Here is a 72089-nt window from a genome sequence, read left to right as displayed (position 1 = left end):
AATGGATCACGTAAAGAAAGGGTTCTTGCCTGTATTGCAAGGTGTGAAGTTGAGTCAGACTCAATGCCCAACCATAGTAGAAGATAGAGATAAAATGAAAGATGTTCCCTATGCTTCAGCCATAGGCTCTATCATGTATGCAATGTTGTGTACTGGACCTGATGTATGCTTAGCAATCAGTTTAGAGGGGAGGTACCAAAGTAATCCAGGAGTGGATCACTGGACAGCGGTCAAGAATATCCTAAAATACCTGAAAAGGACTAAGGATATGTTTCTCGTTTATGGAGGTGACAAGGAGCTAGTTGTAAATGGTTACGTCGATGCAAGTTTTGACGTTGATCCGGACGATTCTAAATCGCAAACCGGATACGTGTTTATATTGAACGGTGGAGCTGTCAGTTGGTGCAGTTCTAAACAAAGCGTCGTGGCGGGATCTACATGCAAAGTGGAGTACATAGTTGCTTCGGAAGCAGCAAATGAAGGAGTCTGGATGAACGAGTTCATTTCCGATCTAGGTGTTATACCTAGTGCATCGGGACTAATGAAGATCTTTTGTGACAATACTGGTGCAATTGCCTTGGCAAAGGAATCCAGATTTCACAAGAGGACCAAGCACATCAAGAGACGCTTCAATTCCATCCGGGACTAAGTCCAGGTGGGAGACATAGAGATTTGCAAGATACATACGGATCTGAATGTTCCAGACTCATTGACTAAGCCTCTTCCACGAGCAAAACATGATCAGCACCAAGACTCCATGGGTGTTAGAATCATTACTGTGTAATCTAGATTATTGACTCTAGTGCAAGTGGGAGACTGAAGGAAATATGCCCTAGAAGCAATAATAAAGTTATTATTTATTTCCTCATATCATGATAAATGTTTATTATTCATGGTAGAATTGTATTAACCGGAAACATGATACATGTGAATACATAGACAAACTTAATGTCACTAGTATGCCTCTACTTGACTAGCTCATTAATCAAAGATGGTTATGTTTCCTAACCATAGACATGAGTTGTCATTTGATTAACGGGATCACATCATTAGGAGAATGATGTGATTGACATGACCCATTCTGTTAGCTTAGCACTTGATCGTTTAGTATGTTGCTATTGCTTTCTTCATGACTTATACATGTTCCTACAACTATGAGATTATGCAACTCCCGTTTACCGGAGGAACACTTTCTGTTCTACCAAACGTCACAACGTAACTGGGTGATTATAAAGGATCTCTACAGGTGTCTCCAAAGGTACATGTTGAGTTGGCGTATTTCGAGATTAGGTTTTGTCACTCCGATTGTCAAACAGGTGTCTCTGGGCCCTCTCGGTAATGCACATCACTATAAGCCTTGCAAGTAATGTAGCTAATGAGTTAGTTACGGAATGATGCATTACATAACGAGTAAAGAGACTTGCCGGTAACGAGATTGAACTAGGTATTGAGATAGTGACGATCGAATCTCAGGCAAGTAACATACCGATGACAAAGGGAACAACGTATGTTGTTATGCGGTTTGACCGATAAACATCTTCGTAGAATATGTAGGAGCCAATATGAGCATCCAGGTTCCGCTATTGGTTATTGACTGGTAACGTGTTTCGGTCATGTCTACATAGTTCTCGAACCCGGAGGGTCCGCATGCTTAAAGTTACGATGACAGTTATATTATGAGTTTATGAGTTTTGATGTACCGAAGGTTGTTCGGAGTCCCGGATGTAATCACGGACATGACGAGGAGTCTCGAAATGGTTGAGACATGAAGATCGATATACTGGAGGACTATATTTGGACACCGGAAAGGTTCCGGGTGAGATTGGGACAATACCGGAGCTTCGGGAGGTTATCGGAACCCCCTGGGAGGTATACGGGCCTTATTGGGCCTTAGTGGAAAGGAGGGGAAAGGAGCAAGGGAGCCCCCCCCCCCCCAAGCCGAATCCGAATTGGGAGGGGGCCGCCCCCCTTTCCTTCCTCCCTCCTTCCTCTTCCTTCCCTCTCCCTCTCCTAATAGGAAAGGGGGGAGTCCTACTCCCGGTGGGAGTGGGATTCCCCCCCTAGGGTGCACCACCCCCCTTGTCCGGCCCCCTCCTCCACCCCTTTATATACGGGGGAGGGGGCACCTCATAGACACAACAATTGATCTCTTGATCTCTTAGCTGTGTGCGGTGCCCCCCTCCACCATAGTCCTCCTCGATAATATTGTAGCGGTGCCTAGGCAACCGCGTTGTTCTGACGGAACTCTCCCTCGACACTCGGCTGGATCAGAGTACGAGGGACATCATCGAGCTGAACATGTGCTAGAACTCGGAGGTGTCTTAGTTTCGGTGCTTGATCGATTGGGACATGAAGACGTACGACTACATCAACCGCGTTGTTCTAACGCTTCTGCTTTCGGTCTACGAGGGTACATGGACATACTCTCCCTTCTCATTGCTATGCATCACCATGATCTTGCGTGTGCATAGGAATTTTTTTGAAATTACTACGTTCCCCAACATACCCAGCCGGCTTGGATGCGGAATAACTACTCTTCGTAAGCCATTGTAAGAGTGGACAAAATGGTGGAGGAGATAGGGGAGCGGCGGAGGTGTGCGATTCTTGGCCGACGTTTGGCCTCGTTTAAATAGGAGATTAAATAGACGGCGGACGGGAGGAGCTTGGCCGGGGTTGCGTTTAATGCCGGCCCGGTCATGAACGGACGTGTGTCCAGAGTGGGTTTCTCGGCTTCCACACGGGTGGGTTTCATGGAGGCGTTTGAATGTGGCACGGAGGCGTGTTCAGCCGGGTGTGCCGCGAGTGGCACCCTTGACTCTGACCTAGGACACCGCACCGTTCTTCCACTGACGTGTGGGCTCTTTGGGTGCATGGCCTGCATGTCAGTGACCCAACGCAGGCAGCGCACAGCAGAGGAACCTTTGGTGGGCCAGGGCGGTCAGAAGCGGGCATTTCATAAACCGATGATTGTTCATTGAGTGTGACATCATCTTTTTCATGTAGATAAGCCTACTATGTTGATAGCCCGTTTGATACGTTGTGATTCATAAAGACCGCTGCAAACAAGAATGTTCTGCTTATCACAGATAAGATTGATTAATACCCGTAACAATCCATGTCCTTAACAAAGGGTGCATGCACGTATAGGTTGAGCGTGTGTCTTGCATCCTGTGCTGTGTGCATGCAGGCGTGCGAGTGTTGTGTGCGTGCAGTGTTGCATGCATGGGTGCGTACGTGCGTGTGTTCGTGAGTGCATGTGTACGTGTCAGTGTTGCACGCCAGCATGCGTGCGTGTGTACGTTATGTCTCTGTGTTAGTGTTGCACGCCTACATGCGTGCGTGTCTTGCGTGCATGCATGTGTACGTGCGGGGTGAGGCTACACGTCAGTCGACTAACTTTTTCATCTCTGGTCATTAGATTTTCCAGTCGTTGGATACGAAATCAAGGGCCTCCAGTTTATCATCAAACTCCACCCCCCTAAGCCGCTAGCCACCACCGGCCAAACCGCCAGCCCCCGCCGCCCGCGGCCGGCCTGCCCTCCCCGAAACCACTCCCCACCGCCGGTCTGCCGCCGCACCGGCCATCCCTCTAGCCCCCCCCCCGTGCCGAGCTTTTTCTCCGGGGATCCCCACCCCACCACCCAATGAACGCCCCCACCCCCCCAACCGCCGGTGACTGCCAACCAGATGTCTCACGACTTCGAATACCCACCGACCACTAATTTATTACCACTAGCAAAAGAGCCCATGCGTTGCAACGGGAGAAAAAAATAACACACACTCTTAACCCAATAACCATAATATGTTCATGCACTTTATTTTAGCGAGGCATCATTTTTATGTTGCCACTTATCCTCCTTCTCACTCTCAGTGGCCTCAGTGTTCACACAAACCAAAGTGTGTTTGAATGTTGCTTTTCCCCTGCCAGTTTTTTCAGAGGTGCTCATGTGTGGTTATCAATGTTTTCTTTTGTCTCTTTATGATTTTAGTGGTTGTTTATTTGCAATCCAGATCGTCGTGGTACGAAAGAAAAATGGACATGCCCTATAGGTTACAAGTTTGCTTTTAAAATAATATTTTAGAATATTTAATAGGTAAAAATAACATCATATTCAAATTCTACATATTTTTCTATTCAAATTTCATATATAACATGTTAAAATTGGAGTTACGGTTTAATAGATATGGATAATTAAGAAAAATATTTGTTTGACTTAAATATCTTCCAAAATAATATTTAAAAAACATTTAACAAACAAAATAACATCATATTCAGATTCTACACATTTTTCTAATCAATTTTCATATATAACATGTTAAAATTGGAGTTACGGTTTGAAAGATATGAATAATTTAGAAAAACATTTGTTTGACTTATATATGATCGGCGGGTGAATTATCTAATACGTCAGGGGGCTTTCCGTAAAAATGTAAAATAACGGTTTGATTATGACTTAAGTGTGTACTGCGGGTTAATTCATGAAAAGTTTAGGGGGTTTTCTGCAAAAGTGCGTGACGGACCGCGGAAACCCAATTTGCTTTATTATTAGGTAGAGATTTCTGTCCTTCATATACACGCTGAAGGGTGGGCCCTATGGTAATGTGCGCTGCTGAATGTGGACCGTTTGACTGGTTAATTGATCGTGTTATCAACAAATTACGGAGCTGTATGGTGAGCCAGTGACCGTATGATCACCCTAAAATGTACTCCTATTTTATTAACACAGTACAGACTCAAACTACCATTTCTTTCGTTCATATACGGGCTGACAGGTGGGCCCCACAGTTACGAACCCCGATGGTGCAACACTAGTTGCGCCGCGTGGAACGGTTGACTGGTCAATTGATTGTGTCATCAACAAAATACGGAGTTGTACGGGTGAGCTAGTGACCGTATAATCATGACATGTATTTGTTTAACACGGTACAGATGCAAGGGCTCATATATACACGCAAGCACTCACCGCTATAAGCGCACACACGCGAACCCTACCCCTATGAGCACCTTCTAGAGAGTGGGCCAGCATATATGATCTTGAGATTTTACGAAGTCACCATAGGTGCCTCGTAGTCGAGTGGAACATCTCCTCCCACTGAACATACATCGCCGGAAAATACTGAAATTAACACAAGATAAATGCGAGCACCGGGACTTTAACCTTGGTGGGCTCGAGAAACTACTGTCCTCTAACCATCCAACCACATGTTGGTTAGCATGACAAAATGTATGTGGTGGCCATGATGAGCTTATTCTGAAGTCCAGTGACCATATCGTGCTTTCGCTTCAAATAAAATGACCGTAAGTGTCATCAAGAAAATACGGAGCACGCATCAAATGCAAAGTCCGTCAGTGTCATCAACAAAATATGGAGACGTATCATGAGCTAGATACCGTTGTACTATTGTATATGCTTATTTTCTTAGTGGCCGATTGTGTGTGTGGTGTGGTGGGCACATCATTTCTAGTTGTGGTGGGTGAACATGAAGACTCATGGGTCGGTTCCATCCTGCGCCACATATAGGTTGGACCGAGACGTGTTATACGAAGACCCATGTGGAGGACTCGTCGTACAACACGAAGCTACAAGAGTCGCAGAGGACTCTATCCCCACTGGTGATAAGCCGACTATATATGGTTTGTAACCCTAGGCCCTTAGTATGTTATACAAGCTTGGGGGATAGTTCATCGATAGTATACACACATGCACAATGCCTGGTATTCACGTGTACTTTGTACACACCCCTATCACTAATATACAGTACCAGGAGTAGGCTCTTTCTTCAACTGCAAGGTTCCGATCCGAACTAGGGTAAAACTTTGCCTCGTATTACCATCCAGCCTAACTGCCAGGGATATCCTACTGAATGATATGATGATGCCAACTATTAAGAGAGAGGTGTGTCGGGGGGGGCAATGTGTGCGAGAGAGGCCTAAAGATAATGTGCGTGCGGGAGACACATAGGCACATATATGTGCGTATAGAGGGCTAGTAGAGACCGTGCATGTGTATATATGCATGTGAGAGAAATAGTGTTTTCCAACTGAGATTAGTGAAAAGAGTGGTACATAGTAGTCAAAAAGAGAGATAGAGAAACAGAGAGAGCATGTGCGTGAGACACCCCGACACCCTGAGAGAGATTGTGAGCATGTGTGAAAGAGAAATGCCGATGCATATAAAGTGTGTGCACTTATGCGTTAGATAGAGAGGTATATAACGCGTTTGTGAGAATGGGGTGAGGCATAGTGCATCTACGTGTAAAAGGCGGTTCTACGCATTAAATTAAAATATAAATGGCGTTATTATTTTTGGATGAGATCATGAATTTTGCAAATTGCGTATGGACGAAAATCGGTCTATCAGACACCCATACTCTATTGAATTCTAGCATGTGCATGTGTTTATTTCATATTATCGATCCATAGAGTGAGAGTGGTTTGAAATACAAGCAATGGATGTTTTTGTAATTCATATATAAACATTAATTGGTGCAATCCATTATGTTAGTGTGAAGCACTTTATACATTTGTCACTTGCATGGATACATTCCAAATTGCTAGCTACGAAATAGAACACATGCCGAATTCAACATAAAGGGGGTTTCGAAGATTCGAATTCATAGGAAGTGCATTCATCTATTTGAACCCGAGATAATGGCATTTGTAAATCAGATGTAAAAGGGGGCATCAATCTTTGTTGTGAGTTTGAACATGCTATATATATTCATACGCATATCTAACTTTTTTTTGCAACCAAGGAGATTATATCTGGAACCATGCATGAACTGAGGTAAGTTGCATATTTTTTAATATATACCCGTGTACAATGTATATTCAAATGTACCCCCTCCATTCCAAAATAATCGTAGCTTTAGGATTTTCAAGAGTAAAGATTTGTGAAGTTTGACAAATCCTGAAAGTTCAATTCAAGAGAACCGAAAACGTTAATGCTTCTGCTCCCAAATATTGAACGAAGCGCCAAATAGGCCTCTGGTCACCCGAAACCACGCAAGACTAATGTTTTGGTGGTAGGAAATTATTGTCCTGACTCTGGCCCGTGTAGCCTATCGGCCCGATGTCCAAAGGTCTAAACTGGGGTAGGTTTGTAACTTCACCAAGACGCCAGTCTCAACCGCCTCCGAGAAGCATTCATACACCATGGGCGCCTAAACACCCATGCGCTCGGCCAAAATCTATCCCGGCCACATTTGGGAAACCTGACATGACTGTCCTACCCCCAACCTGCAACATGTCCAAAATTTTAGATGGGGGCAAAGTTTGTAACTTTCCCCAAATTTCAAACAAGCGCGTCTCAAACCAAAACATTGTTCCCCCTTAGTTCCCCGCCTCCCTCCGTTTCCCCATTCATACTCCATGGGCGCGAAAACGCCCTCTCCACCAGCCGCGAAACCCCAGCCTCATCCGTCCTCCACCCCATAGCGGCTAATCCACCGCCGCCCTCCTCCATCACGCCGGAGCCGGTACCCCGACGTCGTCGTCCAACGCAACCGCAACCGCAACGCCCTCAAGGACTTAGCAGTTGAAGCCTAGGCAGAGCTGCCTCCACGATGCCGACACCGACGTGCGCCATACCAGAACCACTCCGACCACGCCGTCCTGCGCCTCACTGCTACGACTCCACTGTCGCAACCGTCCACCGCACCGGAACTGTTCCCGCTACGCTGTCGTTCGCCGCCTTGGATCTGCTTCCCCGCCGCCGACAGACGGCCACCGCACCACACTCAACAACTTGGCCATGGGTTCGTCCAAGGCTGCACCGTCCTCCACAACTTCTGGTTTCCGGCGAACAACAAGAAGATCGTCGGAAAAACAGAAGGAGGACACAACACTGCCAGCAGAAAGAGGTACTCCTCTTCCCTTATTCGTGCAAATATTACGTCTTCGCTCACACCGTATTCATCCCACGAAAGAAACTAGTTGAGCGCTTCTTACTACATCTTATTCGTGATACTAAATGCACAAGGTTTCCTCCCTTTTACTATTTCACCTTTGCTAGAGGTCAGTAGCCCGCCTCGATTTCAATTCAGGGTCAATCAAACCGCAATTAAAAGAAGCAGCACCCGCTTAGGCGCGTGGAGCACCTAGTCCGCCTGTTCCCCGGGGAAGTGGCACATCGGTGTCTATCATAGGGGTGTGGGGCGTAGGAGCTGCTTGCGCCCAACCTAGAGGTCGGCGGGGCTTGAATGGATGGCCGGGGGGCGGTGCCAAGCACGAAGGTGCGGTGAGGTCGAGGGGAGGGTGTAGGCAGGGGAGGAATACAGGGCCGGTGGTCGCTGGCGTTTCGAGGAAGATCGTCAACACTGACTGGCTGGAGGTAGATGAAGGCGATTTGCCCGTTCTTTGTACATCAGACGGTGCAGAAAAAATGGACTGGCCTATTTGCTTTCAGTCGACTGTTATTTTCATAGAATCCTGTAGTAATTTAGTGTGCCATGCATGTTGTAGAGCTATTATATGTCTCCCGTCATTTATTTCTCACCGACCTGCTATCTGCTACCTTTACACTGTACTAATTGTGCACACACTTCACCCATACTCACACTATTGTTTTTTATGCATGGGTATTTCAGACTCTGACGCAGTGTTGATGAATGCAGAAAAGAAAAGACAGAAGTCGCTCCAATGTAATTCGAAGATAAGCACTAAGCATTTCAGCGCTTTAATGGGTGTAGTGTCAGCAGTTGGAGACAGTAAACATAGCTCTACAATTGATGATCTCAATTGCCACACACAACCATCACAGATGCTTGCTTTAACTTCGCGCTGTCAAATGTGGTTGCATGTTGCATATGGTGTCTAGCTTGTATTGCTTCCAATTTGGTTAAATTGCATTTGCTTACTTTACACATTATACCTTTGATAATGACATGCCTTCCTGTTTTTGATACATACTACATATGTCTATTAACCATGTTCGTACATCAAACTAATGCTCTTTTGCATCCCTCGTCAATCACTTATGATGAGACAGTCACCTGAGTGGGTTACTGTGAGACGCCCTACTCGTTTAAAGAGTGCAGTGTCATCCTCCCCACATGATTCTCAAGAAACAGCAAGGCTAAATGAATATAGTCAATGTAGCTCTCTAGTTGATCACCGCAATTCCCCCACACCACCATCGCAGGTGCTTTCTCTTACTTGGAAGTGTGATATGTGGTTGCATGTTGCATATGGTGTCTACCTTGTAATGCTTCTAATTAGGGTAAATTGCATCTGCTTAGTTAACACATTATACCTGTGAATATGACATGTCTTCCTCTTTTTGGTACATACTACGTCTTTCTATTAACCATGTTCTTACATCAAACTACTTTTCTTGTGTATCCCTCATCAATGCTCCTAATTTGTTAAATTGCATCTCCTTAGCTTACACATTATACATGTGAATATGACACGCCTTCCTGTTTTTGGTACATACTACATCTTCCTATCACACCTTGTTCTTACATCAAACTACCGTTCTTGTGTATCCTGCGTCTATCGCTTATGATGAGACAGTCACGCGCGTGGGTTAATATGAGACGCAATACTATTATAAAGAATGCAATTTCATTCTCTCCACATGATTCTCAAGAAACAGCAAGCCTAAATGAAGATATTGAACGTAGCTCTGTACCTGAAGACCGCACTACCCCTACACCACCATCACAGGTGCTTGCTCTAACTTCGCAGTGTGATATGTGGTTGCATGTTGCATACGGTGTCTAGCTTGTAATGCTTCTAATTAGGGTGAATTGCATCTTCTTAGTTTACACACTATACCTGTGAATATGACATGCCTTCCTATTTTTGGTACACACTACATCTATGTGTTAACCTTGTTCTTACAGGAAACTACCTCTCTTCTGTATCCTGCATCAATCACTTATGATGAGTAACCTTTATTCGTTGCATATTGCATATTATTTCTAGCCTGTTGCCATGTATTGCTTCTAATTTGGTCAAATACATTTGTTAGGGCACCCTTTTAATTTGGCAGAGTGATATTGGTTTCATCTTTCATATGGTTTCTAGCTTGCATCGATTCTAACAAGTTCAAGCACCTTGTGCTTAGTTTACACTTTATACATTACAAATATCAATATGTCACGCCGTCCTGTTTTTCATACATATTCCATCCTCCTATCATGCGGCTGCCTTACATGAAAGTAGTGCTCGTCAGTATCATGCATCAATGAGTTCTGAAGAGCAAACTTTATTCCTTTTTCTTGTGGGTTTGACTTGACAAGGCAAAATCAAGAAAGAGGAAGGAAAAGAGTAAGGAAGGCGATGATGGTGGTCCTCTGCAGCAATGTAAACGGAGCATCTGTACCGATTCTCCTTGTACTGATAGTGCATTACAAGGTCCAAGTCTCCGCTCCCCTACTCCACCATCCAAGGTGCTTGCTCTAACTTCGCAGTGTGATATCTGGTTGCATGTTGCATATGGTGTCTAGCTCGTATTGCTCCTAATTAGTGCAAACTGCATCTGCTTAGCTTACACATTATACATGTGAATATGACATGCTTTCCTGTTTTTGGTACATACTATATCTGTCTATCACACCATGTTCTTACATGAAACTACTCTTCTTGTGTATCCTGCATCAATCACTTATGATGGGATACCTTTAAGTTGGCAGTGTGATATTGGTTTGCATCTTGAATATGATTTCTAGCATGTATTGCTTCTAGTTTGATGAACGCCACCTATGACAAGACAGTTTTAACTTGGCAGAGTGATATTGATTGCACGTTCCATATGGTGTCTTGTAGTGTTTCTAATTTGTTGAAGTTCCTTCTGCTTAGTTACCACATCATAGGTGCGAATATGTCAAGCCGTCCATTTTTTTGTACATATTCCATCCTCGTATCATGACTTTGCCTTTCATCAGAGTAGTGTTCGTCAGCATCATGCATGAATGAGTTCTGAAGAGCGAATGATATTCCTTTTTCTTGTCGGTATGACCTCACAATGCAAAATCAATAAAGCTGAAGGAAATTGGCAAGGCATTGGATGATGGTGGTCCTTCCGAGCAACTGAAATGGAGGTTCTCTACAGATTCTACTCCGCCATCTTCCCAACAAGATTCGGAAGACAACGCAAGGCTAGACAGTCAACGTAGCTGTGTAGATGATGAGCACATCTCCCCTACTCCACCATCACAGGTGCTTGCTCTAACTTGGCACTATTATATGTGGTTGCATGTTGCGTATGATGTCTAGCTTGTATTGCTTCTAACTTTGTTGAATTGCATCTGCTTACTTTACACATAATGCCTGTGAATATGACATGTGTTCCTGTTTCTACATCAGACTGCTATTCTTGCATATCCCGCATCAGTCACTTATGATAAGGCACCTTTAAGTCGCCACTGTGATATTGGTTGTGTCTTGCATATGATTTCTAGCATGTACCGCTTCTAATTTGTTGAAACGCCATACAGTTTGAACTTGGCAGAGTGATATTGGTTGCATCTTTCATATGGTGTCTAGCTTCCAGTGCTTCTAATTTGTTGAAATGCCTTCTGCTTAGTTACCACATCATAGGTGTGAATATGTCACACCATCCTGTTTTTCATACATATTCCATCCTCGCATCATGTGTTTGCCTTTCATCCGAGTAGTGTTCGTCAGTATCATGCATGAATGAGTTCTGAAGAGCGAATTTTATTCCTTTTTATTATCGGTTTGACTTCACAATGCAAAATCATTATAGTTGAAGGAAATTATTCCGGCAGTGGATGATGGTGGTCCTTCAGAGCAACTCAAACAGGGGGTCTCTACAGATTCTACTCCGCCATCCTCCCAACAAGATTCGCAAGACAACACAAGGTTGGACAGTCAACGTAGCTGTGTAGATGATGAGCACATCTCCCCTACTCCACCATCACAGGTGCTTGCTCTAACTTGACACTATTATATGTGGTTGCATGTTGCATATGATGTCTAGCTTGTATTACTTCTAACTTGAATTGCATCTGCTTACTTTACACATAATCCCTATGAATACGACATGTGTTCCTGTTTCTAGAACATACGTGTACATGATGAGCACATCTCCCCTACTCCACCATCACAGGTGCTTGCTCTTACTTGGAACTGATATACGTGGTTGCGTTTTTCGTATGATGTCTAGTTTGTATTGCTTCTGATTATGTTGAATTGCATCTGCGTAGCTTACAACTTATACCTGCAACGATCACTTACCAATAAGACACATTTAACTTGGGACTGTGATGTAGGTTGCATCTTGCATTGTCTTCTAGCTTGTACTACTTCTAATTTCTTGAAATGACACTTATGACGAGACACTTTTTACCTGATAGAGTGATATTGGTTGCATGTTCATATGGTGCCTAGCTTTCATTTGTTCTATTTTTTTTAAATGTCTTCCGCTTACTGTTTTTCATACATATTCCATCCTCCTATCGTACGTGTGAATATCAAACGATGTCTTTTTTTGTATATATTCCATCCTCCTATCCTCCGCTTGCCTTACATCAAAGTAGTGTTCGTCTGTATCATGCATCAACCAGTTATGTAGAGCTAATTTTATTCATCTTCTTGTGGTTTTGACTTCATAAGGCAATATCAAAAAATAGGAAGGAAAAGAGTAAGTTAGGGGATGTTGGTGGTCCTCCGCACCGACGCAAACAAAGACTCTCTAGATTTGCCACTGCTACTGCTAATGAAGTTGAAGTCCCAAGTCTACATGATGAGTTCATCTCCTGTACTCCACCATCGCAGGTGCTTGCTCTAAGTTGACAGTGTGATAATTGGTTTCATGTTGCATATCTTGTCTAGCCTGTATTTCTTCTATTTTGATTAAATTGCACCTGCTGAGTTTATACGTTATACATGTGCATATGACATGGCTTTCTGTGTCTAGAATACACTGTATCTATCTATCATACCATGTTCTTACATCAAAGTACTGCTGTTGTGTATCCCGCATCAGTCACTCATGATTGGACGCTTTTAACATGGCAGTTTGATAGTGGTTGCATCTTGCATTGATTTCTACATTATACTGCTTCTAATTTTTCGAATTGCCACTTATGATAAGACACTTTTAACTTGGCAGAGTAATATTGGTTGCATCTTTCATATGGTGTCTAGCTTGCATTACTTCTATTTTCTTGAAAATCCTTCTGCTTAGTTTGCACATCGTAGCTGTGAATATGTCATGTCGTCCAGTTTTTCTTACATATTCCATCCTCAGACGGTTGTCTTACATCAAAGTATTGCTTGTCTGTATCATGCATCAATGAGTTCTGAAGAGTGATTTTATTCTTTTGTGTTGTGGGTACAGCTTGACGTGGCAAAGTCAAAAAAGAGCGAGGAAAATAATATAATAGGGAGTGTTGTTACTCGTCGGGTGAAATGGAAAAGGTTCTGCCGTCGAGATTCTGCTGGTACTTATAGTGCAGTAGAAGGTCCAAGTCCAACGACTAAATCTACAAGCACAGTATCACCTGCTCCACGAGCTGCAGCATCCGCTTCAACTGTACCAGGATCTCAACCAGTTACTCGTTCATTTGCTCCGGAACTGGCCAGTTCCCAAGATGCCTTCACACCTAACACTACTTCCGAAGCACTGCTGACACAACAGGACTTGGCAAGATCAGATGAACCTCATGAGCATCAACACCAAGACGGTACCTGACCGAGTCAAGTTGCAGTTGCATGCTCCTTTATATGTACTCTCATAGTTTGATGTACACTAACACTTCCCATATTCGTTGTTGAACTAGCACCATAGCACAAGCGGAAACAGACATCAGGGATAATGCTTGATAGATTAACAAAATCTAAAGGAGGAAGAATGGAGATCCATTTTGAGGCAGGTTTAAAAGGCCACATGATGCTACAAAGTCAGCCAAGTTAGTATCAGAGGCAGCCGTTGCCATTAGGTGTCATGCACGTATCCTCCCAACGTGGATCCAGTACAGGAATGAGAAAGACTATACCCAGTTTAACACCTTCCTTGACCATTTATCCGTAAGTAATGTTATTCATTGCAATTAGTAATATTGTCTTGCTCTGTCCCATACTTTCTAGCTTCCTCCTAATAAGACTCACATTCTTTTTTCAACAAATGAGGTTCAAGCTGGATCCGAAAGATGATGCAACTAAACAAGCATGCACTCATGTTTTTCAGTCTGCTCTGCGGCAGTATCGGTACCACCTTAGAAAATCTCACTTTGAAGGCAAGGCTAACAATGAAATCGCCCAAACATCTCCAGTGGAATATATTACAGATGAAGACTAGACAACCCTCATTAAACACTAGTCTGATCCAAAGTATTAGGTAGGCTATATGTATTTGATCAGACCACATATTGAACTTGTATTTATGTATGTGCCTTACAAGTGTATGTTCTTCTAGGCTAACTGTTTAAAGAACAAAACCAACCGTTCTAAAGTGAAATTCCAATAGACAACAGGATCTCGTAGCTATATTGCACATTGTGAGGCTCTTGTAAATAGCTGCTACTTCCTTCTTTTTTTGTGCCATATTATCGTATCTATATTGACTTGTTCCAAATACAGAGGAAAGCCCGTGCGGACCAAAAAGAACCTGAAGCGAATGCAGTGCAAATCTTCAAGTATTGCCACACGAGCAAGATGAAGGGCATGAGCACACCAGTTGTAAGTCCTTATTCATCCTGCCTTGAACTGATTGGTACTGTGATGTGTTCATTTAACTACTTGGTTTGCAGCCAATGTCAGTTACTCTATTCACTTTTATACACACTTGTCTTAGCGTATCATTTCACCTTACATGGTTTAAAAGAGATGAAGGATATTCTTTTGGTCTTGATCTGTAATCTAGTTGTTATGTTCACGTGCGCACACAATGATAAAATATCATGTTTGTTCTATATCTGTTTGCCCATGATATGAATGATGTCATACTATGTTCATCCTACTTTAAACCATGTCTCTTTATCCTTAGATGTCAATGAATGTGAGGAAATAGACAATACAATAGGCATGCTACGTGGACATATGTTCCGAAAGTGATTTTATTATGTAGTTGGCACTACAATACATGCTAATGTATTATAGTAGTTCACCAAAATAAGTTATTTATAAACGTTTAACCTACTTTGTTTGTTTTTGCCTCATTAGTAACTTATCTGGTACACTAATCTACAAGTTCAAACTTTCAGGAAGCTATGGAACAAATGATTGAACAGCCACAACCACCTGATGGTGACGAGGCTACTACAGGCACAATGTCACCTCTTGCTGTAGTGCGTCAGTATCTCTCCACTAACAGTGCAAAAAGCACCTCCCTGCATAATTCTGGGTTGGTTGTCAAGGTAACCTCGTCCAAATCGCCTACTGAACAAAATCTTCCTACTAGACAGAGTGATATATCTGTGCTCCAGACACAAGTCCAATCCCTAATGGACGTTGTTTCGGAAACAAGAATAGTGGTTGAGAAATGTCGTCAAGATATGAATGGTTTTGAAACTAGACTATCAGATATTCGCTTCGTTGTTCAAGAGCAATGGCGGAAAAAGGTGGAGATCGTGCTGCTCCATCAGATTCTACAGCCTGAAACATAAGCACTCAGGTCAAATGATCTGTGCTTATATACATCTGATGGTGCTTTTATCTGGAAGGACTGTAAACTTTATGCCAACAGGCCTTTCGTTGTATGGTTGGAATTTATTTTCTTGTGATACAACATTTGTGATGCTGCCAGAGGCTGCAGTAATTACGACGCTATTTTTGTATAGTGTAGGTTTATCTTAGTAATGTATTCGGCCGGAAGCTTCGTAGGAGCCCAACATGCCAACATTCATCGGGCCCATTCCAATTGGGCTAAAAACGATTACGGCCGAAATTGGCATGTAGCCCACTAAAAATATCTGGGCCTAAATCAACATAAGCTTTCATATTTTTCTGGTAGGCATGTGCCCATAGTGGGCCTTTAACAGGCCTAAACATAATTTGGGCCCCCAGTAAAAATAGCCTGTTTACAAGTGTAAATATCTCGAGCCCATAAAAAACATGGGCCTTTAATAGACCGAAAGTGAGATTGGGCCCTTATTGTGCCAAATAACCCACTAGACTTAGCAGGCTGAAATGGTGGCCCATTTACAATGCGGATCTTTGACAGGCCAAAATTTGGACGGGCCGTAAATGCGCCGACCTAATACATGGGCCTTTAACAGGCCCGAACTTCGGTTAGGCTAGATTGTCGTCATTTTTATATGGGCCGTTAATGGGCCCGACATAACATTGGGCCACATATGGCCCATTGTTTACGTCCGGCGTTAACAGGCCGAAAATGACAATAGGCCAAAAGTGGCCCAAATCTATAGTGGGCCTCTAACAGGCCGAATGTCAGACATGGCCGAGTATGACCCAAATCCTTCATGGTTTTTTATGGGCCAAAAGTTTTGATGGCCTGTAAATGGGCCCAAATGAAGTCAGACCTTTAACAGGCCGGAAATACACCAGGCCGTAATTCGGCCCAATTACTTAGCGGACTGTTAACGGGCCAGAAGTGACCATGGGCCACATTGATGACAAGTTTAGGACAGGCCGTTGATGGGCCGATTTGACAGAGAATGTTGGGCCTTTAGCTGGGCTGGCCCATTATGGTGTGCAGAATCTTGTGGGCCTTTAGCTGGGCCAGCCCATTGTGGTCTGCAAAATCTTGTGGGCCTTTAGCTAGGCCGACCCATTATGGTCTGCAAAATCGTGTGGGCCTTTAGCTGGGCCAGCCCATTATGGTACGCTAAATTTTGTGGGCCTTTAGATGGGCCGGCCTGTTATGGTCCGCTAAATCTTATGGGCCTTCAGTTGGGCCGGCCCATTTAAACTTTGTGGGCCACTTTTGAGCCGGTCCACGTGTCAACATATCATAGGCCCATCTTGACCGTTGGATGAGTGACACATGTGCCAACGCGGAGCTGACACGTGGATCTGTCAGCCAATGAGAATTTTACACATGGAAAATCGGCATTGGTCGTGGCTGTTAACAGGTTATCGGATCCAAAATCGGATCCGATAGCTTAACGGCGTTCTGTTACGGTGGATGCCACGTGTCGGTCACCCTTGACGAAAGCACTTCTGTGACGCGTGATTTATCGTCATGGAAGTGGACACTTCCGTGATGATAATTTTGGTAATTTCATGGAACACTTCAACGACAGCACAGGTACGACTATCTTGATTCTGTCATAAAATCATCATGGATGTACATGCATGACAGAAAACGCGACCTACTGTGACAAACACGTATCATCACGGAAGTGTATTTTTTTGTACTGGTGGTGTGGACCGTGCTTTGGTTGACCTACGAAGTTTAGTAGTAACTTGATCTGAAGTTTCATGATCATCATTAGCTTCCTCTCTAGTTGGTGTAGACATCATAGGAACGGTTTTCTCTGATGTGCTACCTTCCAATTCGAGAGAAGGTACAACTACCTTATCAAGTCCTACTTTCCTCCCACTCACTTCTTTCGAGAGAAACTCCTTCTCTAGAAAGGACACATTATTAGCAACAAAGATCTTTCCTTCGGATCTGTGGTAGAAAGTGTAACCAATAGTTTGTTTAGGGTATCCTATGAAGACGCACTTCTCCGATTTAGGTTTGAGCTTATCAGGCTGAAGCCTTTTGACATAAGCATCGCATCCCCGTATTTTTAGAAACAACAACTTAGGTTTCTTGCCAAACCATAGTTCATATGGTATCGTCTCAACGGATTTAGACGGTGCCATATTTAACATGAATGCAGCTATCTCTAATGCATAACCCCAAAACTATTGTGGTAAATCGGTAAGAGACATCATAGAATGCACCATATCTAATAAAGTACGGTTACGACGTTCGGACACACCATTACACTATGGTGTTCCAGGTGACGTGAGTTGTGAAACAATTCCACATTGTTTTAAATGAAGGCCAAACTCGTAACTCAAATATTCGCCTCCACAATCAGATCGTAGAAACTTTATTTTCTTGTTACGATGATTCTCCACTTCACTCTAAAATTCTTTGAACTTTTCAAATGTTTCAGACTTGTGTTTCATTAAGTAGATATACCCATATCTGCTTAAATCATCTATGGAGGTTAGAAAATAATGATACCCGTCGCGTGCTTCAACACTCATCGGATCGCATACATCGGTATGTATTATTTCCAATAAGTCATTAGCTCGCTCCATTGTTCCGAAGAATGGAGTTTTAGTCATCTTGACCATGAGGCATGGTTCGCAAGTATCAAATGATTCATAATCAAGTGACTCCAAAAGTCCATCTGCATGGAGTTTCTTCATGCGCTTTACACCAATATGACCTAAATGGCAGTGCCACAAGTATGTTGCACTATCATCATCAACTTTGCACCTTTTGGTTCAATATTATGAATATGTGTATCACTACAATTGAGATTCAATAAGAATTGACCACACTTCAAGGATGCATGACCATAAAAGGTATTATTCATATAAATAGAACAACTATTATTCTCTGACTTAAATGAATAACCGTCTGGCAATAAACAAGATCCAGATATAATGTTCATGCTCAACGCGGGCACCAAATAAGAATTATTGAGGTCTAAAACTAATCTCGAAGGTAAATGTAGAGATAGGGTGCCGCCGGCGATCACATCGACCTGGGAACCATTTTCGACGTGCATCGTCACCTCGTCCTTAACCAATCTTCATTTATTCCGCAGCTCCTGTTTCGAGTTACAAACATGGGCAACCGAACTAGTATCAAATACCCAAGCGCTACTACGAGCATTAGTAAGGAACACATCAATTACATGTATATCAAATATACCTTTATTCACTTTGCCATCCTTCTTACCCGCCAAATACTTGGGGTAGTTCCGCTTCCAGGGACCACTTCCTTTGCAGTAGAAGCACTCAGTTTCAGGCTAGGTCCAGCTTTGTGTTTCTTCCCGGGAGTGGAAACTTGCTTGCCATTCTTCTTGAAGTTCCCTTTCTTTCCTTTGCCTTTTTTCTTGAAACTAGTGGTCTTGTTAACCATCAACACTTGATGCTCCTTCTTGATTTCTACCTTCGCGGCCTTAAGCATTGCGAAGAGCTCAGGAATCGTTTTATTCATCCCTTGCATATTATAGTTCACCACGAAGCCTTTGTAGCTTGGTGGCAGTGATTGAAGAACTCTGTCAATAACACTATCAACTGGAAGTTCAACTCCCAGCTGAGTCAAGTGGTTATGGTACCTAGACATTTTGAGTATGTGTTCACTGACAGAATTGTTCTCCTCCATCTTGCAGCTATAGAACTTGTTGGATACTTCATATCTCTCAACCTAGGCATTTGCTTGAAATATTAACTTCAACTCTTGGAACATCTCATATGCTCCATGACATTCAAAACGTCCTTGAAAATCCCAGTTCTAAGCTGTAAAGTATGGCACACTAAACTATTGAGTAGTCATCAGATCGAGCTTGCCAGACGTTCAGAACATCTGCATCAGCTCCTGCAGCAGGTCTGTCACCTAGCAGTGCATCAAGGACATAATTCTTATATGCTGCAATGAAGATAATCCTCAAGTTACGGACCCCGTCCGTGTAGTTGCTACCATCATCTTTCCACTTAGCTTTCTCTAGGAATGCATTAAAATTCAGGGGAACGGTAGCTCGAGCCATTGATCTACAACATAGATATGCAAAACTATAAGACTAAGTTCATGATAAATTAAGTTCAATTAATAAAATTACTAATGAACTCCCACTCAAATAAACATCCCTCAATTTATATAAGTGATGCATGATCGAAATCAACTAACCCATGACCGATCATCACATGAGATGGGGTAGTCTTCAATGGTGAACATCAATATGTTGATCATATCTACTATATGACTCATGTTCGACCTTTTGGTCTCTAGTGTTTTGAGACCATGTATGTACATGCTAGGCTCGTCAAGTTTAACCCAAGTATTTTGCTTGTGTAAAACTGGCTTATACCCATTGTATGCGAATGTAGAGTCTATCACACCCGATCATCACGAGGTGCTTCGAAACGACGAACTTTAGCAACGGTGCATGCTCGAGGAGAACACTTTTATCTTGAAATTGTGTGAAGGGATCATCTTATAATGATACCGTCGTTCTAAGCAAAATAAGATGCATAAAAGATAAATATCACATGCAATCAAAATATGTGACATGATATGGCCATCATCATCTTGTGCTTTTTATCTCCATCTCCAAAGCATTGTCATCATCTCCATCGTCACCGGCTTCACACCTTGATCTCCATCGTTTCATTGTTGTCGTCTCGCCAACTATTGCTTCTACAACTATTGCTAACACATAGCGATAAAAGTAAAGAAATTACATGGCTTTTGCATTTCATACAATAAAGAGACAACCATAGGGCTCCTGCAGGTTGTCAATAATTTACAAAACATGATCATCTCATACAACAACATATATCACATCATGTCTTGACCATATCACATCACAACATGCCCTGCAAAAACAAGTTAGACGTCCTCTACTTTGTTGTTGCAAGTTTTACGTGGCTGCTACGGGCTTCTAGAAAAAACCGTTCTTACCTACAGCAAAAACCACAATGGTGATTTATCAAGTTTTCTGTTTTAGCCTTCTCCAAGGATCGGCCGCAGTCAAATTTGATTCAACTAAAGTAGGAGAAACAGACACCCGCCAGCCACCTTTATGCAAAACTAGTTGCATGCCTGTCGGTGGAACCGGTCTCATGTACGTGAACATCTAAGGTTGGTCCGGGCCGCTTCACCTTACAATACCGCCGAATCAAAATAAGACGTTGGTGGTTGATACGTCTCCGTCGTATCTATAATTTTTCATTGTTCCATGCCAATATTATAAAACTTTCATATACTTTTGTCAACTTTTTATACTATTTTTGGGACTAACATATTGATCCAGTAGCCAGTGCCAGTTCCTGTTTGTCGCATGTTTTTTGTTTCGCAGAAAATCCATATCAAACGGAGTCCAAACGGGATAAAAATTGACGGAGATTTTTTTGGAATATATGTGATTTTTGGGAAGAAGAATCAACGTGAGACGATGCTCGAGGGGGGCAAGAGGCAGGGGGCGCATCCCAAGGGGTGGGCGCGCCTGATACGTCTCCAATGTATCTATAATTTTTTATTGTTCCATGCTATTATATTACCCCTTTTGGATGTTTATGGGCTTTATTTTACATATTTATATCATTTTTGGGACTAACCAACTAACCGTAGCCCCGACCCGTATTGCTGTTTTTTTGCCTATTTCGGTACTCGAAGAAAATGAATATCAAACGGAGTCCAAACGGAATGAAACCTTTGGGAGCGTGATTTTTGGAATGAACGTGATCCGGAGAACTTGGAGTGCAAGTCAAGAAGCAAACGAGGCGGCCAGGAGATAGGAGGGCGCACCCACCCCTCCTAGGCGCACCCCCTGTCTCCTGGGCCCCACGAGCGGCCACCGACGTACTTCTTCCTCCTATATATACCTACGTACCCCAAAAACATCTAGGGAGCCAACGAAAAACAATTTCCACCGCCGTAACCTTCTGTATCCACGAGATCACATCTTGGAGCCTACGCCGGAGCTCCACTGGAGGGGGAATCGACCATGGAGGGCTTCTACATCAACACCATAGCCCCTTCGATGAGTTGTGAGTAGTTTACCACAGACCTTCGGGTCCATAGTTATTAGCTAGATGGCTTCTTCTCTCTTTTTGGATCTCAATACAATGTTCTCCCCCTCTCTTGTGGAGATCTATTCAATGTAAACTCTTTTTGCAGTGTGTTTGTCGAGATCCGATGAATTGTGGGTTTATGATCAAGTTTATCTATGAGAAATATTTGAATCTTCTCTGAATTCTTTTATGTATGATTGAGGTATCTTTGCAAGTCTCTTTGAATTATTAGTTTGGTTTGGCCTACTAGATTGATCTTTCTTGCCATGGGAGAAGTGCTTAGATTTGGGTTCAATCTTGTGGTGTCCTTACCTAGTGACAGAAAGGGTTGCAAGGCACGTATTGTATTGTTGCCATCGAGGATAAAAAGATGGGGTTTATATCATATTGCATGAGTTTATCCCTCTACATCATGTCATCTTTCTTAATGCGTTACTCTGTTCTTATGAACTTAATACTCTAGATGCATGCTGGATAGCGGTCGATGTGTGGAGTAATAGTAGTAGATGCAGGCAGGAGTCGGTCTACTTGTCACGGACGTGATGCCTATATACATGATCATGCCTAGATAATCTCATAATTATTCGCTTTTATATCAGTTGCTTGACAGTAATTTGTTCACCCACCGTAATACTTATGCTATCTTGAGAGAAGCCACTAGTGAAACCTATGGCCCCCGGTCTATCTTTTATCATATGAACTTTCAATCTACTTTTATTTGCATCTTTACTTTTTGCATCTATATTATAAAATACCAAAAATATATTTATCTTATCATATTATCTCTATCAGATCTCACTTTCGCAAGTGGCCGTGAAGGGATTGACAACCCCTTTTATTGCGTTGGTTGCGAGTTCTTTGTTTGTTTGTGTAGGTGCGTGGGACTTTTGAGGAGCCTCCTACTAGACTGATACCTTGGTTCTCAAAAACTGAGGGAAATACTTACGCTACTATTGCTGCATCCCCCTTTTCTCTTCAAGGAAAACCAACGCAAGCTCAATACGTAGCAAGAAGGATTTCTGGCGCCATTGCCGGGGAGGTCTTCGCTCAAGTCAAGACATACCAAGCACCCATCACAAACTCATCTCCCTCGCATTTACATTATTTTCCATTTGCCTCTCGTTTTCCTCTCCCCCACTTCACCCTTGCTGTTTTATTTGCCCTCTCTTTCCCATTCCTTTCCTCTCTTTCGCTTGCTTTCTTCCTCCTTGCTTTTGTTGCCATTATGTTTGAAATTGGGGTGATTATCGTTGATATGGACAACAATAATAACATGGAAAATTCTGAGGCTCCGGCTGAAGAACCCCCTATCTTGCATACTAAAAAGTTTTGAATCGGTAGTGGTAACATTATTGGAAAAGGTGTTATTCAAGATTTCTTTACTTGTGCTGGTGCTTTACCTTCCATTGGTGGTTATATTCTTCATAGAACTAGTAGTCTTGCGGATGCTATCGCTATGCTTGTAGTTGAACTTGAAAGACAATTTATGTATATGCAACCTTGCATACAAAGAATTTTCCTAGAATTTTCCAATATTGAGCATTCTTCTGTTAAGCACGCTGTTACTATCTTTTTGTCTCATGAGTTTAGATTTATAATAAGAGAGGCCAAAGAAATCTTTGCGCACTATAGGGTGGATGCCGGTCGTCCTCCCATAGAGGCAGTCCTCTTTGATTAAGAGGAAATTGGGCGTTTTCAATCCTCGGACTATGTTGCTTTCAATGAAAACCTTAGAAAAAAGGTTCCTACCAATGTCTTGGTTGATAGAATTTCCGAACTTAATAATGTGTTTTGCTCTTCGAAATAATGAGCTAGGATACTCTCTTGAGTATAGGCTTACGAGGTTTTGCCAAAAGAATGCTTTTAGTGATGAATTTGTTGTGCATTATGAAGGGCCAAAGGAGGAACCCGTTCCTCCTGAGATTGATCTTGGGGACTTTTGTCCCGCTAAATTTAGCCCTTTTGATTATTTTTGCTTGCATCAAAGAAAGCTTGCTGCCAAACATAGAGAATATGAGATGAGTTTTCAAGATCTATCTTATTATTATGGCACTACTTAGATCTATCTTCGCTTTTATGCCTAGCTAGGGGCGTTAAACGATAGCGCTAATTGGGAGGCAACCCAATCTTATTTGTGTTTTTTGTTTTTGTTTCTGTTTAGTAATAAATTTTGCATCTACCTTCTGTTTATATGTGTTTTTATGTTTTAATTAGTGTTTGTGCCAAGTAGAACCTATAGGATAACCTATGATGATAGTTAATCTGATTCTGCTGAAAAACAGAAACTTTGCGCGCACGAAATTAGTTTTGTTAAATCACAGAAATGTGATTTTGCGTGGATTATTTTTTCTGCTGATCAATAGACAAATTTTCCAGTACTTCCTATTTTGGTAGGATTTTTAGAGTTCCAGAAGTTTGCTTTAGTTACAGATTGCTACAGACTATTCTGTTTTTGACAGATTCTGTTTTTCGTGTGTTGTTTGCTTATTTTGATACATCTATGGCTAGTAAAATAGTTTATGAACCATAGGGAAGTTGGAATTAAGTAGGTTTAACACCAAAATAAGTAAAGAATGAGTTCATTACAGTACCTTATGTGGTAGATTTGTTTTCTTTCACTAACGGAGCTTATAAGATTTCCTGTTGAGTTTTGTGTTGTGAAGTTTTCAAGTTTTGGGTAAAGCTTTGATGGACTATGGAATAAGGAGTGGCAAGAGCCTAAGATTGGGGATGCCCATGGCACCCCAAGATATTCAAGAATATCCAAAATCCTAAGCTTGGGGATGCCCCCGGAAGGCATCCCCTCTTTCGTCTTCGTTCATTGGTAACTTTACTTGGAGCTATATTTTTATTGCCACATGATATGTCTTTTGCTTGGAGCATCATGTATTATATTAGTCTTTGCTTTTTAGTTTACCACAATCATCCTTTATGTACACACCTTTTGGGAGAAGCCTACTTGATTAGAATTTACTAGAATACTCTATGTGCTTCACTTATATCTTTTGAGCTTGATAGTTTTTGCTCTAGTTCTTCACTTATATCTTTTAGAGCACGGCAGTGGCTTAATTTTTTAGAAATTGCTAGTCTCTCATGATTCACCTATATTATTTTGAGAGTCTGTTAGAACAGCATGGTATTTTCTATGGTTATAAAATTGGTCCTAGAATGGTAGGCATCCAAGTTGGGTATAATAAAACTATCATAGGAAGTGAATTGGATGCTATGATCAATTTGATACTTGATAATTGTTTTGAGATATGGAGGTAGTGATATTAAAGTCATGCTAGTTGGGTGATTATGAATTTAAAGAATTCTTGTGTTGAAGTTAGCAAGTCCTGTAGCATGCACGTATGGTTAAAGTCATGTAACAAATTTGAAACATGAAGTGTACCTGGCTTGTGCATCCTTATGAGTGGCGGTCAGGGACGAGCGATGGTCTTTTCCTACCAATCTATCCCCCTAGGAGCATGCGCGTAGTGCTTGATTTTTGATGACTTCTAAATTTTTGCAATAAGTATATGAGTTCTATTGACTAATGTTGAGTCCATGGATTATACGCACTTTTACCTTTCCATCATTGCTAGCCTCTTCAGTATCGTGCATTGCCCTTTCTCACCTTGAGAGTTGGTGCAAACTTCGCCGGTGCATCCAAACCCCGTGATATGATACACTCTATCACACATAAACCTCCTTATATCTTCCTCAAAACAGCCACCATACCTACCTATTATGGCATTTCCATAGCCATTCCGAGATATATTGCCATGCAACTTTCCACCGTTCCGTTCATCATCATCATGACATACATTACTTTCGTCATATTGCCATTGCATGATCAAGTAGTTGACATCGTATTTGTGGCAAAGCCACCATGCATAATTTTTCATACATGTCACTCTTGATTCATTGCACCATCCCGGTACACTACCGGAGGCATTCATATAGTCATATCTTGTTCTAGTTTCGAGTTGTAATGCATGTGTTGTAATCAATAAAAGTGTGATGATCATCATTATTAGAGAATTGCCCAAAAAGAAAAAAAGGGAAATGCCAAAAGAAAAAAAGGCCAAAGAAAAAAAATAAAAAAAATAAAAGGGGCAATGTTACTATCTCTTTTTCCACACTTGTGCTTCAAAGTAGCACCTTGTTCTTCATGTAGTGAGTCTCATATAGTGTGCTTCAAAGTAGCACCATGTTTTTCATATAGAGAGTCTCATATGTTGTCACTTTCATATACTAGTGGAAATTTTTCATTATAGAACTTGGCTTGTATATTCCTACGATGGGCTTCCTCAAATGCCCTAGGTCTTCGTGAGTAAGCAAGTTGGATGCACACCCACTAGTTCTCTTTTGTTGAGCTTTCATTCATTTATAGCTCTAGTGCATCCGTTGCATGGAAATCCCTACTCCTCATGTTGACATCAATTGATGGGAATCTCCATAGCCCGTTGATTATCCTCGTCAATGTGAGACTTTCTCCTTTTTTGTCTTCTCCACACAATCCCCATCATCATATTCTATTCCACCCATAGTGCTATATCCATGGCTCATGCTCATGTATCGCGTGAAGGTTGAAAAAGTTTGAGATTATTTTAAGTACGAAACAATTGCTTGGCTTGTCATCTGGGGTGTAGAATTTGGGAACATCTTTGTGTGACGAAAATGAAGCATAGCCTAACTATATGATTTTGTAGGGATGAACTTTCTTTAGCCATGTTATTTTGAGAAGACATGATTGCTTTGATTAGTATGCTTGACGTGTTACTATTTCTTTTGTCAATATGAACTTTTATTTTGAATCATTTGGATCTGAACAGTCATGCCACAATAAAGAAAATTACATTGAGAATTATGCTAGGTAGCATTCCACATCAAAAATTCTGTTTTTATCATTTACCTACTCGAGGATGAGCAGGAATTAAGCTTGGGGATGTGTGATACGTCTCCAACGTATCTATAATTTTTGATTGTTCCATGCTATTATATTACCCCTTTTGGATGTTTATGGGCTTTATTTTACATATTTATATCATTTTTGGGACTAACCTACTAACCGGAGGCCCAGCCCGTATTGCTGTTTTTTTGCCTATTTCAGTATTTCGAAGAAAAGGAATATCAAACGGAGTCCAAACGGAATGAAACCTTTGGGAGCGTAATTTTTCAAACGAACATGATCCGGAGAACTTGGAGTGCAAGTCAAGAAGCAAACGAGGCGGCCAGGAGATAGGAGGGCGCGCCCACCCCTCCTGGGCACGCCCCTGTCTCCTGGGCCCCACTAGCGGCCACCGACGTACTTCTTCCTCCTATATATACGTACGTACCCCGAAAACATCCAGGGAGCCAATGAAAAACAATTTCCACCGCCGTAACCTTCTATATCCGCGAGATCCCATCTTGGAGCCTTCGTCGGCGCTCCGCCGGAGGGGGAATCGACCACGGAGGGCTTCTACATCAACATCATAGCCCCACCGATGAGTTGTGAGTAGTTTACCACAGACTTTCAGGGTCCATAGTTATTAGCTAGATGGCTTCTTCTCTCTTTTTGGATCTCAATACAATGGTCTCCCCCTCTGTTGTGGAGATCTATTCGATGTAAACTCTTTTTGCGGTGTGTTTGTCGAGATCCGATGAATTGTGGGTTTATGATCAAGTTTATCTTTGAGAAATTTTTGAATCTTCTCTGAATTCTTTTATGTATGATTGAGATATCTTTGCAAATCTCTTCGAATTATAAGTTTGGTTTGGCCTACTAGATTGATCTTTCTTGCCATGGGAGAAGTGCTTAGCTTTGGGTTCAATCTTGCGGTGTCCTTACCCAGTGACAGAAAGGGTTGCAAGGCACGTATTGTATTGTTGCCATCGAGGATAAAAAGATGGGGTTTATATCATATTGCATGTGTTTATCCCTCTACATCATGTCATCTTTCTTAATGCGTTACTCTGTTCTTATGAACTTAATACTCTAGATGCATGCTGGATAGCGGTCGATGTGTGGAGTAATAGTAGTAGATGCAGGTAGGAGTCGGTCTACTTGTCACGGACGTGATGCCTATATACATGATCATGCCTAGATAATCTCATAATTATTCGCTTTTCTATCAATTGCTCGACAGTAATTTGTTCACCCACCGTAATACTTATGGTATCTTGAGCGAAGCCACTAGTGAAACCTATGGCCCCCGGGTCTATCTTTTATCATATAAACTTTCAATCTACTTTTATTTGCATCTTTACTTTTTGCATCTATATTATAAAATACCAAAAATATATTTATCTTATCATATTATCTCTATCAGATCTCACTTTCTCAAGTGGTCGTGAAGGGATTGACAACCCCTTTATTGCCTTGGTTGCGAGTTCTTTGTTTGTTTGTGTAGGTGCATGGGACTTTTGAGGAGCCTCCTACTGGATTGATACCTTGGTTCTCAAAAACTGAGGGAAATACTTACGCTACTATTGCTGCATCACGGTACCCTTTCCTCTTCAAGGAAAACCAACGCAAGCTCAAGACATAGCAGCGCCCCTGACCCTCATGGCCACCCCGTAAGGCAGTTGGTGCCCTTCTTTCACCGCAAGAAAGCCAATATTCGGATAAAAACCGTGTACAAATTTCAGCCCAATCGGAGTTATGGATCTACGAGAATATAAGAAATGGTGAAAGGGCATAATCAGGAATGCAGAAAAAGAGAGAGACAGAGAGACAGATCCAATCTCGGAGGGGCTCTTGCCCCTCCGCCGCCATGGAGGCCATGGACCATAGGGGAAACCCTTCTCCCATCTAGGGGGAAGGTCAAGGAAGAAGAAGAATAAGGGGGGCCCTCTCCCCCTCTCTCCCAATGGCGCTGGAACGCCACCGGGGGCATCATCGTAACCGCAATCTACACCAACACCTCTATCATCTTCACCAACATCTTCATCACCTTCCCCCATCTATCTACAGCGGTCCACTCTTCCGCAACCCTCTGTACCCTCTACTTGAACATGGTGCTTTATTCTTCATATTATTATCCAATGATGTGTTGCCATCCTATGATGTCTGGGTAGATTTTCGTTGTCCTATCGGTAATTGGTGAATTGCTATGATTTGTGTAATTTGCTTGTGGTTATGTTGCTGTCCTTTGGTGCCCATCATATGAGCGCGCGTGTGGATCACACCATAGGGTTAGTTGTATGTTTATAGGACTATGCATTGGAGGGCAAGATTGACAGAAGCTTCAACCTAGCATAGAAATTGATGCATACGAGATTGAAGGGGGACCAATATATCTTAATGCTGTGGTTGGATTTTATCTTAATGAACGTTAGTAGTTGTAGATGCTTGCTAATAGTTCCAATCATAAGTGCATAGAATTCCAAGTCAGGGGTGACATGCTAGCAATGGCCTCTCCCACATAAAACTTGCTATCGGTCTAGTAAAGTAGTCAATTGCTTAGGGACAATTTCACAACTCCTACCACCACTTTTCCACACTTGCTATACTAACTTTATTGCTTCTTATCTAAAAAGACCCTAGTTTTTATTTACGTGCTCTTTATATTCTTGCAAACCTATCCAACAACACCTACAAAGTACTTCTAGTTTCATATTTGTTCTAGGTAAAGCGAACATTAAGCGTGCGTAAAGTTGTATCGGTGGTTGATAGAACTTGAGGGAATATTTGTTCTACCTTTAGCTCCTCGTTAGGTTCGACACTCTTACTTATCGAAAGAGGCTACAATTGATCCCCTATACTTGTGGGTTATCAAGACCTTTTTCTGGCGCCGTTGCCAGGGAGCAATAGCGTGGGGTGAATATTCGCGTGTGTGCTTGTTTGATTTATCACCAAGTGGATTTTATTTGCTGTTATAAGTTGTTCTCTATCTTTAGTTATGGATATGGAACACAAAATACCAAAAAAATTGGTTTACTTGCCACTCATGGATATGGGGAACCTCCTAAAACCCTCGATGCTCATTATGTGGAAAATATTATGCACTACTTTGATAATCCCGAGAAAACACCATTCAACTTGATAATGGGAGCAACGTTGGATCAACGCGAATACTTTAGGGATAGTCGCTTGACTCAAAAGGGAAAACTATTATGGGATCAAATTCATATGTTGCATTGGTATGCTCGACAAATATGCTTGAGATATGATTATACTTGTTGCTCTAGGATGAAGGCTCCACACCTTCTCTTTTCATGCAAATTTAATGATAATGAAACCTTAACTTCTTATGCTAATGGTATATATGATTACTATGATGTGGAACGAATAGAAGAATTTGTTGCTTTTAAGGGTGCTTGTGAAATTGAATCTTTGTTTAAAGAGTTTGAAGATTTTGATGATTCAGTTTATAGACCTGAAAATTTAGCTATCCTTAAATATTGCTATGAGAATTATAAGTACAATTATGATATTGATGAATTTATTGAGAAAGTCTCCGCTGTCCCAGAAGAGACTAATATTTTGCAGGAGTCTATGGAAGAAGAAATTGATGAAACTGTGAGCTCATTAGATGAAAAAGATGATGAGGAGAGCGAAGAACAAAAGGAGGAAGATCGGATTAGCTACCCGTGCCCACCTTCTAATGAGAGTAACTCTTCAAGTCATAAATTATTTAATGTCCCTTCGTTCTTACTGAAGGATGAATGCCATGATAATTGCTATGATCCCGTTGATTCGTTTGAAATATCCCTTTTTGATGATGCTTGCTATGCTTGTGGCCAAGATGCCAATATGAATTATGCTTATGGAGATGAACTTGCTATTGTTCCTTCTGTTAAATATGAAATTGTTGCTATTGCACCCACACATGATAGTCCTATTATCTTTTTGAATTCTCCAAACTGCACTATTTCGGAGAAGTTTGCCCTTATTAAGGATTATATTGATGGGTTGCATTTTACTACTACACATGATGATTTTGATAGATATAATATGCATGTGCTTGCTGCTCCTACTTGCAATTATTATGAGAGAGGAACTACATCTCCGCCTCTCCATGTTTCCAATATGATAAAATTGCAAGAAACTGTTTATACTATGCATTGGCCTTTACTATGTGTGCATGAATTGTTCTTTTATGACATGCCGATGCATAGGAAGAGAATTAGACTTCGTCGTTGCATGATATATGTTACTTTGTGCTCACTAATAAATCACAAATCATTGTTAATTAAAATTGGCTTTGATATACCTTGGGATCCGGGTGGATCCATTACTTGAGCACTATATGCCTAGCTTAATGGCTTTAAAGAAAGCGCTGCCAGGGAGACAACCCGGAAGTTTTAGGGAGTCATTTATTTCTGTTGTGTGCTTTTATAAAGTTTAAAAATAAAAATAATGTGTCAAGATTTGCCTTTAGGATGTTTACATTGCTTGTTGATTTGTGCGGTGCAAAACAGAAACTTTGGCTGTAGTGCGCGATTTTACATTTTTTACTAGAACGTCATACACTAATCATACACGCAAAGGTGTACGATCAAGATCAAGGACTCACGGGAAGATATCACAACACAACTCTAGGCACAATTAAAAATAATACAAGCTTTATATTACAAGCCAGGGGCCTCGAAGGCTCGAATACACAAGAGTCAGTGGAAGCAACAATATCTGAGTACAGACATGAGTTAAACAAGTTTGCCTTAAGAAGGCTATAGCACAAAAGCAACATCGATCGAAAAGGCAAGGCCTCCTGCCTGGGAGCCTCCTAACTACTCCTGGTTGTCGGCATCCTCCACGTAGTAGTAGGCATCGACGGTCGCATCTGGCTTCTGGGCTCCGACATCTGGTTGCATCAACCGAGAAGAAGAAGAAAGGGGGAAAAGGGGGAGCAAAGCAACCGTGAGTGCTCATCCAAAGTACTCGCAAGCAAGGATCTACACTACATATGCATCGGTATTAATGAAAAGGGTTGTATCTATGAACTGGACTACAGAATGCCAGAAGAGAAGGGGAAAGCCTAGCCTATCGAATACTAGCATCTTCAAGCAGCTCCAAGCATCTTGCAGCATCAAAAGAGATAAGAGTAGCATAAAGTAAAGTACTAGTAGTGTTATCAACCTCGGCCAGAGATCCTTTCTCGACTCCCTGCGAGAAAGCAATCCCAGAGCCATACTATCCAGTTATCACCTCAAGTATCCAGTTCTAGTTGTATCGATTAGAGTAGTGATTTGCTTTATTATACTAACGGATCTTATCGAGCTTTCTGTTGAGTTTTGTGTGGATGAAGTGTTCGAAGATCGAGGAGGTCTCGATGTGAGGAGAAGGAGGAGAGGCAAGAGCTAAAGCTTGGGTATGCCCAAGGCACCCCAAGTAAATATTCAAGGAGACTCAAGCGTCTAAGCTTGGGGATGCCCCGGAAGGCGTCCCATCTTTCTTCAACAAGTATCGGTATGTTTTCGGATTCGTTTCGTTCATGTGATATGTGCAAATCTTGGAGCGTCTTTTCCATTTAGTTTTCACTTTTCTTTTATGCACCATGCCGGTATGAGATAGTCCTTGGTTGATTTATAGAATGATCATTGCACTTCACTTATATTTTTTGAGTATGGCTTTATAGAATGCTTCATGTGCTTCACTTATATCATTTGAAGTTTGGATTGCCTGTTTCCCTACACATCAAAAACCGCCATTTGTATAATGCTCTTTTGATTCACTTATATTTGTTAAAGCGTGGGCATATCTTTTTTAGAAATAATTAAACTCTCTTGCTTCACTTATATCTATTTAGAGAGTTGACAGGAATTGGTTATTCACATGGTTAGTCATAAAATCCTACATAAAACTTGTAGATCACTGAATATTATATGTTTGATTCCTTGCAATAGTTTTGCGATATAAAGATGGTGAAATTAGAGTCATGCTAGTGGGTAGTTGTGAATTTGAGAAATGCTTGTGTTGAGGTTTGCAAGTCCCATAGCATGCACGTATGGTAAACGTTGTGTAACAAATTTGAAGCATGAGGTGTTTCTTTGATTGTCTTCCTTATGAGTGGCGGTCGGGGATGAGCGATGGTCTTTTCCTACCAATCTATCCCCCTAGGAGCATGCGTGTAGTGCTTGGTTTTGATGACTTGTAGATTTTTGCAATAAGTATGTGAGTTCTTTATGACTAATGTTGAGTCCATGGATTATACGCACTCTCACCCTTGAAAGTGCATTATATCGACTAGAGGGGGGGGTGAATAGGCGATTTTTATGAATTCTTCACTGAGGAATTTGCTGGTGAGGAAATTCCTACGTGAAGAACTACTCGCAGCAGAATAAGTACTCAGAATTAAACATAACAGAACATAAGCATAGTCATCATGATGAAATGAAGACAAGCACAGAGTACAGAAAGCGTAAACACAGGATAACACAAGAAAGAAGACGGACAGACTGAAGAAATTGAACTGAGGAAATTGAGAAAGTCTTCAGTCAAAGTCTTCAAACAGATATGAACAGGCACACAACAACAGACATGAGGAAATGAAAGAGTTGAGTAAATAGAACCAGTAAGCACGGTGAAGACAATGATTTGGTAGACCAGTTCCAACTGTTGTCTCAGTTGTACATCTGGTTGGAGCGGCTGAGTATTTAAACTCGAGGACACCCAGTCCCGGACACCCAGTCCCAGACACACAGTCCTCACCGTATTCTCCTTGAGCTAAGGTCACACAGACCTCGCCCAATCACTCGTGGTAAGTCTTCAGGTGACTTCCGAACCTTCACAAATTCGGTCACTCGGTGATCCACAATTCCTCTTAGATGCACTAGACCTTGACGCCTAACCGTCTGGAAGAAGCACAATCTTCAAAGGAAACAAGCGTCGGATCCACGCAGGATCAATCTCTTCAGTGATGCTCAATCACTTTGGGTTTGTAGGTGTTGGGTTTGGGTTTTCCTCACTTGATGATTTTCGCTCAAAGTCCTCGGAGGATGGGATGTTCTCAAATGACAAGTGTCAGTTTCTCTCAGAGCAGCCAACCAGCTAGTGGTTGAAGGGGGCGGCTATTTATAGCCTAGGGAGCAGCCCGACATGATAAGACATAAATGCCCTTGTCTGATATGACCCTTAGGTGGGTAGATATTTTGGGACAGCTGGCGCATAGCACAGCAACGGTCAGAATTTTGGCTATCAAAATCCTCAGGGCTATCATGTTCCTCACTGTGTAGGCAATTCGCACTGGCGAATTCCTAACTCCTTAGTCAGAACAAATTCCTCAGAGACCTGAAGAACTTCGTCTCTGTCACTGAAGAATATGACTGAACTGTATGAGATTTCCAATGGCTTCACTCGAAGGGATTGGTAGGTGTAGGATTTTGAGTTGAGCATCACATGGAAATTTTTCCTTAGTATTTCCTCGACCCCCTTTAACAGTACGGTGTTTCCTATGACTCAAGAAAGAGAAAATGAAACTACGAAAACAAAAGTCTTCACGCTTCATGTTCCTCGAATGATTGCCAAGTCTTCAAGGTCACACCAATTTCTTCACTTTCAAAGTCTTCAGAAGTCTTCAGAAATCCAAAGTCTTCAGTTGAAGAACTTCATTTTTAGGGGTCGACTTTCTCTGTAAATATCAAACTCCTCATAGACTTATAGACCTGTGTACACTCACAAACGCATCAGTCCCTTAACCTATAAGTCTTCAATACACCAAAATCACTAAGGGGCACTAGATGCACTTACAATCTCCCCCTTTTTGGCGATTGATGACAATATAGGTTAAGTTTTCAACGGGGATAAATATATGAAGTGTAAATACTGATGTTGAGGAATTTGATTGCAAGATATAGAAGAACTCCCCCTGAAGATGTGCAGAGTGAGGAATTTGCTTTTGAAGCAATGCACACTTGAAGAGTATTAATCATGGAGATCTCCCCCTATATCTTGTAATTCATACACGCATTTGATATATAATATGAAGAATTTGAAATGCATGATGAAATAAGGTGACTGATGTAATTCAACATGCGTGCATTGACATTAATGAGGAATAAGCATGCAGAAGAACTTAGCAAAAGTATCAGGCCACCATAGAGTTTAAGTTTACAACTCGATCCAGCAAAGTCATCAGAAGAACGAGATTTGTAACTTAGCAAAAAATGCCCATATAAGATAGACCCGCTTGAAGACTAACTGAAATTTCTCCCCCTTTGTCATCGAATGACCAAAAGGGTTGAAACTGAGGAGTAACGCCCCTGAAGAATATCATGATGATGGAGGAGCGTCAGTGTTGTCAGGGTCTTGAGTCGTTGTAGGGCCTGCTGAAGTGTCGTCCAGGTCTTCATACTCGTCTATGGCGCGTGAAGAAGAATATTAGCTGGCCACCAAGGAAGGAACTTTTACCTTCTTGTATTTCTTCGGTGGAGGAGCAGACCAGTCGAAGTGTTCCTTGAAGCCCATTTGCTTCAAATCTTCTTCACCATATAGATGTTACAGAATAGCCCAGGTGCGATCAAACACTTCATGGAGGTAGTAATGGTTTTTCTTCACTGCATTATGTGTAGAAGTCATGTTGTGAAGAATAGAGCCAAACTGACGCTTAACCCACTTGTGGTTTCGATCCACCTTCTGGTGAAGACTTATAAGCAGTTCACGGTCAGTCATCACGCGAGGAGTAGTAGCTTGAGGACTTGACTTGGCAGCATTGGCAGCAGAATCATGAGTGGCAGAGTCATCATTGGTGGAATAAGATGCAGCTTTGCGGAACTGACCATCCAATGGACGAATGCCTTCATCGATAACGGCTGGTGACTTGCCCTTCTCATCAGATGAGGAAATTGTCCGCTTGAGGACTTCAATAGGGGGCAAGTAGCTGAGGTGATTCTGAAAATCAGCCTTGTAGTTGAGTGAAGACCTTGTTCTGAGGAATTTCATGATCCACGGCGCGTAAGGCTTCAGCTCAAATGGTGAAAGTGCAACATTTGCCAGAGTCCTCATGAAGAAATCATGATAGTTTATGGGGATGCCATGCATGATGTTGAAAATCACATTCTTCATCATTTCGATAATTTCTTCATCGGATGAGTCATGGCCTTTGATGGGACTCATGGTCTTCGTCAGAATGTGGTAGATGGTTCTTTGCACATAGAGCAGTTCCTTCACAAGGAATTTGGTCCTTGGAGCTTGACCCGGCTTCAGCGGCTTCATGAGCACTTGCATATAGTGAGCAGTGAGTTCAGGCTCATCATACAGACAACAAGCACCGTCAGGTGGAGGACTGATTGGCAAGGCACGAAGCAATTCAGAGGCTGGTGCCTTGTAATGAGTGTTTTTAGTCATCTAGTCCAACACCCACGAGTTGACGTCAGCAGCATCACCTGTGATATGCAGAGTTGCGTAGAACTGAAGAATGAGCTCTTCATTCCAATCAACTATGTTAGAGCAGAAGTTGAGCAAGCCTGCATCATGAAGCATGCTGAGGACTTGAGAGAAGCAAGGCGTTGATTCCATGTCCACATGAGGAATATGCTCGTGATCGAAGACTTTGTCCTTGTTGAAAAGCAGTAAGGAATAGAAGTTGGCTTGGCTGGCAGTCCAGAAACGCTTCCTTCTAAGACGAGCATTGTCATAGGGGTTGAATTGAGTGAAGAACACGTGCTCGCCGAAGAAATCATCAGCCTTGAATTTTTGCTTCTTTGAGAAGGGATCCTTTGGCTTGGGCTGAGGAGTGTCAGTCAATTGCATCACCACCTCAGGAATCGCAATCTCAGGTTCCTCGGGTTTAGGAATTTCAGGCACTTCTGCAGCTTCAGCCTGGGTCTTCAATTCTTCATTGACAATTTCTTCAGCACTAGTGGATGGAATTTCTTCATGAGCACTTGGGGTTGCATGAGGTTCTTCAGATCCCATTTGTACATCAGTGGCAGCAGGGGACTGAGGAATTTCTTGGAGTGGAGTGAACATTGGTGGCTTGGGGTGCCGACTGTCCCAAAATTCATCGTTGAGCACAGGAGTGGTACAGCCAATGTCCACATCCTCATCTTCTATTTCTTCAACACCTACCTCTTCAGCAGTGAACTGAGGCATATGTGAGGAAATGACTGGAGTTGAAGGGATTTCATCCACTTCAATTTCTTTGTCCAACTACTCTATCGAAGTAGCAAAAGGAGTTTCTTCATCGGATTCATTGGGAATCACATAATCTTCACCAAAAGGAACAAGGTCCTTTGGTGGCATGGAGGAGACTGGAATGGCATCAATTGGGTCGTCAATTGAGCTAGTCATTGGCTTCATCTTCTTCGGAGCTAAAGAATTTGATGAAGTTGATGCATTCCTTTTCTTCACAGCTGCACGCTCTGCAGCCTTGGTCTTCTTCGCATCTGATGTAGATGGAAGGATCGGAGTTGGTGTAGGCACAGGAGGTGCAGAGGACTTTGGTTCATTTTCCTCAGGCGCAACTGATGCAGTTGCCCTGACTTGTTCACTTTCTTTAGGCGCACCACTAGTGGATGCCCTAGCAATATCTACAGCGGTTGGAATGGAGTCATCAGCCCTGACACTCTCAGTTTCTTCAGAAGCCTGATTGTCATCAGCGGTGCTGGCATGTTCTTCAGTAGGCTGAGCAGATGCTTCAGCCTGAGTGACTTCAATGTGCACAAGAGGAGCAGCACTTGAAGTGAATTTCTTCGTCAGATTGACGAACCGCACCTTGGCGCCCTTCCAATCAGCATAGTAGTGATCGGATTCATCACTCAATTGCTTGATTTTAGCTTGCAGAGCAATGAGCTGATCAGGGGTGAGAGTGAGGACATTGTCCTTGAGGTAGCATTGTTTCTTGTACTGCGCTTTCTTCAAACTTCTGCCTTGTTCAAATTTCCATTTTTCTTCCTCAATGAAGGAAGTCAACACATGACTCTGGCCAGGAGTGAGGTTCATCTCCGGCAAAGGCGTGTTAGGGTCCTTATGCCATAGGTCGATGAAATCGAGGATCAACTTTGGATCCAACAATAGTGGCACGTTGCTACCTTTGGCTCTAGCGGCCCTGGCTTGCCTGTCTCTGATGATTTCGGAAAGTTCTTCATCATTAGCCTCATCATCATCAGAGGCCACTTGGAAGGTGACCTGCTTCTTGTGAGGACTTGGTCGAAGGCCTCGTCCAGCAGTGGCCTTTTTCTTCAGCAGAGAGGGGCCAACTGAGGATTTAGGTGCAGCTGAGGAACTGGCAGATGCTCCTGAGGCAATTGAGATGCCTTGGGTCCTTTGGCATGTGGCGAGATGCACAGATGCCGAGGATTTTGTCGGAGCAACTGAAGACTTTGACGGAGGAGCTGAGGACTTTGATGGAGCAGTCTGAGGAATTGGCCGTGAGGGCCTTGAAGAATCTGGCCTTGAGGGCATAACAGAGGAGCTTGGTCGTGAGGGCATTGAAAGAGAAGCGCTTAACTTATGCGCAGGCTTCTTATGCATTGCCTTCGTTGGCTGACTAGCAGAGGCCTCAGCAGAGGCAGCAGCAGCAGAGTCTGCGTTGAATTTCTTCACTGCTTCCTTTGCATGCTTGGCCAGTTTGGCCTGTTGCCTTGCCCATTCATCAGGATAATCCTCACTGTGCTTGAGGCTGGTGGGATCTGCCAATTGGCCTGGTGCCAATGGAGGTCTTGGGCATGGAGGGTTGAGTGCGAATTTCTTCATGTACTTCGGAGTAACATATTTGTACTCCCTCCATTCCCGTGCCCATCTCCTCTCTATCCTTTGTATGCGCACTTTGCGCTGATTCTTGTCCTCCTTGCCAAACTTGGCCTCATCAGGAGTGCAGTAATCCTTTTATATGTCCTCAAGGATTTCAAACGTAGTATTGACCTCAGGCCTCTTTCCTCCCTTCTGTGGCTTCTTATCAGCCATTTTCTTCAGCTGAGGAATATGAACAACTGAAGTTTCTGAAGAGGTGTGCAACTTTTCTTCGAGGAATGATGCAAATGAGTTAAGTTGATGAGAACCTAGAGATTCAGCAGTGGACATTGTACTTGTGAACAGAGTATAGTTGCGAGGAATTTGGAGAGGTCATATGCGTTCTCAGAAGGTTTTTCAAAAAAGGTTTGAGGAATTTGACCAGATGAGTCTTGAGGAATTTCACTAAGTGTTCTTTGTCTTAGGTTCCAGAGTTGTATAGATTGAAAATCCACACAATGGAGGAATCTTGAAGAAAATCATAGCTTGGAGAAACGAATCAAGAGTTGATAACATGTGAGGTGTTCATGTGTGTGAAGATTTGAAGAATAAACACTTTTGAAGATTTTAAAGAAAACTTGAGAATCAAAGAGGGCAGTAAAAGTAACTTTTAATTACCTGAAGTGAAGAACTCGTTGAACTGGGAAGAGTAGATGTGAAGTTCGTCAGGTCAGATCTTCCACGCCCTAACTCGGCAGAGGAAGACGGCTACGGCGGCGGCGGAGTGAAGAAATCCGCAACCGGCGCGAGTACGACGGCGATGAGGTCGAGGCAGTGAAGCTCTTCCTCACCAGCGATGATGAATTAGTGGCGGCGCTAGGGTTTCGGGAAGCTCGAGCGGGAGAGAGCACGAGCGAGGTGAAAGTGAAGTGAGGAAGAGATAGGGGTATATATAGAGGGAGTGAAAAACTGTTCACCCGACGAAATCGGATGAACGTGCCCCTGGCCCTTCTCATTCGCGTGACATGTGTCACCCACGTACTGAGAGGTGGCGATCGTGTAGGATCATGGGTGAATAGATAAGTATTGTCATGAGAAGTGGAACTGTTTGAGTGGCAAAGCCGAAAATTTAGATAAGATAAGTTTAAAAATTCCATTCGCAATTTCTTCAGCTGTCAAGGACACAGTGAAGATTTTGAACGAGTTTCAATTAGAACGCACATGAAGAATTTGTGAATAGACTGGGTTGAGTTTAGCATAGAAGGGGAAGGGTCCGATCACATTCACTTAGCAGAAGAAAACAACTTGAAGAATTAGCAATAAGTGAATGCTGTAGAGGACATAAAACTCATATATATATATATATATATATATATATATATATATATATTCAAATGAAGAACAACACCGGAAAGAGTGAAGACAATGCAAAGTTGAAGAATTTGAAATACCGAGGAATTTCAAAAACGACAAAAAGCTCAAATTGAAGATTTCCCAACTTTGGTTGGTGGCGTTTCTAGAGGGGGGTGATTAGACTACATGTACAATTTATTTAGTCAAGTATGTACAATGAGTTAAGTTGATAAGAAAGCTGGTTTCAGACACCGCGTACAATTGTCGTAGGGCTCTGAGAATCAATTTCTTTATTAATTTCTTCACACTTAGAGGGTTAGTCTTCATTGATTGAAGAAAAACATTACTTCGTGTGTTGCACATCTAAGTCATCAAGTCAGCATAAGTGTTAGGATGTGTGTCCATTTCAGAGAACATTCGAAGATTCTAGGATATTTAGCTCACACCGCAACTTGCTAAATCTCTTCTCATCCAAGGGCTTAGTGAAGATATCGGCCAGTTGATCTTCAGTGCTGACGTGGTCGATGGAGATATCGCCCTTCAACACATGATCACGAAGAAAATGACAACGAATATGGATGTGCTTGGTCTTCGAGTGCTGAACTGGGTTATGAGCAAAGTTTCAGATCGCGGGCGAAAACAGCGCGATCGCGGCGCTATCGCCTGCTGGAGCCCTTCCCGCGACGTAATCCCATAAAAACACGATCTGCCGCTAACCGCGTGATCGCGCGCAAAACGACGCTATTTGACTTCTCTATCGCTGCAAAATCACGGACATGGGCCTAAAGACTAAAACACAAGGGCCCAAAGGCCCCAAACAAACCAGAACGGCCCAAATTCACGATGGTATATAATACCTCCTCCAGAAAACCTAGCTCGTGTCCCCCCATTCCCTTATCTCCCTCTCATAAAAAGTTTGCGGCGGCTGCGCTGTTCTTCCCAGCAGCGCCGACTGCTGCTTCATTGGAAGCCAGATTCGGTCGCGGGGGAGGTGGAAAGGCGACCGGCGACGAGGGGCCTCTAGACGCCGCCGCCTCTACGACCACGATGACATCTTAGTCTCAGTCTCAAATGGTTCCAGCAGCCGGGACGAGCACATCTCCAGGACGTACAGTAGTCCTCCGATTCCATAGATCATTTGTAGAATATTCAGACTTGTTTGTTGATTCAGATTGTAGGCTCTGGGATTCAAACTTGTTTGTTGATTCAGATTGTAGGCTCTGTTGATCCATATGCAAGCTCGCATGCTGGACCAGGAACTTCTGCTGTTAATCCACTTAAAAGGAAGAGGGGTGTCTATGGTAAGAAGAAGATGATGATGATCCCTGTTACTCCTCAAGAAGATCTGCTCTATGATTCCTCTGCTTCAGAAAGTGACAATGATGAGGACACCGACATGAGTTTTGGTTCTGACATGTGAGCTTCTCGGTTTCTCTATGAAGTTCGTTTTGGCGCTCATGATTCTATCCTTTCCTATGTGCTTTTGACAAATGAATTATGAAGACTTTGTGATGCATGTAATGGACTATTGACATGCTGCTGTTGTTACAGAACTTAAGTGCCGAACTGCCGATGTTATGCTTGATGCAGTCTTGAATTTATGTTTCTCTTTATGTGTTGAACTACTGCAGATCTCTTCGGTACTTGTTAAGTTCAAATTTATATTGAGCATTCTCTGTTTTTTTTACTGAAAATACCCTGTTCTCTGAGAAAAATATGCACATGTATTAGTATAGATGTTTGATATACATGCACAAGTACTATAGCCGCGAAATGGCTTAGCGGCCGCTATAGCCGGCGATAGTGTCTGTAGCGTTGGCACAGAGCCAGCCGCTAAATGCCTTAGCCCGCGATCTGAAACTTTGGTTATGAGCAATCTTGATAGCACTCTGTAGGATCGAAAGTATGTCTAGAGGGGGGGGTGATTAGACTACTTGACCAAATAAAAACTTATCCTTTTCCCAATTTTAGTCTTTGGCAGATTTTAGCTATCTTAGCACAAGTCAAGCAATCTTAACACAATTCAAGCAAGCATGCAAAGAGTATATGAGCAGCGGAAAGTAAAGCATGCAACTCGCAAGAATGTAAAGGGAAGGGTTTGGAGAATTCAAACGCAATTTGGAGACACGGTGATTTTTGAGTCATGGTTCCGATAGGTGGTGCTATCATACATCCACGTTGATGGAGACTTCAACCCACGAAGGGTAACGGTTGCGCGAGTCCACCGAGGCCTCCACCCACGAAGGGTCCATGAAGAAGCAACCTTGTCTATCCCACCATGGTCGTCGCCCACGAAGGACTTACCTCACTAGCGGTAGATCTTCACGAAGTAGGCGATCTCCTTGCCCTTACAAACTCCTTTGTTCAACTCCACAATCTTGTCGGAGGCTCCCAAGTGACACCTAGCCAATCTAGGAGACACCACTCTCCAAGAAGTAACAAATGGTGTGTTGATGATGAACTCCTTGCTCTTGTGCTTCAGATGATAGTCTCCCCAACACTCAACTCTCTCTCACAGGATTTGGATTTGGTGGAAAGAAGATTTGAGTGGAAAGCAACTTGGGGAAGGCTAAAGATCAAGATTCATATGGTAGGAATGGAATATCTTGGCCTCAACACATGAGTAGGTGGTTCCTTCTCAGAAACAGCAAGTTGGAAGTATAGGTTTGTTCTAATGGCTCTCTCCACGAATGAATAGGAGGTGGAGGGGTATATATAGAATCCACACAAAATCTAACCGTTACACACAACTTACCAAACTCGGTGGGAGCGAATTGGTAAACTCGGTCAGACCGATTTAGCAAATCTAGTGACCGTTAGGATTTTCGGTGGGACCGACATGCAACTCGGTAGGACCGATATGGTTAGGGTTAGGGCATAACGTAATCTCGATGAGACCGATTACACAAACTCGGTGAGACCGATTTTGCTAATAAGCTAACCAGAGAGTTGGTCAGGTAAACTCGGTGGGACCGGTTCGCTCATTTCGGTGGGAGCGAAATGTTACGAAAAGGAAACAGGGAGTTTACATTGCAATCTCGGTGGGACCGATCGCTCATCTCGGTGGGACCAAAACGTTATGAAGGGAAACAGAGAGATTACAACCCCATCTCGGTGAGACCGAGATCCCTATCGGTGAGACCGGTTTGCCTAGGGTTTGTGGCAGTGGCTATGACATCTGAACTCGGTGGCGCCGGGTAGAAAGAATCGGTGGGGCTGAGTTTGACTTTTGGTTTAGGTCATATGTTGGTATGAGAAAGTAGTTGAGGGTTTTGGAGCATATCACTAAGCACTGTGGAGCAAGAAACTCATTAAGCAACACCTCATCCCTCCTTGATAGTATTGGCTTTTCCTATAGACTCAATGTGATCTTGGATCACTAAAATATAAAATGTAGAGTCTTGAGCTTTTGAGCTTGAGCCAATCCTTTTATCCTTAGAATTTTGAGGGATCCACTTTTCTCATCCATTCCATGCCATTCATTGAGCTTTTCCTGAAATATTCATCTTGGAATGATGTTAGCTCAATGAGCTATATGTTGTTAGGAATTACCAAAACCACCTAGGGATAGTTGCACTTTCAATCTCCCCCCTTTTGGTAATTGATGACAACATATAGATCAAAGCTTCGACAAATGATAATAAGAGTGAAAAACATTGTCGCTTTTAGAAGTATGTGATAAGCAAGAGCTCCCCCTAAATTTGTGCATAGTTTAAGATTTGCTTTGGACTGTAAATGCACAAGGAGTTAGGCTCATGGGTAACTCTTCCATGTCACATACATCTTGGTGGATCGCTCAAAATGACAATAATTGAATACATGCACTCATCACCAAGCAAAGTGAATGATCATATAGAGATAAATGAGATAATGTCATCCAACAAGCATAAATGTAGCATATGATCAAACACATGATCATCCAAGTATCACACAGACATAAAGTATCTCAAACAAGCAAATAAAGTTCAACCACCAAAGCAAGAGAGAATAAAAGGCAACACTCTCTCTCTCGAAGCCTATGATCTATACATTTTTCTCCCCCTTTGGAAACAAGTTACCAAAAAGTTCATAGAAAATGCATAGCACTATATCGACTCTCAGGCTTGATCTTCAGGTGGTCGTGTAGAGATGGCTCCTTGGACGAAGACTTCAGTAGATGTGGATGGAGCTGGAGGTGTGGGTGCTGAAGCTGGTTGCACTGGAGCTGTAGGAGCTGTAGCTGGTGCAGATGAAGTGGCTCTGGTGTCTGTCACTGGCACTGCAGCTGATCTCTAAGCTCTAGGCACTCTGGTAAATTCATCAGTGGTAGTCTTGCCCTTCCTCTCCTTCATATCATCCTAAAGCTGCTCAACAATAGACTGGATCTCAATTACCTTCACATCCAAGTTATAGAACTTCTGCTCCATGATCCTCTCCAGGCTCTCCTGGTTTTGAGTCAAGGTGGCCAGCCCTTTCTCAATCCTCAGAGTGGATGCAATCAAGTAGCCTAGTTGATCTTGTTTGCTCTTCAGAAACTACTGAGATGCCTCTTCCATTGTTGGCATCTTGGTAGCCTTCTCTGTCCTTGCCTTCTCCTTCTTGGCTTGAGCGTGCACAGAAGATGGTTCATCTTCATCCATAACCACTTGTTGTCCTCAAATTCTGGATAGATAGGCATGTGATCCTTGTCCAACAAGTATGTGCATGTGCCCATCTTGGAGTTTATCAACTCCTGAATCTGTGGGGCATACCCACAACTTCTCTTCTGGTCAGCTGCTGTCCTCTTGATAGTCTCAACTATGAGGCTCATGACCTTGAATTTCTGTGGTACATCAAATAAGTGTAGCAAGTTTATATCATGGCCCCTAATCATGTTGTGGTCACCTGACTTGGGCAATAGAGTATGCCTGAGGATCCAGTTGATAGTTGGGAGTCCTGACAGAAGATAATGTACAGATCCAAACTTATGTGTCTCAACTGCAGCATCTGGGATCTCCTTGTACATATGAGCCATGGAGTTGTGATCCATCTTCTTCTTGGCATAGACATCCAAGTCATCTTCCTTCTCCTTAGGTGCATTGATCAGATTTGCCCATTCCTCAATAGTTGATTGGTACCTTGTACCTTCAGACATCCACACTATCCTGCCATCTGGATAAAAGTGTGATGTGGAGTAGAATTGCATTATGAGCTCATCATCCACTTTGTGAGCTTCTGCCCAACAAAGTCTGCAACTCCACAAGCACTGAAACTATCTTGCACACCAGGATAGTGTTCCTCATTCTCCTTCATGTAGGCCCAGTCGACCCATCTCATGTCACAAACTATAGGCTTATTGTCCAGTAGCACTGTCTCATAGAAATCCTGTTGTTCCTTAGTATGGAACCTGTAGACAACAGCAGTCCTTCTCTTGATAGCATAAGGATCAGACAACCTCCACTGTCTGAGTCCTGCATCCTTCCTTAGCTTCATGTTCTCAGCCACAGGATGAGCATCATTGTGGTCTGGAATCTTTGGCTTCAACTTTCTCGAAACATGCTCTTCATCTTCTTCTTCTTCAGCAACAGTCTCAGGCACTGGGGCCTTGTTCTTCTCAGCAGCAGATATGTTTCTGGTATTCCTCTTTGGCAGTCTTTGGTTTGGAGGAAGCTTTGGGTGCTTCTTTGGGCTTTGATGATGCAGCCCCTGACCTAATAGCATCACCCATAAGCTTTTGTGCCTTGGGTGCTGGTGCAGCAACCTCTTCTTCCTATTCCTCAGAGTCTCTCCTCATAGAGGGATTGCCAAGAACTTTGGCAGTAGTGGTTCTGACTCTCTTTTTCTTTTTGTCTTGACCAGCAGCTTCATCTTCTGACTCAATAGTAAACTTCATGGTTTCTCCAGTGGCAACCTTCCTGGGTTTGGAAGTGGAAATCCTTCTTGCAGGTGCCTTCTTCTGCACTACTGGCTTCGTGGCTGCAGCTGAACCATATTCTTTCTTGACCACCTTTTTCTTGGAAGTGGCTTCATACTCTACTGCCACATAGTCCTCATCCTCAGTTTCTGAGGTTTTCTTCTTTCTGGTTCTGGTGGCAGCTTTAGGTAAGTTGCTTGGGGTGCTCCTACTGCCCTCATTAGAGGTACTAGAGGGACTAGTGCCCTCATTCATCTGAACCTGCTCCTCTTCTCTGTTCTGGCTGTCACTTTGATCAGACATGTTGCAAACACTGACTGCTGAACCTGTGAATAGATGTAGATGAGATAGAGTGCATGAGCATCACAAAATACAGAGGTTTTTGCAAAAGAATGATTGAAAAACTTAGTTTTAGTTTTCCACAGAAAGCATTTCGGATCAACTGATTTGCAAAATCGGTGATACCGAAGCAGCTTTTGGAACCAAAACTGGTGATCTCGGTCAGACCAAGTCACAGTTTGGTGGCACCGAGACTGCTAGGGTTTCACAAAGTCCTGAACTCGGTCACACCAATTTGCAATTCTCGGTCAGACCGAGAATCACTTGTGCAATGGCATTAGCCAAATCGGTGGAACCGAGTTCTACAACTCGGTGGGTCCGAGATGGTTTCGGCGGAAACCTAACCCTAAATTTTCAATTCACTTCTAATCTAAGGATTGTTTTGACTGGATAGACTTGTTTCAATCGTGGCAAGAATCATGATGAACACAATGTGCTAGGAATCGGACGGGGATAGCAATGTGATCGAGCCCATACCCTAGCTTGGCGATGAACATGCTACAGTGGCAACGGCGGGGGTGAATTCCATTGACGGCGGCGGAGACCATCGACTGGAGGCGGCTGGCGATGAGGAGGATGATCCGGAGACCCTGGAGGCAGAGCGAGCTATGCGTGGGCGAAGGGGTTTGGAGAGAGTTTCCAAATTTTTGCCTGTGAGTATATATAGCCCGACCCTGTCGGTGTGACCGAATGAAACAACTCGGTGGCACCGAGATGCATAACTGTTGACAGTTACAGCAACTCGGTGTGACCGAAAAGTTCAAATCGGTTGCACCGAGATTGAAAACCTAGATCGACTTAGTGATCTCGGTATGACCGAAATGGAGGAATCGGTCAGACCGAAACGCACAAAGAAGTTTTGGATTTTTAAGTCTATGACGAATCGGGGACTCCGAGTGCTCCTCACACAGAGTGGTTCGAATCTGACTTGATCAAATTTTGTGATGTAGCATGAATAGAGTTTGAGACGAGAAAAGCATAGATAGTTAGAGAAGGTTCTTAGGCATTCTTGTCCATCCACTTGGCAAAAAAATAAATCAATCAATCAAAACAACAAGTGGATGTCCTCGAATGAGTAAAATATGCAACCAACATGCTCACACAATAAAATGGCAAATGAAATATGTGGCAAAGCATGCACAACCAATTCTAGCATCTATCAAACGATTGGCGATGACTAGGTCATCTATATATGAGTATATTGACTTAGGAGTCAAATGAGAACATTTGATCATAGTTCATACTCATTGTTTAAGCTCAAGTGGGGTTACCACTTTTACATAATGCATTGATGTGTTCACACCATTAGAGTTGCTTTGACTCAATTCTTAGAGTTAAGCTCCCCCTAGATGTGAGATCACCCCTTAGAGGGATAAACTAACCTTGGGTTTTGTCGATGATGACTTCATGTAGGTGTTGAAGATGTGGATGCTCAATGTTGATGTAGATCATTTGGAGCAATCCCTTGGAGTGAGTTGCACTTTCAATACCTACAAGGGTTAGTCCCACAAGGAACAAACAAGGATATCCATAGATATAGAGTGATGCACACACAAGATGATGTCTATGAAAGCATTAGATTACCTTGTCCCTTGTCTTACCAACAAGAGGGTTTGTGACTCCTTGAACTTGTGCAAGATGTGGAAGTTGATTGCACTTGTTGTTGCCAAAATGATATAAGTGAAATATGTTGGCGGAGTCACCCTCAAGAACTTTTTGGTTCTTCTTCTTCGGGATCCACATCATCTTGATGGGAATCCTTGGAGTTGTAGTCGTACTTGATGAAGTATAACTTGATGTAGTCTTGGGAACCCACTTGATCAAGGCCTTAGGAGCTTCTTCAAATGCATCAATCTCCTCTTGAAGCTTGTCCTTGCCTTTTTGCTTGTGATCTTGTGGTGGAAGATCATCTTGAGTTTGTGTTCCCTTGAAGGAAGTAGGATCATACTTCTCTTGTTGAGGAACAAACTTCGTCTTGGGATATTGATCTTCTTCCCACTCAACTCCATTGGCATTGAACTTTCGTTCAAAACCAACATCTTGGTTCTTCCGGTGCCTTCCTTGCTTGCGTACAATTTCCTCAAATTGCTTACTCCCGGCAAGGCTCTTGTAAGCACCTTTCTCTATAATTCCCTTCAATAAACTATTTTCTTGCTCAAGTGTAACTTGGCTAAGAGAATCATTAGTGGAATCAAGAGAACTACTAGAAGCAACAACATTTGATTTAGCATGATTATTGTTACTACTAGAGGAAGAATCCTTCTTGTTCTTGTTAATGGACTTGACTTGAGGCATGTAAGTAGATAAGAGTAAACGCTTGGCAATGTAAGAAGAACTTTTCTTACGAAGATCATCATTGATTGCCTTTAAGAACTCATGCTCTTGCTCAAGATTGAGCTTTTCAAAGCGTAACTTCTCATGAGTCCTTAAAAGTTCTCGATGATCTTCTAAGATAGTTTCATGAGCTAACTTAAGAGTGTTTAGTTCTTTAGTTAGAAGCTCAACCTTCTCCTTATCATTGTCATTTGTTTTCTCTTGATTAGCATGATTAATTGACGTTTCATTATAGTATTCATCACTAGAGTTGTCAACAAGTAAATCATCATCAGCTAGCAAGTCATCTTCATCACTATTGAAATCAACATACTCGGGGTGTGTTACTGATAACCCACAAGTGTAGGGGATCGCAACAGTTTTCGATAAGTAAGAGTGTTGAATCCAACGAGGAGTTAAGGTAGAATAAATATTCCCTCAAGTTCTATCAACCACCGATATAACTCTACGCACGCTTGACGTTCACTTTACCTAGAACAAGTATGAAACTAGAAGTACTTTGTAGGTATGATAGGATAGGTTTGCAAAATAATAAAGAGCATGTAAATAAAAGCTAGGGGCTGTTTACATAAAGAAGCAATAAAGTAAGTATTAGTAGAGAGCTTTTTGTTACGATAAAGTAATTTGTCCAAGGCAATCGATAACTAAACCGGTAATCACTGTTGCAATTTTATTTGAGGGAGAGGCATAAGATAACATACTTTCTATACTTGGATCATATGCACTTATGATTGGAACTCTAGCAAGCGTCCGCAACTACTAAATATTCATTAAGGTAAAACCCAACCATAGCAATAAAATATCAAGTCCCCTTTTATCCCATACACAACAATCCCCTTACTCGGGTTTGTGTTTCAGTCACTCACTCAACCCACTATAAGCGAATCATGAACGCATTGTAACACCCTACAGCGGGAATCCCTCACGGTTGCGCGACACGAAGGGCACCATAGGACAGCACCAATAATAAAACATGCAACTCAAACCAATCACGATCATCAATTAACACATAGGACAAAACGGATCTACTCAAACATCATAAGATAGACATACATCATTGAGAAATAATATATAGCGTTGAGCACCATGTTTAAGTAGAGATTACAGCAGGTAAGAGAGAGGTCACACCGCTGCATAGAGGGATGAAGAGTTGGTGATGAAGGCGGTGAAGTTGTTGGTGAAGATCGCGGTGATGATGATGGCCCCCGGCAGCGCTCCGGTGCCACCAGAAGCAAGGGGGAGAGAGCCCCCCTTCTTCTTCTTCCTTGACCTCCTCCCTAGATGGGAGAAGGGTTTCCCCTCTGGTCCTTGGCTCCCATGGCTTGGGAGGGGCGAGAGCCTCTCCGAGATTGGATCTATCTCTCTGTTTCTGCGTTCTCAGATTCTGCCCCTTCACCGTTTCTTTTATATCCGGAGATCCGTAACTCCGATTGGGGTGAATCTTTCGCCCAGATCTTTCTCATAAAATTAGCTTTCTTTCGGCAAAAGAAGAGCATCAACTGCCTTACGGGGGGACCAGGAGAGTCCAGGGCGCGCCTGCCTCCCTGGGGCGCCCCCTATCTCCTGGCCCCCTCGGGCACCGTCTCGCGTTGATTTTACTTCCCAAAAATCACAAATATTCCAAAATAATTCTCCATCCGTTTTTATCCCGTTTGGACTCTATTTGATATGGGGTTTCTGTGAAACAAAAAACATGCAACAGACAGGAACTAGCACTGGGCACTGGATCAACATGTTAGTCCCAAAAAATAGTATGAAAAGTTGCCAAAAGTATATAAAAGTTGAATAATATTGGCATGGAACAATCAAAAATTATAGATACGACGGAGACGTATCAGCATCCCCAAGCTTAATTCCTGCTCGTCCTCGAGTAGGTAAATGATAAAAAAATTAATTTTTGATGTGGAATGCTACCTAGCATAATCTTGATCATATGTCTAATCATGGCATGAATATTAAGACACGAGTGATTCAAAGCAATAGTCTGTCATTTGACATAAAAAACAATAATACTTCAAGCGTACCAATAAAGGAATCATGTCTTTTCAAAACAACAAGGCCAAAGCAAGCTTATCCCTACAACATCATATGGTTTGGCCATGCTTCATTTTCTCTCACACAAAATGCCCCCATCATGCACAACCCCGATGACAAGCCGAGCAATTGGTTCATACTTTTTAACGCGCTTCAGCTTTTTCAACCCTCACGCAATACATGAGCGCAAGCCATGGATATAGCACTATAGGTGGAATAGAATATAATGATGGAGGTTATGTGGAGAAGACAAAAAAGGAGAAAGTCGCACATCGACGCGGCTAATCAACGGGCTATGGAGATGCCCATCAATTGATGTCAATGCGAGGAGTAGGGATTGCCATGCAACGGATGCACTAGAGCTATAAGTGTATGAAAGCTCAAACTGAAAACTAAGTGGGTGTGCATCCAACTTGCTTGCTCATGAAGACCTAGGGCATTTGAGGAAGCCCATCGTTGGAATATACAAGCCAAGTTCTATAATGAATTCCCACTAGTATATGAAAGTGACAACATAAGAGACTCTCTATATGAAGAACATGGTGCTACTTTGAAGCACAAGTGTGGAAAATGGATAGTAACATTGCCCCTTTTTATTTATTTTCTTTTTTTTCTTTTTCTTTTTTTTTTCTTTGGCCTTTTTTTGGCCTTTCCTTTTTTTTGGGGGACAATGCTCTAATAATGATGATCATCATAGTTTTATTTACTTACAACTCGATATTACAACTTGATACTGGAACAAAGATATGACTCTATATGAATGCTTCCGGCGGTGTACCGGGATGTGCAATGATCTAGCGTAGCAATGACATAAAAAAACGGACAAGCCATGAAAACATCATGCTAGCTATCTTACGATCATGCAAAGGAATATGACAATGAATGCTCAAGTCATGAATATGATGATGATGGAAGTTGCATGGCAATATATCTCGGAATGGCTATGGAAATGCCATGATAGGTAGGTATGGTGGCTGTTTTGAGGAAGATATAATGAGGCTTATGTGTGATAGAGTGTATCATATCACGGGGTTTGGATGCACCGGCGAAGTTTGCACCAACTCTCGAGGTGAGACAGGGCAATGCACGGTACCGAAGAGGCTAGCAATGATGGAAAGGTAAAAGTGTGTATAATCCATGGACTCATATTAGTCATAAAGAACTCATATACTTATTGCAAAAGTTTATTAGCCCTCGAAGCAAAGTACTACTATGCATGCCCCTAGGGGGATAGATTGGTAGGAAAAGACCATCGCTCGTCCCCGACCGCCACTCATAAGGAAGACAATCAAAGAAACACCCCATGCTTCAAATTTGTCACACAACGGTTAACATACGTGCATGCTACTGGACTTGCAAACCTCAACACAAGTGTCTCTACAATCCAGAACCACCCACTAGCATGACTCTAATATCACCATCTTTATATCGCAAAACTATTGCAAGGAATCAAACATATCATATTCAGCAATCTACAAGTTTATGTAGGATTTTATGAATAACCATGTGAATGACCAATTCCTGTCATCTCTCTAAATAAATATAAGCGAAGCAAGAGAGTTTTCTACAAAATATGTGCCCACGCTCTAACAAATATAAGTGAAGAAAAAGAGCATTCTACAAATGGCGGTTGTCTATATGAAGAGAAACAGGCAATCCAAACTTCAAATGATATAAATGAAGCACATGAAGCATTCTATAAAGCCACACTCAAAAGATATAAGTGAAGTGCAAAGAGCATTCTATAAATCAACCAAGGACTATCTCATACCAGCATGGTGCATAAAATAAAAGTGAAAACTAAATGCAAAAGACGCTCCAAGACTTGCACATAATGCATAAACGAAACGAATACGAAAACACACCGATACTTGTTGAAGAAAGAGGGGATGCCTTCCGGGGCATCCCCAAGCTTAGACGCTTGAGTCTCCTTGAATATTTACTTGGGGTGCCTCGAGAATCCCCAAGCTTGAGCTCTTGCCTCTCTTCCTTTTCCTCATATCGAGACCTCCTCGTTTAGACACTTCATCCACACAAAACTTCAACAGAAAACTCGGTAAGATCTGTTAGTATAATAAAGCAAATCACCACTCTAAGTACTGTTGCAAACCAATTCATATTTTGTTTTTGCATTGTGTCTACTGTAATATATCTTTTCCATGGTTTAATCCACTAATATAAATTGATAGATTCATCAAAACAAGCAAACTATGCATCAAAAACAGAACAGTCTGTAGCAATCTGAACATCCATCATACTTCTAGTACCCCAAAAATTCTACCACAATTGGGAAAAATAAACAAGTTGTATAGCAAGACAATGCAAAAGGAATCATAACCATTTGACGTTCCAGTTAAAAATGTAAAATCGTGCACTACAGCCAAAGTTTCTGTCTTGCACCGTACAAACCAACAAGCATTGTAAACATCCTAAAGGCAAACTTTGGCACATTATTTTTATAATACAATGGAATTATACAAGGGGATAATTATTTTTGATGAAAAGTTTTTGTAATCAAGATTCACTAAGTTTTCGTGAGCATGAACAAAGTTCAAGGCTAGCTCCCACTTCAACAATGCTTGTCTTTCTTAATTTCACTTTCCTTTTTGAAAAGTTTTTAGGTTCCCCTCTTTATTTTTGTGTTTTTAAACTATATGAAAGCACTCAACAGAAATAAATGACTCTATAAAACTTCCGGGTTGTCTCCCTGGTAGCGCTTTCTTTAAAGCCCTTAAGCTAGGCATTTAGTGCTCAAGTAATGAATCCACCCTGATCCCAAGGTATATCAAAGCCAATTTTAATTAACAATGATTTGTAATTTAGTAGTGAGCACAAAGTAAAATATATCAAGCAACAACGAAGTCTAACTCTCTTCCTATGCATCGGCATGTCATAGAAGAACAATTCATGCACACCAAGTAAAGGCCAATGCATAGTATAATCAGTTTCTTGCAATACTATCATGTTGGAAACATAGAGAGGTGGAGACATAGTTCCTCTCTCATAATAATTGCAAGTAGGAGCAGCAAGCACATGCATATTATATCTATCAAAATCATCATGTGCAATGGTAGAAGGCAACCCATCAATGTAATCCTTAATAAGCACAAACTTCTCCGATATAGTGTGGTAGGGAGAATTCAAAAATATAACAGGACTATCATGCGTGGGTGCAATAGCAACAATTTCATGTTTAACATAAGGAACTATAGCAAGTTCATCTCCATAAGCATGATTCATATTGGCATCTTGGCCACAAGCATAGCAAGCATCATCAAAAAGGGATATTTCAAGAGAATCAACGGGATCATAGCAATCATCATAGCAATCATCCTTCGGTAAGCACGAAGGGAAATTAAACAATGTATGAGTTGAAGAGTTATTCTCATTAGAAGGTGGGCACGGGTAGCTAATCTGCTCTTCCTCCTTTTGTTCTTCACTCTCCTCATCATCTTTTTCATCCAATGAGCTCACAGTTTCATCAATTTCTTCTTCCATAGCTTCCTGCAAAATATTAGTCTCTTCTTGGACAGTGGAGACTTCCTTCATAAAAGCATTAATATAGTAATTGTATTCATAATTTTCGTAGCAAAATCTAAGTATAGCAAGATTTTTAGGCCTACAAACTGCATCATCAAAATCATCAAACGCTTTAAACATAGATTCAATCTCATAAGCACCCATAAAAGCAACAAATTTTTCTATTTGTTCCACATCATAGTAATCATATCTACCATTAGCATAAGAAGCCAAGGTTTCATTATCATTGAATTTGCATGAAAATGCAAGGTGTGGATCCTTCACCCTAGAGCAACAAATATAATCATGCATCACACATAATTGACGAGCATACCAACGCAAAATAATAAATTGATCCCATAATAGTTTCCCTTTTTGTGTCGAGGGATAATCCCTAAAGTATTTATGTTGATCCAACGTGTCTCCCATTATAAAGTTGAATGGGGTTTTCTCAGGATTATCAAAGTAGTATATAATATCTCTCACATAATGAGAATTGAGGGTTTTAGGAGTTACCCCATCCTCATGAGTAGCAAGTACAACTATTTTTTTTGGTATTGTGCGTTCCATATCCATAACTAAAGATAGAGAACAACTTAGAATAGCAAATAAAAATTACATAGTGATAATGCAAACAAGCACACACGAGAATATTCACCCCACGCTATGACTCCCCGGCAACGGCGCCAGAAAAAGGTCTTGATAACCCACAAGTGTAGGGGATCGCAACAGTTTTCGATAAGTAAGAGTGTCAAACCCAACGAGGAGCTAAAGGTAGAATAAATATTCCCTCAAGTTCTATCGACCACCGATATAACTCTACACATGCTTGACATTCACTTTACCTAAAACAAGTATGAAACTAGAAGTACTTTGTAGGTGTGATAGGATAGGTTTGCAAAATAATAAAGAGCATGTAAATAAAAGCTAGGGGCTATTTATATAAAGAAGCAATAATGTAAGTATTAGTAGAGAGCTTTTTGTTACGAGAAAGTTATTTGTCCAAGGCAATCGATAACTAAACAGGTAATCACTCTTGCAATTTTATTTGAGGGAGAGGCATAAGCTAACATACTTTCTCTACTTGGATCATATGCACTTATGATTGGAACTCTAGCAAGCGTCCGCAACTACTAAAGATTCATTAAGGTAAAACCCAACCATAGCATTAAAGTATCAAGTCCCCTTTTATCCCATACGCAACAATCCCCTTACTCGGGTTTGCGTTTCAGTCACTCACGCAACCCACTATAAGCGAATAATGAACGCATTCCACCACCCTACAGCAGGAATCCCTCATGCTTGCGCGACATGGAGGGCACCATAGGACAGAACCAATAATAAAACATGCAACTCAAACCAATCACGATCATCAATTAACCCATAGGACAAAACGGATCTACTCAAACATCATAAGATAGCCATAATATATAGCGTTGAGCACCATGTTTAAGTAGAGATTACAGTGGGTAAGAGAGAGGTTACACCGCTGCATAGAGGGAGGAAGAATTGGTGATGAAGGCGGTGAAGTTGTTGGTGAAGATCGCGGTGATGATGATGGCCCCCGGCAGCGCTCCGGCGCCACCGGAATCAAGGGGGAGAGAGCCCCCCTTCTTCTTCTTCTTCCTTGACCTCCTCCCTGGATGGGAGAAGGGTTTCCCCTCTGGTCCTTGGCTCCCATGGCTTGGGAGGGGCGAGAGCCCCTCCGAGATTGGATCTATCTCTCTGTTTCTGCGTTCTCAGATTTTTCCCCATCTTTTATATCCGGAGATCCGTAACTCCGATTGGGGTGAATATTTCGCCCAGATCTTTCTCATAAAATTAGCATTCTTGCGGCAAAAGAAGAGTGTCAACCGCCTTACGGGGGACCCAGGAGAGTCCAGGGCGCTCCTGCCTCCCTGGGGCGCCCCCCTATCTCGTGGCCCCCTCGGGCACCGTCTCGTGTTGATTTTACTTCCCAAAAATCACAAATATTCCAAAATAATTCTTCGTCTGTTTTTATCCCGTTTGGACTCTGTTTGATATTGGGTTTCTGCGAAATAAAAAACATGCAACAGACAGGAACTAGCACTGGGCACTGGATCAATATGTTAGTCCCAAAAAATAGTATAAAAAGTTGCCAAAAGTATATAAAAGTTGAATAATATTGGCATGGAACAATCAAAAATTATAGATACGACGGAGATGTATCAGTTACCTTTGGGCATTTAGCCATGAAGCATCTTCCAATTCTTTCATTGGGTGAATCAAATATGTCATAGGAGTTGGTTGATACAAGTGCTAGACCAGCAACACCTTCATCTTGAGTATATTCGGAGTCGGAGTGATAGCTTCTCTCGGAGTGATTGTCGGAGTCGGAGCCAGATACCCATTCACCAACATGAGCTTGATGTCTTTGTTTTGTGTAGCTCCTTGATGACTTGTCCTTCCTTTCCGAATCCTTGCTTCTCCGGGATGTTCTTCGTTCATAATGATCATCTCTACTCCTCCTCTCTCTTGGTGGTGATTTTTATCTTCTACTTCTCCTCTTGGATGATTCTTCTCTTCTTTTGTGGGGTGCCGTACACTCATTGGAGTAGTGTCCGAGTCTCCCACAATTGTAGCAATTGCGCTCTCGACTAGAAGATCTTTTGTCATTGTAGGACCTTGACTTGGAGCTTCTCTCTTTGCTTCTACTCTTGTAGAATTTGTTGAAGTTCTTCACCATTAAGCTCAATTCTTCATGGAAGGTTTGTTTCTCACTTGATGATGTAGGGGCTTCACATGAGGCTTTGTAAGCACCACTTGACTTGTTGTGAAGTTCCTCCTTATCCTTGAGTGGCATCTCATGAGAAACAATTCTTCCAATGACTTCCATTGGCTTGAGATCTTTGTAATTGGGCATCATTTGGATCAATGTGCACACGGTATCATATTTTCCGTCCAAAGCTCTTAGGATCTTCTTGATGATGAATTTGCCGGTCATCTCTTCACTTCCTAAGCCTGCAATCTCATTTGTGATAAGAGCAAGCCTAGAGTACATTTCAGCGACACCTTCACCATCCTTCATTTTGAACTTGTCAAGTTGACTTTGGAGCACATCCAACTTGGATTCCTTGACGGAGTTGGTACCTTCATGCATGTCAATCAAAGTATCCCAAATTTCCTTTGCATTCTCAAGACGGCTGATTTTGTTGAATTCTTCGGGGCACAATCCGTTGAAGAGGATATCACAAGCTTGAGTGTTGTATTGCAGCATCTTCAACTCTTCCGCACTCGCTTCACGGCTCGGTTCTCTCCCATCAAAGAATTCACCTTGCAAGCAGATACACACAATAGCCCAAACGGCGGGGTTATGTCCAAGAATATGCATTTTCATCTTATGCTTCCAACTAGCAAAATTAGTACCATCAAAGTAAGGACCTCTACGGTGATAATTTCCCTCGCTAGACGCCATACTCTCCTAGGTTGTGAAACCAAGGCTATGACCACCAAAAGCTATGGAAATCAAAGCAAATGGAGACCAAAGCTCTAATACCACTTGTAGGATCGAAAGTATGTCTAGAGGGGGGGGTGATTAGACTACTTGACCAAATAAAAACTTATCCTTTTCCCAATTTTAGTCTTTGGAAGATTTTAGCTATCTTAGCACAAGTCAAGCAATCTTAACACAATTCAAGCAAGCATGCAAAGAGTATATGAGCAGCGGAAAGTAAAGCATGCAACTTGTAAGGATGTAAAGGGAAGGGTTTGGAGAATTCAAATGCAATTTGGAGACACGGTGATTTTTGAGTCATGGTTCCGATAGGTGGTGTTATCGTACATCCACGTTGATGGAGACTTCCACCCATGAAGGGTAACGGTTGCGCGAGTCCACGGAGGGCTCCACCCACGAAGGGTCCACGAAGAGGCAACCTTGTCTATCCCACCATGGCCGTCACCCACGAAGGACTTGCCTCACTAGCGGTAGATCTTCACGAAGTAGGCGATCTCCTTGCCCTTACAAACTCCTTGGTTCAACTCCACAATCTTGTCGGAGGCTCCCAAGTGACACCTAGCCAATCTAGGAGACACCACTCTCCAAGAAGTAACAAATGGTGTGTTGATGATGAACTCCTTGCTCTTGTGCTTCAAATGATAGTCTCCCCAACACTCAACTCTCTCTCACAGGATTTGGATTTGGTGGAAAGAAGATTTAAGTGGAAAGCAACTTGGGGAAGGCTAGAGATCAAGATTCATATGGTAGGAATGGAATATCTTGGCCTCAACACATGAGTAGGTGGTTCCTTCTCAGAAACAGCAAGTTGGAAGTGTAGGTTTGTTCTGATGGCTCTCTCCACGAATGAAGAGGAGGTGGAGGGTATATATAGCCTCCACACAAAATCTAACCGTTACACACAACTTGCCAAACTCGGTGGGACCGAAATTGGTAAACTCGGTCAGACCGATTTAGCAAATCTAGTGACCGTTACGATTTTCGGTGGGACCGACATGCAACTCGGTAGGACCGATATGGTTAGGGTTAGGGCATAACGTACTCTCAGTGAGACCGATTACACAAACCCGGTGAGACCGATTTTGGTAATAAGCTAACCAGAGAGTTGGCCAGGTAAACTCGGTGGGACCGGTTTGCTCATTTCGGTGGGACCGAAATGTTACGAAAAGGAAATAGGGAGTTTACATTGCAATCTCAGTGGGACCGATCGCTCATCTCGGTGGTACCGAAACGTTACGAAGGGAAACAGAGATATTACAACCCCATCTCGGTGAGACCGAGATCCCTATCGGTGATACCGGTTTGCCTAGGGTTTGTGGCAGTGGCTATGACATCTGAACTCGGTGGCGCCGGGTAGAAAGAATCGGTGTGGCCGAGTTTGACTTTTGGTTTAGGTCATATGTGGGTATGAGAAAGTAGTTGAGGGTTTTGGAGCATATCACTAAGCACTGTGGAGCAAGAAACTCATTAAGCAACACCTCATACCTACTTGATAGTATTGGATTTTCCTATAGACTCAATGTGATCTTGGATCACTAAAATAGAAAATGTATAGTCTTGAGCTTTTGAGCTTGAGCCAATCCTTTTATCCTTAGCATTTTGAGGGATCCACTTTTCTCATCCATGCCATGCCATTCATTGAGCTTTTCCTAAAATATTCATCTTGGAATGATGTGAGCTCAATGAGCTATATGTTGTTAGGAATTACCAAAACCACCTAGGGATAGTTGCACTTTCACACTCTCATTGTCATAGTAGAGAGGCACATTCCTCATGTTGACACCATAGTCCTTGAGTGTTTGCTTCATCCATAGTAGTTGAGCACAGCATGATCCAGCAGCAATGTACTCAACTTCTGCAATGGAGAGTGATACGCAGTTCTGTTTCTTCGAGGACCAACAAACCAAGGATCGTCCGAGGAAATGACATGTGCCTGATGTTGACTTGCGGTCCACGCGATCGCCAGCATAGTCAGAGTCTGGATATCCAATGAGATCAAAAGAAGAGCCCTTGGGATACCATAATCCAAGTGTTGGTGTGTGAGCTAAGTATCAAAGAATATGCTTCACAGCCTTATGGTGTGATTCCTTCGGTGTAGCTTGAAATCGGGCACAAATGCAAACACTAAGCATAATATCCGGCCTAGATGCACATAGGTACAGTAAAGAGCCAATCATGGAGCGGTATACCTTTTGATCAAAGTCTTGACCATTTTCATTAGTGCACAGATGGCCGTTTGTGGGCATTGGAATTTTGACCCCTTTGCAATCTTGCATGCCGAATTTCCTCAACATGTCCTTGAGGTATTTCTCCTAAGATATGAATATCCCATTGCACTGTTGACGAATTTGAATACCTAAAAAGAACTTCAATTCTCCCATCATAGACATTTGATATTCTTCACTCATCATATAGGCAAATTCATCACTATATCGTTGGTCAGTATAGCCAAAAATGATATCATCAACATATATTGGGCACACAAACAATTCATCATCATAAGACTTAGTGAAAAGAGTTGGGTCGAGTGAGCCGGGTTTGAAGCCTTTCTTCATGAGGAATTCCTTCAAAGTATCATACCACGCCCGAGGGGCTTGCTTGAGGCCATACAGGGCCTTGTTGAGCTTGAAGACTTTGTTAGGATTCTTTGGATCTTCAAAACCTGGTGGTTGAGCAACATATAATTCTTCCTTAAGCTTACCATTGAGGAATGCACATTTCACATCCATTTGTTGTAAGATAATATCATGATGGTTAGCATAAGCAAGTAATATGCGAATAGCCTCAAGTCTAGCAACAGGTGCAAAAGTTTCATCGAAGTCAATTCCTTCAACCTGTGTGTAGCCTTGAGCTACAAGCCGTGCCTGATTCCTCACCACAAGGCCATTTTCATCTTGCTTGTTGCGGTAGATCCACTTTGTGCCAATAATGTTGTGCTTGCGAGGATATGTACGTTTGACCAGTTCCCAGACGTAGTCTGACCTTGAACTAATGTAATTCTTCTTGCATAGCATGAATCCACTCAGGCTCCAGAAATGCTTCATCTACCTTAGTGGGCTCTGTGATAGAGACAAAAGCAAAGTGCCCACAAAAGTTAGACAAATGTGAAGCTTTTGAACGTGTGAGACGACCTGGTGCTTCAATGTCATCGATGATCTTCTCGATTTGCACTTCGTTTGCAATATGAGGATGAGCGGGTTGTCTTCGAGGAATTTGATCTGCATTTTCTTCAGGTGCATTTTCCTCAGCACCATTTTCTTCAGGTGCGCCAGCTTGACGTTCATCACGTTCTGGAATGAATTCTTCAACAGATTCTTCAGTAGGAATGAAATCCTCTGTGGCTTTGAACTTGATAGAATCCTCAGGTGATGGTTCATCTATCACAGAAGGTAGGTGCTCTCTTTGCGAGCCATTAGTTTCATCGAACCGTACATCTACAGTTTCAACAACCTTGTGAAGAACGTTGTTGAAGACTTTGTAGGTGTGCAAGTCCTTTTCGAAACCAAGCATGAAACCCTCATGTGCTTTCGGTGCAAATTTAGATGTGTGATGAGGATCTCTAATCCAACATTTAGCACCGAAGACTTTGAAGTAACTCACATTGGGTTTCTTGTCAGTGAGGAGTTCATAGGCAGTCTTCTTGAAGAATTTGTGAAGATATACTCTGTTGATGATGTGGCACGCAATATCAATTGCCTCGCTCCAGAAACGACGAGGTGTCTTGTATTCATCAAGCATAGTGCAAGCCATCTCAACAAGAGTTCTATTCTTGCGCTCCACGACGCCATTCTGTTGAGGAGTATAAGGAGCAGATAACTCATGAGTAATACCAAGTTCATCAAGATAGTCATTAAGACCAGAATTCTTGAACTCCGTTCCATTGTCACTCCTGATGTGCTTGATCTTAACACCAAAGTTGGTTGAAGCCCTCGAGGAAAATCATTTGAAGACTTCCTGCACCTCATGTTTGTAAGTGACAATGTGTACCCATGTGTAACGAGAATAATCATCAACAATAACAAAGCCATATAGAGAAGCATCATTTGTAACGGCAGAATAATGATTAGGACCGAAGAGATCCATGTGAAGCAATTCAAATGGTCGAGTGGTAGTCATGATAGTCTTTGCTGGATGCTTGGCCTTTGTCATCTTTCTAGCTTCACAAGCTCCGCATAAGTGATTCTTGAGGAATTTGACATTCTCAATGCCAATGACATGCTTCTTCTTCACGAGCATGTGCAGATTCCTCATGCCAGCATGACCAAGTCGTCGATGCCATAGCCAGCCTTCTGAAGCTTTTGTAAGTAAGCATACAGTCGGTTATGGTCCTGTAGAGAAATCAACAATGTACAAGTCTCCTCTCCTAAAGCCTTCGAAGACTTTGGAATTGTCAGCTTCCATGATCACAACACAACGATACTTGCCAAAGACAACAACCATATCAATATCACAAAGCATTGAGACACACATGAGGTTGTATCCTAAGGACTCGACAAGCATGACTTTGTCCATGTGTATGTCCTTAGAGATCGCAACCTTACCTAGACACAATACCTGACTTTTTCCTTTGTCAGTGAAGATGATATGATTTAGATGTGACGGTGATAACGGAGCATCCATCAATAGATTCTTGTCACCCGTCATGTGATTCGTACATCCACTATCGAGTACACACTCATTGGCTTTGGGTTGTTCATCCTGCAGATGAATTAGTGCAACTTATGAACTCATATACTTCATCAGTGAAGAATATGACATCAATATCATCAGATCAATTTCTTCGAGCAATTAGAACAAATATACAGTATGAGGACGTGTGAAATGAAAGTTCATTTCATCATGATTAGCCTGCGTCCTATCAGGCATTGTTCAGGTCTCCAGCAAATTCTTCAGACCTTTTGAGTATGTCTGGAGACCTGACCCTACATAAGAGATTAGTTCTTTTTCTTCAACACCCACATCTGAAGGGGTGGCAAAGAATTCATCACTCTACAATCACCATATGAGAAAGGTGGCATAGATGCCAGTCCACTTCGTTTCACATAAGAGGGGTTAGGATAAGCATATGAATAAGCAAAGAAATTCTTTGAGGACTTATGAACATAATGATTTGAGGAATAATGCACATATTCATAGCCCTTAGCTTTACCCTTCGAAACAGAAGTGTCAATGTCAAAACCGGCGGATCTCGGGTAGGGGGTCCTGAACTGTGCGTCTAGGCGGATGGTAACAGGAGACAAGGGACACGATGTTTTTACCCAGGTTCGGGCCCTCTCGGTGGAGGTAAAACCCTACACCTGCTTGATTAATATTGATGATATGGGTAGTACAAGAGTTGATCTACCACGAGATCAGAGAGGCTAAACCCTAGAAGCTAGCCTATGGTATGATTGTTGTTCGTCCTATGGACTAAAACTCTCCGGTTTATATAGACACCGGAGAGGGCTAGGGTTACACAGAGTTGGTTACAATGGGAGGAGATCTTCATATCGCATCGCCAAGCTTGCCTTCCACGCCAAGGAAAGTCCCATCCGGACACGGGACGAAGTCTTCAATCTTGTATCTTCACAGTCCGGGAGTCCGGCCAAAGGTTATAGTCTGGCCATCCGGACACCCCCTAATCCAGGACTCCCTCAGTAGCCCCTGAACCAGGCTTCAATGACGACAAGTCTGGCGCGCAAATTGTCTTCGGCATTGCAAGGCGGGTTCCTCCTCCGAATACTTCATAGAAGATGTTGAACACAAGGATAGTGGCCGGCTCTGCAAAAATAAGTTCCACATACCACCGTAGAGAGAATAATATCTGCACAAATCTAATTTGCTGACGTATTCCGCAGCCTGACATTATGCCACGGCCAGCCCGTTTTACTGTTCCACCTCAACACGTTTAGCGAGGCGGTTTCCTTGGCACGTCTTGTCAAAGCAGAGATCGTGTCCCCTTATTTTGGGATTCTCATCAATACGGGCGTGGGTAACCCAACCGCGCCATTAACCGCGGCGCTTGGGAAATAAGCGAGTTTTATTAGGCCGGTGGGGGCTCGTAGTTTCGGCCGCCCATATAAGGGGATAAGGATCTACCCTTTCCATTTACGCCTTCTTCCTCCTTTGCTTATCCGTCCCTGCGTGCTCGAGCTCCAACGCCCAAGCCCGCACTTCCCACCTCAACCTACTCCAATCATGTTCGGAGCGGGAGGTAGATGGATGGCCTCCTCCATCACGGAGGGGCAAATCAAAAAGTTGAGGAAGGCCGGATACTTGTCTGACGACATCGCGCACCGGCTTGCAGATGTGGGGCAACTCATACCCACCCCCAGGCCCCATGAGAGGGTTGTTTTCTCCCCCATTTCCTCCGCGGTCTGGGCTTTCCTCTTCACTCGTTCGTCCGGGGGCTCATGTTCTACTATGGCCTGGACTTCCACGATCTGGCCCCGAACTTCATCCTCAACATATCGGCGTTTATCGTCGTGTGTGAGGCCTTCCTCTGCATTCGGCCCCACTTCGGCTTATGGCTGAAGACTTTTAGTGTCAAGCAGAAAGTAGAGGGAGGCCGCCAAGCAGAGTGCGGAGGTGCCATGGTGGGCCGGATGGCCAACGTCCTATGGCTCGAGGGCTCCTTTGTGGAGACAATAAAAGGGTGGCAATCGGGGTGGTTCTACATCACCGAGCCGCGCGACCCCAAATGGGCGGCGGCCCCCGAATTCCGATCCGGCTTTCCCACACGGCTCACCTCCTGGAAAGAGACGGGCTTAATGTGGGGAGATTCGGAAGAGCTGACCGGACTCCAAACCTGCGTCCAAAAGCTGGTGAACAAGAACCTCAAGCTTGTCAACATAGTCCATGTCATGCTTATCCGCCGGATCCTCCCATGCCAACAACGGGCCTTCAAATTGTGGGAGTTTGATCCGGCACAACACCAAACCTTGAGCGGGCTCTTCGACACCACGTACGAAGATGCCTGGAAGGTGTTGTTTAAGGGCGCCGAGGCCCCCGCATCCGCTACCGAAGATCGCGGATTCAGCTCGCGGCGTCAGGCCAACGAGGTAAGCTATTCTACCCTTTACGGGACTCTTGTCTTTCACAGTCTGACTCTATGCGGGATCTAAACTCCCCTACCTTTGACAGGACTGGTTGAAGAAGTCCGGGCAGGTTATCTGTCCGGCGCCTTTACCAGAAGACCCAACGGACGCCTGATTGACGGGGCTACTGGTTCCGGCACCTCACGTGGTGCCGGAGAAGAAGGCCAAGAAGAAGGCCACGGGGACTCGGAAGAGCTCCCAGCGCTTAGTGGTGTCGGATTCATCGCCCGACAACCCCGAAGCACCTTCTGCCTCTGAAGACGAGGAGGAGGAAGAAGAAGAAGAAGCCTCTCCCCCTCCAACGAGGGGAGGAAAGAAAAGGAAGGCCGCCCCAACTGGGGAGGCCGGAGGGTCCAAGAAGGGGAAGATCCTTCTGCAGGACTACGCCTCCGATGCCGAAGACGGCGGGGAGGAATGGTCATCCAGGGTCAAGCCCCTGGCAAAATCGTAAGTGTCCGGATACCCGAATAACTTTTGGTGCTCCTCTATTATTCGGTAACCTCTAACGCCGAATTCAATTATGCAGTCCGCCCAAAGCTTAGCTCGGTGATTCATTGAGCGGCTCCCTGAATTCGTCGGATGTACACAGCGCTTCACTTCCGACGGCCTCCTCCCCTCTCCCTACGAACGACGCCGAGGTGGAGTCCCAAAAGGGACCGAACCAGGAGGAGGTGGTCCTGGAGGCGCCGCAAGGCGACCTCCTGGACTTCAGGCCCAAAGGGGGTAAAGCCCCAGAGGGATCTAAGTCCGGCCCTGGGCCAGACACTGCTCCGGAACCATCAACGGTTCCCGAGACCGGTAGGCAGCGCCTTCACCAGAAGGGCACGTCTACTACGCAAGCGCCCTCCGTCCAACCGGAGGCACCGGACGATTTGCTGGAGGCGCTTAACGGCGCCTCCATCGACGAGGAGCGACACACTGTTATGAGTGCGGTGATTCAAAAGGTTCAGTCCACCAAGAGCGGGCTGACAGAAGCCTACACAAGTCTGTTAACAGGCATTGAGGTATGTGTTCAAAACATGTGAAAATGTTACCGCATAGACAGTAGCCCGTGATGCTCAGTTCGGTGTTCGGAAAGAAAAAGCCGAGCTGAGGATCTTAAAAAGATATACGCAGGAGTCTAACATAAATATGTCAATATGGGAATGTAGGCTGCGCTGCTGACCTCTGCCGCACTGACTGTGGAGGTCAATATATTGAAGGAGAGCCTCGAGCGGTCCGAGAACGAGCTCGGCCATGCCAAGAAGCAGCTCGAGGACAAGGAGGGTATGTAATACCGTATGTGAATGTATATAGAAATACTTGGTTGCAAATAATGACAGGACCAACGTAAATGATGTAGGGGCCACGGCCGAGGTGGCGACCCTGAAGGAAGCGGTGTCGAAGGCCGAAAATAGTGCAGCCTTGGAGCGCACCGAGCGAGAGAAGCAAGAGGCGCGGGTGGCGGAGGTGCGGCAAGAGCTCCAGGCTCTCGTGGAAAAACACGAGAGGTTGGAGCGTGACTCGAAGACTCGAGAGTCCGAGCTCGCCTTGGCTCTTGAGAGTGCCAAGACCGCTAAGACCGAAGCCCAGAAGGCCCTCCAGGAGATCGAGGCGATGAAGAGGATAGCGGCGGGTAAGGCATTCTTTATGCAAAGCAAGAATATAAAAGTAAATTATCTGTTACTTACCTGAATCCGGAGCTCTCCAGGAGCGTTCGCGATCTGCCCCATAGTGTGTCTGATGCTGCCGCATTCTACCGAGCCGAGGAGGGGAGCTCGACAAAAAAGGTGTTCTGGTCTCAGTATGCTGAGGGCGAACATCCGGTGCCCCTGAGCGACCAGCTGAAGCAGCTGGTCGAGCTCCACAAGGTGGCCGAACAGGCCATGAAGGGCCTCATAGTTTGGATGTGGCCTAGGGAAGCCATGCCTGGGAGCTACTTCGGTCTGGTGCGGCGGCTGGTGGACGCGTGTCCATGGATTGAGGTCATCAGGCGCTCCGTCTGTATTGAAGGTGCCCGTCGGGCCCTTGCCCGTGCTAAAGTGCATTGGGGCAAGCTGGACGCGGAGAAGCTTTTGACGGACGCGCCACCGCCGGGCAAGGAGCATCGCACGCCCGAGATGTATTATAAGGTCGTCCTGAAGGGTGTCCGCCTTATAGCGGGTGAATGCTCCAAAGATGTAATTTTTGAGTAGACTCACATCTGTTATCATGTACGCTGAAAACTTTGTTCATATGCGTTAAGCAACGCTTTGTTAATTTAAAATATTACCTTATGTGCGGCCGTTTATCAAATCTGAGAGATGCAAGTCGTCGGCTTCTACCCCCATGCCATGAGTGCTGGGGTGTTCGGGATAAACCTGAGCGCTCTTGTTCCCATTCTTGGGTCCATCTAGGGAGGCGCTCAGCACAACGAACCAGGCCATCGGACTTATAATGCTTTATCACTCTCACTTAGCCATAGAATTCTATAATTTTAAATTTCGGCGAAGCCCCTAGTATTCGGAACACCGAGTTCGTGGCGCTATCCACGCCTAGGCTAGATAAATCCGGCTCCTCGCTCTAAGCGGCATAAGTCTTTAAGGACTCGAAAAACCTCGCGAACAGCGACCGGTCTCTCGCACTATCATGACGGTCAGTTTTAGCTTTCTCTACTGAGGTGTTAACCCATCTCAACTGGGGCACAATCGCAGTAGTTCTCCAAGCGCTACCTTAGCCAACATTGTGGAACGTAAGGTACCAAAACATGGGAGCCGGGCAAACCCAACTATTGACCCAAGAAATGATTCAGAGCCGATGCATATAGTGCTATAAGTTCAGGGTGCCGCACTCAGAAGAGTGTTCGGTCTTCTCACACCACGTTATGGGGTGCTTAAGCCCCTGGTGTATTGGCCGTACCAAAGTGTACGGTTGCATAATGTCATGACTGAACATATATGTATAAAAATAGATGAACACAATAATAGATAAGAGCTATGTCTTGTTTATTAAAAAGGGCTGCTATGAAAGCAGAACGATACAAATAGTGCGATAAGCAAGAGGTGGGATTATTTGACATGTCCCCCTCCAGGGGCAAGCTGCGGAACTTTAAGTAAAAACAGGTATTTAACTCGTTATAGAGACCACCTGGACATTCGACGCGGCTTGTTCTTGCCCTGGCTGTTGCATCGTGTTCGGCGAGTGTATTGCCGGACAGGCCCTCCAACTAGTTGAGTCCTGAAAGTATATAAAAAAGAAATGGCAGAATAGGGAGCCCCTAAGTGCGGTTGAGCCGCATTCTGGGCATGTCATAGTTGCGCCCCTCCCCTTGTGCCCATGGTGTTTTCAAAGCGTAATTATGTACGCGTGATACCTTTATCACCGTCTGGCGGGGGCTGGGGTTGGTGCCACACTGCTATGCTTGCTCGGAACACGCCAGTCGGCTTTGTTGTAGGTTGCTTCGGGCACGCTTGACGTTCGGAGAGAGCGTTCGGTGTTTCCATTTACCGTGATCACTCCGTGAGGGCCTGGCATTTTGAGCTTGAGATATGCGTAGTGCGGCACCGCATTGAATTTTGCAAATGCGGTTCGTCCGAGCAGGGCGTGATAGCCACTGCGGAATGGGACTATGTCGAAGATTAACTCTTCGCTTCGGAAATTATCCAGGGATCCGAAGACCACTTCGAGTGTAACCGAGCCTGTACAGCTGGCTTCTACACCTGGTATGACGCCTTTAAAGGTTGTCTTTGTGGGTTTAATCCTTGAGGGATCTATACCCATTTTCGCACTGTATCCTGATAAAGCAGGTTCAGGCTACTGCTGCCGTCCATGAGGACTCTGGTGAGGTGAAATCCGTCAATGATTGTGTCTAGGACCAATGCGGCGAATCCGCCGTGACGGATGCTAGTGGGGTGGTCCCTTCGATCAAAAGTGATCGGGCAAGAGGACCATTGGTTGAACTTTGGGGCGACTGGCTCCAACGCATAGACATCCTTGAGAGCACGCTTCTGCTCCCTTTTGGGGATGTGGGTTGCGTATATCATGTTCACCGTCCGCACTTGCGGGGGGGATCCCTTCTGTCCTCTATTGTTCGGCGGCCGGGGCTCCTCCTCGTCATCGCTACGCAGCCCCTTGTCTCTGGTTTTGGCACTTAACTTGCCTGCCTGCTTGAACACCCAACAATCCCTGTTTGTGTGGTTGGCTGGTTGTTCGGCGGTGCCGTGTATCTGGCACGAGCGATCGAGTATCCGGTCTAAGCTGGATGGGCCCGGAGAGTTTCTTTTGAATGGCTTCTTCCGCTGACCGGGTTTAGAGCCTCTGAATCCGGCATTGACTGTCGTATCCTCAGTATTGTCGCTGTTAATGCGGCGCTTGTGCTTGTTGCAACGTGACCTACCATTGTTGTCCTTGGTATCCGAATTGCCAGGGCTCTTGGTTATGTTATTGCTACGAGCTAGCCAGCTGTCTTCACCCGTGCAGAAGCGGGTCATGAGTGTCGTGAGGGCTGCCATAGATTTCGGCTTTTCCTGTCCTAGGTGCCGGGCAAGCCATTCGTCGCGGATGTTGTACCTGAAGGCTGCAAGGGCCTCGGCTTCCGGACAGTCGACTATTTGATTTTTCTTGGTTAGGAACCGTGTCTAGAATTGCCTGGCCAATTCCTCTGGCTGCTGGATTATGTGGCTTAGGTCATCGGCATCTGGTGGCCGCACATAAGTGCCCTGGAAGTTGTCAAGGAATGCAGATTCCAGGTCCTCCCAGCAACTAATTGACTCTGCTGGCAGGCTGTTAAGCCAATGTCGAGTTGGTCCTTTAAGCTTGAGCGGGAGGTATTTGATGGCGTGTAGATCATCACCACGGGCCATGTGGATATGAAGGAGATAATCCTCGATCCATACCGCGGGATCAGTTGTGCCATCGTATGATTCGATGTTTACGGGTTTAAAACCCTCGGGGATTTGATGATCCAGTACTTCGTCTGTGAAGCATAGTGGGTGTGCGGCGCCCCTGTACTGGGCTATATCGCGACGCAGCTCGGATGAGCTTGGTCTGTTGTATTCAGCCTGGCCGTATTTATCATATCCGGTGTGACGGTTACCGTCACGTGATGTGGGGCGCCCACGCGATCCGTAGATCGATCTTGTTTGCCTTGCCTTATCCTCCAATATGTCTCGCAGGTCTGTTGCGTTTCCCCGTGCTCTGGTATTCTTAGAGCGGCGCCGGGGTGTGGCTTGGATTGAGGGCCGAAGGGCCTCTCTATCGCGGCCACGAGGTGGCCGATCGGGCGCATCATACGCTGGTGATGTAGGTTTAGTTGCTTCCTCCTCTAGTTGGAGTAGCAGCCTGCGCTTTGGGTAACTCTTGGAGGGGCGTTCGAGTTTATACTCTTCGGCGCCAGGACTTCAGTCCATCTGTCGGCTAGCAGGTCTTGGTCAGCTCTAAGCTGCTGCTTTTTTTCTTGAGGCTGCTTGTCGTGGTCATAAGCCCGCGTTTGAAACGCTCTTGTTTGACGGGGTCCTCTGGCATGACGAATTCGTCGTCATCGAGGCTTGCCTCGTCTTCGGGGGGAGGCATATAATTGTCGTCCTCGACCTCTCTTGTGGCCGCTCTCTCATGAGGGCTGGCTCCTTTGTCCTCCTGCGCTGAATCCTGCTGGAGGGGAATGTCTTCAGCACTGTCCGGGGTGTTGACGTCTCCAGTGCCGGCTTCGCCGTTCTTGCTTTGGCGGGATTTAGAGTGGCGCCGCTGACGTTGGCGCTTGGGTTGCTTCTTGGAGGGGTCGTCCTCCACTTTTTCGTCGCCATCCCCTGCTTTGGGGGTGTCCACCATGTATATGTCATATGACGAGGTGGCCTTCCAGTGCCCTATAGGTGCTTCTTCTTGGTCGTCTCCTTCATCGGCGTCCATACCGTCGATGTCTTCGGAGTCGAAGTCGAGCATGTCGGTTAGATCGTCGATAGTGGCTACAAAGTGGGTGGTTGGTGGGTTTCGAATTTCTTCGTCGTCTGCATCCCAACCCTGCTGACCATAGTCCGGCCAGGGCTCTCCTAACAAAGAGAGAGACTTTAGGGATTTCAGGATATCGCCAAAGGGCGAGTGTTGAAACACGTCCGCGACGGTGAACTCCATGACCGGAGCCCAATCGGGTTCGATCGGAAGGGGTGCAGAAGATTCGGAGTCCGGAACAGAGTCCGGCACCTTGGAGTCACGGGCCTTGCAAAGGACTAGGCTGGTATTTGGCTCTATCGCCGTAGAGATTGCGGCTCCTGGGGCGGCGTCCAACCGTCCGTCCCCGACCAGCGCGGTCGGCTCCGAGCTAATGGTCGGAGAGGACACCTGAGCGGCACTCTGGGCGCTATCCGGCGGCAGAGTTAGATCATGCCCATCGGGATAGTGTGGCACGCTCGGCCGTGGCTCGAATCCGTCGAAGATCAAGTCCCCGAGGATGTCGGCCATGTAGTTTAAGCTTCCAAACCTGACCTAATGGCCAGGGTCGTAGCTTTCTATCTGCTCCAGATGGCCAAGCGAGTTGGCCCGCAGTGCGAAGCCGCCGAATACGAAGATCTGTCCGGGGAGAAAAGTCTCACCCTGGACCGCGTTGTGGTTGATGATCGAAGAAGCCATCGGGCCTAAAGGTGATGACATAGAGGAACTCTCAATGAAAGCACCAAAGTCGGTGTCAAAACCGGCGGATCTCGGGTAGGGGGTCCAGAACTATGTGTCTGGGCGGATGGTAACAGGAGACAAGGGACACGACGTTTTTACCCAAGTTCGGGCCCTCTCGGTGGAGGTAAAACCCTACTCCTGCTTGATTAATATTGATGATATGGGTAGTACAAGAGTTGATCTACCACGAGATCAAAGAGGCTAAACCCTAGAAGCTAGCCTATGGTATGATTGTTGTTCGTCCTACGGACTAAAACTCTCCGGTTTATATAGACACCGGAGAGGGCTAGGGTTACACAGAGTCAGTTACAATGGGAGGAGATCTTCACATCGTATCGCCAAGCTTGCCTTCCACGCCAAGGAAAGTCCCATCCGGACACGGGACGAAGTCTTCAATCTTGTATCTTCATAGTCCAGGAGTCCGGCCAAAGGTTATAGTCCGGCCATCCGAATACCCCCTAATCCAGGACTCCCTCAAGAAGGGTTATCACGAAGATGATCATATGAGGACTTTGATCCTTTTGAGGAATTTCATCCACATGAGGAATTTGGTCCATATGAGGACTTGGATCCATATGAAGAATTTGGTTCATATGAAGAATTTGATCTGGAGTTCCTATTCTTCATAGGTGGTGTCATGCGTACATTCACCTGAAGACTTCCAAGGAAACTTTTGGGAACCCATATTTTCTTCATACGAGAACCGTTCCTGCAGTTAGTCCCGACATATCTAGCAAATACTTCACCATTCTGATTTTTGAACAGTTTATAGTTAGAGTCAAATGACTCATCAGAAGAATGAGGAGATTCACATGTAAAGCCAGATAAGTTAGATGGATCAACTGGAGGTCCCTTTGCAGCAACCCATGAGGTTTTGGGGTACTGCTCAGGCTTCCAATATGTTCCATCGGCATTGAGTTTCCTCTCAATGGCAATACCCTCTGTCGGTGTCAAAACCGACGGATCTCGGGTAGGGGGTCCCGAACTATGCGTCTAGGCAGATGGTAACACGAGACAAGGGACATGATGTTTTTACCCAGGTTCGGGCCCTCTCGATGGAGGTAAAACCTACTCCTGCTTGATTAATATTCATGATATGGGTAGTACAAGAGTTGATCTACCACGAGATCAGAGAGGCTAAACCCTAGAAGCTAGCCTATGGTATGATTGTTGTTCGTCCTATGGACTAAAACCCTTCAGTTTAT

Source organism: Triticum aestivum, chromosome 6B (assembly GCF_018294505.1).
Source record: "Triticum aestivum cultivar Chinese Spring chromosome 6B, IWGSC CS RefSeq v2.1, whole genome shotgun sequence".
Classification (NCBI taxonomy): Eukaryota; Viridiplantae; Streptophyta; class Magnoliopsida; order Poales; family Poaceae; genus Triticum; species Triticum aestivum.
Note: the sequence above shows the minus strand (reverse complement) of the source record.